At 39.6% G+C, this 72089-nt stretch overlaps 3 protein-coding genes across 3 annotated transcripts in view; 2 read left to right on the top strand and 1 right to left on the bottom strand.

Annotated features, from left to right (window-relative positions):
• CPED1 (cadherin like and PC-esterase domain containing 1) overlaps positions 1 to 17402 on the top strand; it is a 142388-nt gene extending 124986 nt beyond the window's left edge. The window contains exons 19-23 of the mRNA XM_054399458.1: positions 5208 to 5428; positions 5691 to 5792; positions 6010 to 6097; positions 7962 to 8108; positions 14729 to 17402. Coding sequence (XP_054255433.1) covers positions 5208 to 5428; positions 5691 to 5792; positions 6010 to 6097; positions 7962 to 8108; positions 14729 to 14956 — 786 coding nt within the window. The 3' untranslated portion in view covers positions 14957 to 17402. The remainder of the gene's footprint in view (positions 1 to 5207; positions 5429 to 5690; positions 5793 to 6009; positions 6098 to 7961; positions 8109 to 14728) is intronic.
• A 16338-nt stretch (positions 17403 to 33740) lies between these two features.
• WNT16 (Wnt family member 16) lies at positions 33741 to 43529 on the top strand. Its single transcript, XM_054399701.1, has 4 exons — positions 33741 to 33829; positions 33922 to 34196; positions 36737 to 37023; positions 43065 to 43529. Exons 1-4 carry the CDS (start codon positions 33741 to 33743, stop codon positions 43527 to 43529), a joined length of 1116 nt encoding a protein of 371 aa, XP_054255676.1.
• A 12983-nt stretch (positions 43530 to 56512) lies between these two features.
• On the bottom strand, positions 56513 to 69252 carry FAM3C (FAM3 metabolism regulating signaling molecule C). The gene is made up of 9 exons (XM_054399530.1): positions 69240 to 69252; positions 66315 to 66419; positions 65142 to 65171; positions 64640 to 64763; positions 61013 to 61071; positions 60236 to 60286; positions 59340 to 59424; positions 57673 to 57799; positions 56513 to 56629 (listed from the first exon to the last, which is right to left on the bottom strand). Exons 1-9 carry the CDS (start codon positions 69250 to 69252, stop codon positions 56540 to 56542), a joined length of 684 nt encoding a protein of 227 aa, XP_054255505.1. The 3' UTR covers positions 56513 to 56539.
• Between the last annotated feature and the right edge of the window lie 2837 nt (positions 69253 to 72089).

Genomic DNA, 72089 nt, shown 5'->3' with positions numbered 1-72089 from the left:
TGCTGCCATACTTATACAATTCTATTAAGACATTATCACAGTACATTAGAGGTTGGAAGGGACCTCAAAGAGATCATCAAGTCCAATCCCCCTGCAAAAGCAGGATCAGTTAGGATAGTCCATACGGGTTTTGAAAGTCTCCAGAGAAGGAGACTCCACGACCTCTCTGGGCAGCCTGCTGCAGTGCTCTGCCACCCTCACTGTAAATAAATTCCTCTGATTTTTGGTATAAAAACTTTAAAAAATAGATGAAGGAAAAGGACTTGTAACAGGCAGCTATTTATCCAATTTGGAGCACACAGAAGGCTGACCTCAATAGAAAGGGGAATATGTATTTTGTTTATCATTGAGAAATACTGCTCAGAGTTTAGTCTTATAATAAAGTACCATTGAGTGTAATTAAGACAGGAAATATGAAAAGGCAATGTTTACTAGAGTACTTAAAATTCAGCTGTTAAAACAGGAATTTTAACTTATAATATCTTAATAATATTTCAGACTTAAGTAGTGTTTTGGACCTAGATGTGTTTAAATTTCCTAAGTGTAGTTAATTTATAATGATAAGTCTGGTTAAGAAGTGAATTCCACCATGCTTACACAATCTTTTAAAGTGTTTACGCTATAATGGAATTTTGCACACAAAATGTTTGCAACAGAAGACACTGAAAATATCTGTCTGCATGAAAGTGTTGTTCTTTGTCTGGTAAAACAATAACATTATGTATGTCTGGTCATTTAGTCATCCTGCAGACAGATGCCCTATTGACCTGAACAGTACATGAATAATCTTTGTGCCAGACCACAAAGAAAATGAGATATGGCATATTCTACACATTTGAGCCATAATTTTAGTTATTACTGTCATAGACCTAAATACAGAATCATGCCTAGAGTCTTTTCTTCAAATCACATTAAATGCCACATGGCACACACAACTGCAGTAAGTTCATGCGATTGTATAAAAAAAAATGTGGCCATAGCTGCCACACATTCAACTACAAAGAATGATTATTCTAATTCATCAAAGCTGTTGGGATGGTTGAAGAACTTAAGTTTTCTTCCTGGGGCCAAATACCACTTGTTCTAGCATTTGAGTCTTCCAAGCATTTGCTGAAAATGAAGCTGACTTGCAAAAGGTGGACTTCAAAAGATGCTGCATGATGGCCTACATACCACAACAAAATGTGCACGCCCAGCTCTGCACGAAGACAGTTAAAGGCAGGTAGAATTACCTACAAATATTATCTTCTTCCACACTGATTATTTTTTTTAGGGAGAATAAAAAGAATTTGTTTATTTTTCCAGGATTTACACATCTTACAGCATGGTTGAACCAATAGTTAGAAACAGATTGTTGGATGCAGACAAAGTCTAAATGAGCAGCTGCTCTCTGTGTGCAGATTTGTTGGTAATATGTTCTACATGTTCCAGCTTGGAATACATTGGATTTCTAGGAATGTATACTTATCTTTCCGTCTGAGATCTTCTCCAGGCTTATGGGAGAGCATTCCCTTCAGAAACCCAGCAGACACAATCTCCAGAGTGTGACCACTGATACTCTCTTGTGACAACTACAAACAAACATCAGAGGTCTCCATCAGGACTAAGGGGCAGGAATCATAGGTTTCACATGCTACTCTCTTAGTTTTAATGATATATTCAACAATGCTGTGATTTCACTGTGAAAGACATAGCTGGAGTTAAACAACTCTGCTTGATTCTAGTCATACAGACCTAGTATAGCTTGTATATACTTGTACAGTCAAAGACTTCATGACTGAAAGTTAATAAGGTTCCTTTGACTGACATCTTTGAGGATAACCTACACTTTTGTTCTAGTTTTCTGCAAAATCATAAGCCCACTTTGGCTCATTTTTCTCTTCCCCATTTATATCAGGTTTTGACTATTTTCTTAGCAGTCCTGCTTCTGAGTGTTCAGAATTTTTTCTAGTGAAACAATCTTCATTCTTCACCAATGTGATGTTTTCATCTGTCTCATTCCTGACTCATCCTGCTCAGCCACACCTTCTCCTAGTAATAAGTACGTTCCCAGATGGACACAAACACTCAATAGCATTAACTGTCTAACCTAGTTTCCTCATATTTTGCTCTACCTCCTGAAAACAAACTCATTTAAGAGTGAAAATGGAGGTGTACTGAATCTCAGAACTTACACCTTCAGGGATGGTCTGTATGCAGTCTCATCAGTCTCGTAATAATATTTGAAGACTTATATCTGGGCCCTAGCAGTAATCTAGTTCTTTCAGTTATACTGACTGCTCTAAAGGAACCTACTCTGACTCATGGCAGGCCCTTCATGTTCTCAGAATATCAGGACAACAATACTGTTCTAAGGCCAACCTGATATTTTTATACAGTGTCCAGCATCCCATTATTTACAGATGGGATCTCTCCCGAGGTGTGATCACACCCGACTTGTCTCTCCTGGTGCTAGTTTTTTAAGTGATTGCATGTAGTGCACACCCATCTGCTGACCTTGCCAGCTAGGTACCCTAGAGACTTAAAGCTCAGTCATGGATCCCCTTCTAATGCGTGTCTGTATGTGCAGGTGTAGAAAGTGCAAAACCCTGCAATGCTTAAGTATTTACATTGGGGATGGTTTGCTCTAACTTTGACATAACATAAAAATAAGAGAGAGAGAGAGATTGGTAAATCAATCTCAATCTTTAATGCTCTTGAGATGCTTGAGATTATGGAAATATTTAAAATGACATTTCACACATTTCTAGAGAATGGCAAAACAAGACATCTATACATCATGTTCAATAGCCTTGACTATGCTTCTCTCCTTTATTTCCATCTAGAGTGTTATATTACACCAAATACAGTTAGAAGGAGAAAATATCTATCAGAATCTTAGTTACAGTAGAATGAAGAGATAAAAGTGCTGCATCTGCCAAATCAGTGTAATTAATATTACAAAAGATCTGAATATACTCCTTTAAAATTAGAAATCCCCATGTGCAGTGATTACAAAATGGCATCACATGATATTAGAGTAGAGAAACAATCTAGCATGTTCTACTAACTGCTCTCTGTGTGTGACCTGGTAGAACCTGTTGTTTTCTGCTAATAACGTGTTGTGTTTCTACAGAAATATTCTCACCCACATAGCAAGTTAATGATATCCTCGCCTGATAATATCTGAGAACTACTTTTTTAATAGATACACATCTAGATACTAAAGTGAGTGACTTATGAAATAGAAGTTATAAAGACATGGAGATAGACAGACTGTAGAGATTAAGAGATTTTGCAGGTTAAAAGAATTGTTGTTTAAAACCTCATGTTAACCTACTTTAGAATTAGGACATATTGTAATCATGGACTGCCTTCCTAACTGTAATAATTGTGTGCATATTTGTGTCTGTCAAAGAAGGAAAGAGGGACTATCCAACCAATCTTTCCAAGGATTCAAGGATCCTTGACTTCTGTGAGTCTTGTTAAGTGTGGTTTAAAGAGGTTTCTTCTGATACAATGTGAAAAGAGTTAGAAATTCCCTTGGATGTGGGTGAAGTGCTTGTGCAGCATAAGCATGAAAAGTAGCTGTTTAAGAACTTTATGAAGCAGCTTTGAGAAGTCCAGGACAGAAGGTAAAAGAGCCTCCGTGTGCTCAGTGCTTAATTTAATTTATTTTCTACCATACATAATCTATCTAGAGCTTCTCTGCATCCCACAATGGGCGATACATAGGAAGTTCAAGTCACTATTATGCCCACTCTGGGCTCTCCCACTGCATCAGAGTATGTTAATCTGAAACTGCTTCTGTTCTGTGGAAATCATCATTGTTGTACTGCTGTACCTTATTTTTAATTACAATAAGTACGGAGTTGGAAGTGCAATCAATTCCTAAAACTGTGGCATTCATGAAGGGAATAGATAAATAGAGATGCATTAGAAGAGAGAAGTCTAAGATGCTTTCTCAACATAATATATCTAAGAGAAGCTTTGGAAACGTGTTCTTAGACATATAATCTTGTGCAGTCAGAATTTTGCTTATGCAACCAAATATTCTAGATGGAAGTGATAAAACATCAAACCCCAATTTAAATTAAAAACTCTAACAACAAAACCCTAACTTACAGGGTGCCACCTACCCTGAGTGCCAGAGGAAGTAGGAAAAGTTGTATCCTGCTGTGCAGGAAAAAAAAGGGCTGTTACTATGCTGTGGTTCTATGGGGTTTCTGACTTCCAGTTTTACACTTACGTTCCTCTATGTGGACTTCTGGCTGAGGTGTCTGTGGTAATAACTGATGACACACAGAGTTTCATTGGCAAATCAGTGAACCTGAGTTCTTTTCCCCTTTGGACTCCTATTGCTTACATATTGTCTTTAGCTGGAGGAAATGCTAGTCCTAACCACTAAAAATAGGGCAATTACATTTAAAAATCCACATGTTCAGTTCTGTGGACTCCACATTCAGAGATATTTATTTTGTCAGGGGAACCTACATAATGAGTAGGAGCAAGCCCAAATTTGACTTCTTCATTTAGTTGGAAGTTCAGAGTAGCCCAGTACTTGAAGTACTTCTGTCATCCTGACAGCACTTCTAACTCACTCCAGTCCTCCCTTCCTGGTGATCGCATCATACATGCCACTATTCTATTCTGATTATTTTCCACCGAAAGAATCCTCTTTTCTTCCCCCTTGGAAACTGCAGAAAGACCATCTCTCTACAAATAAGGCAGCAGCTTCATTCATTGATGTATGTGTGTTAGTTTGGTGTAAACACCAACAAATCACATTTATTGAAGACGGAGATTAATCAAGACGTGCTGTGTAGGAACAAACCACATGAAAAGCTGGAGGAACAAAAGCAGGAAGCTGCAAGCAGTCATGAAAGGCTCTGTACTAACAATTGGGAGTAAATATAAACTTAAGCATAAGATATTATCAATAAGAATGAAAAATGCAGGGCTAATTGTGCACCCCTAGATACCTAAAACCTGTACATTTCATCTTTGAAACACATAATACAGCTGTTTGTTAATTATGTCACACAGATTTTGCTAAAGGTGATCTTTAATATTGAGGTATTTGGGCTGGAGAACTGGCAGCTCAGAGTGATATTTTTTGAACATTATGAGGTTTTAAAAACCCTGACTGCCTGTATTTTGAATTTTGGAGTGTACAACTTCTAAGTAAGTAATCTTTCCTTTTTTTTTTTTTTTTTTTTACTCCAAAGATTCTTTTCATAGGTGACTCAACTAACAGAGGGATGATGTACTATCTAATAGAAAGAGTGAATAAGACTCTTCAGGAATGGCAAAAGACTCATGATGTTAAATGTTATCATAATATCAATGAGGGGAAAACATTTATCAGTTACTCCTACTACCCTCAGTTTTGGATGAATGCAAACCAGAGACCAACTTTTGAAAAAGCACTAGAAAAACTTCTCCAGAGGTACTGTGCAAACTTTGTTGCTGGCTTGTTTGTATTCTCATTCTATTTACCAATGTGTTTCACACATTTTACTGCTAAAGGCAGTAAACGATTAAACATAACATGTGCAGACAGCATTGTGTGGTTGAAAAATATTAGAAAATTACATCAGGCCTCTGATCAGGTTGCCAGATACAGTTCACTGAAATGCAATGCAGTGCAGTTAAGATGTTTGCCATCTGTTTTAAGGCGACATGTGTTGTTTTTGCTTTCTGGGTTTCAGATCACGTCCCCTGGAGAATACAGACCAGACCGTATTAATTGTAGGTGGTGTTCAGTGGCTGAATTCCAATCACTTACAAATTATCCAAAAAGTGTTGAACAGGTAATGTTATGTCATGTTACCAAGTCCTGAAATGATAAATTAACAGAAACAACAAAAAAATTTGATATTAAATTTAAATTAAACTTTAAATTTATGAAATTTCATTTGTATTCTTATGGATGTGCAGCTAAACAGCTTTGGAAAAATAAAAATGCAATGATCTCTGATGTGTCTGTTAAGTAAAATGTGTTTTCTTTCTTCTTAATTTGCTAAACAGGGAAAATCTATCAAATATCCTGGTAATTATCAAATCCATAGGGATGGGCTTTCACCTCCCAGTGGATGGAATACATTCTCTATCACAGGTAAGCTACAGTAGTTTTAGAGTGCATTTTCATGGAACACTTGTAATTTCAGCAATAGTTTTGCTGTCTGGTCAAAACATGTTACATCCTCTGCTGAGCAAGCTTTAAGTGGATCAAAGGAAGATTAATGTTTCTATTTGCTCTTACTGCTTGCTAATATGGATTCAAAGCAATTTGCCTTATCTCATGGATTCCACTGCAATCAGAGTACCATTTAAGACACTGTCATGTTCAGTCAGCCATCCCAAAAACCAGAAGAAGCTCCAATATTAAGCTTGCTGCCAAAGTTGAGAAATCAGTCTGGGGATAGGCAGGTTGCTCCTTGTACCATATATCAAGCACAAGCCCTCCCCAGGCTTTCTCCATGGTTACTGCTGGATCAGATTCACTGGTCTGACTTCATTGCATGGCTTTCCATAAATCTATCTTAACCAGCCTATGAAGTCAGGACATTAGAGAGGTGCTGGAATGTACCAGTGAATCTAACCTATTATTTGTATGTTAACTTGGATGTAACAGTCAGTTTAAATCTCACCCAAGACTCTCAAAGTAACAAATGGACTCATTTCAATGTGCTGTGTAACTCCTTCACTCCAATACTTTTATTTACAATTTGAGTGATGGTTCTCTACTGAACACATATAAAATGCATGACTGAGTTGGGGCTGGGAAATGCCAGAGGGCAGAATGGAGTAATGATGCCTACCATCACTGCATGTAATGCTCCAGCTATTCACAGAGAGAAAAGGATTAGTTTTAATAGTTTATGTGCAGCACTCCAATCACACTGGGGACTGGCACCCATGTCTTTTTGCAATCATAACACACTACTGTATTCACTGTGTGACTCACTGCCACTCTTACCCTTCTTTTTTGCTCTAGTGACTGCCCTGAAAGATTTTGCCCGTTCTTTCTAAGTTATTACTATCTGCCTTGTCTTACTGGACATCTTCTTATTGGGTCCAACCATTTCCTTAATTTATCTGGGTGAACAAACTAGGATACAGTAGGAAATTATTGTCATCAACGTGAAGAAATGTCATAGCTCTTGTCATAGTTTTCAGCAGAGTTCAGTCCAAGGGAGAAGAACCAGAACTTTGATTGAAGATATGTGAGGTGAGGATAGAAAGATTATTAAAAGCTTCCTAGGACTATCATTTTCTGTTTCTTATCCAGTAAATTTATAAAGCTCCAGAAATCGAATACAGTGCCCAAACAACATTCTTTTCCCTTTCAATATTGGAATCATATGCCAAATTTACCATGTCATTTAGATGTTCTGGACTTTTGAATTACCCCAGCTACTCTCAAAGCCCTTCTGTCTGCAGTGCCAAATCCACCACCTTGCCAAATGTATGGCTAAAGTTTTTTCTCTTCCTGGATTTCCTGCAGTATGTTGAGAAACAGCTATCTGTTCTTCAGTATAACCATTTATTAGATGCTCATGGCCCAATACTTTTTTTTAAGCAACAGTCTCAATGACTTTGATTTGAAGCTGAATTTTCCTCTACAGGAACAATTCCACCATTTCTTACAGACAACATTATAATACAATTTTTTTTTCCTGATTAACATCTCACATTATCCAAGTAGTTTCCCAGTAATTATATTTTAAACTATATTGAAATCTTCCAATGAAGGAAGCTGCATAACTACTGAAAAGTAATTATAATTTGTGCAAAAGTCTACAACAGTCTTGGAGTAATAGCTGTTTTCAAGAGTGAATTTATAGTAATTCATGTCTGATGAATAATATAATTGCTTTGTTCAAAATGCCATTTTGGTAATCATTTCCACAACAGAATACAATAACCTTTAAACAGTCATTCTGACAGGGCATTGCAATATTTTATCTGGAATGCAGGCAGAAGTGCAAAACTTGTGGAATGAAAACTTGATTATTCTGGATACAGCAAAAAATTTTGGCTATGAAGTTGTTGACACCTTCGTCATCACCATGGGACGTTACAAAGAATTCCTGCAAGGAAAGTGTGGCTGCCATTTCCATGAGGTAATAGTTTACACTTATATCATTCCCAGGTATTTAAGAGAGATTTTAACTATCAGCTGCTTAGGAACAAAAAAAGCATACAACAAGATCTGTATTCATAACTCAAAGTTGGGCCTGAATAAATTGCTGTTTGTACAGCAGCACTTGTGCCTCACTGCTCAGAGTGTAACACTGCCCAAGGAAAACTGAACTGCTGGAGCAGTGATTATTCCTTGAAATAAGAACAAGCACACTCCTCTGCAAAGATAACCCCCACAAAAAGATGTTGCATCTTTTGCAGGTTCTTATAGTATTTGCTATGCATTATATATCCCTACTGCTTCCTCATGGACCCAGTTAACCTTTTGCCATACCTCAGTCTCACAGGTTTTTGTCTGAAACTTTCCTAACTTAGAAGCTCAGCTCAGCAGACTTACATCAAACCTTAGGTATGTTTAAAAATGGAGCTTAAAATTGAAAGACCCAATCTTACTAGCATATACCTGTTTTCATATGTCTGAGAATCACAGAAGAATAGAGTTATAGAATCATTTTGCTTGGAGGAGATCATCAAGTCCAACTGTTAACCCAATGCTGCTGTGTCACCACTAAACCATGTCCCTAAGCACCATATCTACATGTCTTTTTAATACCTCCAGGGATGGTGAATCTACCACTCACTGGCAGTGTGTACCAGTGTTTTACAACCCTTTCTATGGAAAACATTTTCATAATAAGCCACCTAAACCTTCCCTGGCACAACCTGAGACCATTTTTTCTTCTCCTATTGCTTGTTATTTGGGACATCAGACTGACCCTCTAGGGTGGTTATAATGGCTGACTATACAAAGAGAAGTGTAATCTCTTGGCTCACTCATGCCCATAGTTCTGTTTTCTTTGTCTGAAATCTATGGAAATTCTGTCTTCTGTTTTATAACTACTGCACTGGTGAGACAGGGGCATGGTAAAATACATGAGTAAGGCCATTGAGAGCATATTCCTATGTTCATTCAAAGTTCTAGTAAGGAATCTTCACAATATATTACAAATTACCGGAGTCTATGGATTAAATAAAACAATGAATAAGCAAATGCATTACTATATTTAAGCACAAAATCACCCCAGAAGCTGCCACACCAGTGAAAGTAAAGAGTTTTAAACCCAAGATAGTTAAACTTTTTCTAGTTTCCTTTAAAATGTATGTTGAGCATGTGGTCTTTCTATAAGGAGTGCTCTCCCCCATCAGCATAGGAGTGATTTGCTTTAGTTTTGGACTTCTTGTACCTTATGTATAGCAAATGAAGAAATGCATCCCTTGTGTAGTGCAGGTGACCCTGAAAGAAAACAGAGAGTATTATTTCTGTGTAGCCAAGTAAACAGATACCTTTTGCCATAAGGGTGATGACACTAATTTTGCATATGATAGTTAAAGAACTGCCACCAAAGCCACGAGATGATTCCTGTAGCTTTCAAACTAAGCCCTTCCTCATACCCATAAAAGGTATAAAAGGCCAGTTCCTAGGTTATTGTTTTGATTTGTCAGGCTGCTGAGAATCTGAACATGTCGTTATTTGTCCTAAAGAAGACCCATGAATATTACATTAGTCTTTTTGGAAATCAGAAAATGTTTTGAGGAATGAAGGAGACTCATGACTTTTCATGTGCTTAGCTCCTGATTCACAGTAAAAAATATTTATTCAGTGAAAATTGGAATCATGCACTCAAACATCATTGGTAACTCCATGCCTCAGTTTATTGCTGGATATAAGGACAGAGAAACTTTCTAGTACCTCTGCAGATAGTCATCTTTAGTACAGTAAAAAACAAATTCTTCTAATGCTACAAGGATCTTCATTTTTACAAACCGAATCTGGATTGTCTGTTTTAAAAAAGACTAGGAAACTGACACAATTTATTCCATTAAAATCTGTTTAGGACCATAAAACATGAACTGTCATATCTTTGAGGAATATTGTATTTCCTCTGAGTGTTTGAAAGAGAGGTGACAGGTGCAAGTTCTTTCATAGAATGAAATAAAGAATGAAAAGAAATCGTTAAAACTGGAGGCAAAAAAAAAAAGAGTGCAATGAAGGATGTCCCTTTGAAGCTAAGAGTTAATGAATTTATGATGTTTCACAGTCAGTGGGGAACTTTGAGCTAGTGAGAAGCTATGAGTTTGAAGTAATCTTAGGAGGTCTTTTACTGACTAGAATAATGACACAAGCATTTTGATGTGTCATTTAGAAGACAGAACTCCACAAGTTAATGCTTATGAAATAATCCTAGAACTTTTTTTACAGAGATATCAAAAGTGCATAAATATTAAAAAAGACTACCATCCACACAAATTAAATGCTAGCCTTTTTCCACCATGAATTTAGGAACACTTTTTCCGTGAAAACACATAACTTTGAATGAGAGACCACCAAATGTTTTTTGAATCTTGCAAAAGACAGATAAAACTTCTTTGAGTGTTTTGCCAAGTCATGCCTGTTTTTTTATAAGCCTCACTCTTGAGCAAACCTGCTCCCAGAACCTGGACCATGGGCAGGGTTAACACAGAAGCTCTGCAGAGCTTCACAGGTACAGAGGTGGGCCATATGACACCAGGAATGAAGCAGAAGCACCACGTTTTTTCTGTGAAGCAATGTCAGAACAGCTGTGATATATTTTCCACAGCTGTGATCTATTTTCTAGTGAGGCCACACCTCGAGTATTGTGTCCAGTTTTGGGCACCTCAATACAGGAGAGATGTGGAGGTGCTGGAGCGAGTGCAGAGGAGGGCACCAAAGCTGGGGAAGGGCCTGGAGAATAAATCTTACAAGGAGTGACTGAGGGAGCTGGGACTGTTTAGTCTGAAAAAGAGGAGGCTGAGGGGAGACCTCATTGCTCTCTACAACTACCTGAAAGGACATTGTAGAGAGGCTGGTGCTGGTCTCTTCTCACAGGTAATTAGTGATAGAACAAGAGGCAATGGCCTCAAGCTACAACTGGGTAGGTTTAGATTAGGAAAAAAATTTTCAGAGAAAGAGTGGTCAGGCATTGGAATGTGCTGCCCAGGGATGTGGTTGAGTCCCCAAGCCTGGATGTGTTTTAAGGTCATTTGGATGTGGTGCTTGGGGATATGATTTAGGGGTGAACTTTGTAGAGTAGGGTTAGTGGTTGGACTTGGTGATCCTGAGGGTCTTTTCCAATTGAATGTTTCTGTGATTCTGTGAAAGATCTACAAATAAGGTTTCCTTCTTGAGATACCCACAGTATACCCTATAAAACAAAATATACTGTGACTAATTAAACCAAACAGACTGAAACTCAGTCGTAATGATAGTAAAATTCAAGCACAGCCTCCAGAGTGTGTTTGCAGAGTCTGCTGTGCAAGGACTAGCATAGCAAGCTTATTTTCTGGTAGCCAGTGGATTATATTTTCAGCCACAGCAGTCACCTTTACATGAAGCAGAATAAAAAAATAATTAGTAACTCTAAGGCTTTTATTTTTCTCCTTAAATATCACAGAGATATATTGCAGAGACTGTCTATCGGACAACAAAACCATTCCCAAAAGAGAGTGGGTCAACAGTCAGCTGCCACTAGTTAGGATTCTGCTCTGGTGTGAGGATCACTGGGACTGCCCACAGGTTTGGGAACATTATCAGACCCATCTGACCTCACAGCTGTGCTGGGTGTCAACCTCACAGCTGGTTTCCACCTCAGGCTCCTCAGCAGGTTATGTTTTCAGCCCGTTGCTGTGGCCTCTGTCCTGCTTTGGGACCAAACACAGCAGGTGTGGTTAGTTAACCAATCCTTTAATCTACTCTGCTCGGTACATAAGAGAGGCACAAATACTGCTCCGTCCAAACAGAGCTGGAAAAGTGGGAGTAAGTCACAGAGCAGATATTTATACAATGGATAAATAGTCCCGTGGTGTAAATGCCTCCCTCCATTTCACCCAGATGGCTTATATTGACCCTTTTTTTTGTCTAGAACCCAGATGTTGGTGTCTTCATGGGTCATTGCTGATGCTCACCATTTCCACAGAGCTTTTTAGTGAAACAGAGAGCTTCAAAGTGAAATATCTCAAATACTTTGTATGGAACTGGGTGAAAACAGCAGGGCATGATCCATCACAAGTATTTTTCATGCACTCCTCCATCATTTTATATGAGCTCATGTGCAGATTTGGCCTTGTTTCTCCACCGGAGGATTCTCAACAGAAAGTATGTGTTTCTGGGGAGGATCAGGGGAGAATTTGGCTCACAGAACTGTTGTTAATGAGGCTTGAGAGGTCATTGTACCTGAAAGAGATGTAGCTGCACCCAGGAGATTCTGTCAGTCCCCAGAAACCAGACTTGATTCTTGAGGAAAGCAAAAAGAAAGTCCTTGAATTCTTTTGATACCTCATTAGTTTTAACAGTTTTGTCATCAGTTTATATCTACATCCTGGCAAGTGGAATTTCATCAGGTGCTGAAGCAGTTTGCACTAGAGAAATGGCATTTTGCCTCCGAGGACAAAGCCAAAAACACTATGTAAAAAGCCAGCAGTTTTCATGTTTTATGAAACCAAATGAGATGGATTAAATATACTGCTTTGTACTTTCTCTTTAAAAATGCCCTACTAAACTCCTAGAAGATGGAGCTCCTCTATAAATGCCATTTGAACTAAAGTGCAGCCATGCTGGAATGGAGGACTTGTTCTATGGAATGTTCTGTGCAGTCAGAAAACAAGAACTGAAATGCATTCAGCAGTTCTCATTTAGTTCTCACTGACTGGCCAAATAAAGCTATTTCCCCTCTTTGTCCTGATAAATTATTTGAGTTCCCACCAACCTGATTCAGAGGGCCTTGGGTCACCCTTTAACATAGAAATCCACAGCTCTGTAGACTCTAAAGTCTTTCATGAGATTCCCAAGCGATCTGGACATGCAAAGTGATTAAAACGAACTGGGACAAAAAAATCTTGCATAACTCTGGCATTTTCTTCCCAAATACACTTCCTAGTTCTATGCACACATGCAAACCTGATTTTTAAATTACTTCTTCACAAATGCTTATGGAGAAGTAGATTGGCTAGCAGTTTTATGGAACCTATTTTTTAAAATTTAGATTTATTTCCTAAATTAATGGCATTGAAATCATGATCACAACATAAAAACTAGCAAACCTGGGATTTTGGTATCTTAATGACTGGCTGCTGGATGAACATTAAGTTACATTCCTGGGAGATTATGCCTAACAGGAATGCAGTTTGGGTGACTGGTTCGAGGTGGCATCATTTTGAAATAGTTGTGAGATCTAAGGCACTAACTTAGAAAAATAAACCTGTGTGAAAACAAATAACAGCCCTTGACATAGCTGTATCAAATTGATCAGAGGATATATTCATTTTCTACATGGATAATTCCTGGTCTTTTTAAAATTCATCCAGCTCCCTCACAGGCTCTCTGCCCAGCCTTTCAAGCCTTTGCACATGTTATTCCTTCACTCACATTTAACTTCATATGATTTGTTTCATTTTCTATGAGCTTAACTACAAATGCACCTTGCTTCTGATTGTTCAGTGGCAGTAAATATTTAAAAGCTGATATGCTTCTGCATAAATTTATGCATTAATAAATGAAGTCTGATTTCTAAGTGTCTGCTGTGATTGATATAGCAGAAAAAATTGATGAGCATCAGAGATATCAAGCCAGCATGTATTTAATCTTTCAAATATAAGTTAACCACTTGGCCCTGTTTCTGCTTTCTCTGGGTTTACCAGTGCCTGAGCTGAGGTCCTGTGTTCCATCTCTGTCAAGTTTCTGAAGCTTTATCTTTCTTGAAGATGCTTCATAATTCATCAGTGACTGTTCTCGAAGATTAGGCCTTTGGCCTTTCACAGGAGACCATAACCTCTTGACAACCATACCTTTCACTTTCTCTCTCATTGGTCCCATGGGCACTTGTTTTTGTTTTTTTTTTTTCCGTACAAATTGAACACGATAATCCCAGAGCTTTGTACATATTTGAAGGGCCAAGGAGGAGCATTCTTCTGAACTAAGTTACTGAACCACACTGTAATGTCAATGTAATGCCACAGGGAGAGGAATGCTAAACTGTATCATAAATGCTTTCTTGGAGAAACATGACACATGAGTGTTTTCACTTCAACATGGAACTGGAAAAGGTTTGCATCAAGATCTGAGAGTGAGACATTCTCATTTGGCTCACAGCTGAGACACAGCATATTTTCCTTGAGTGCTTTGGATCAGAGCAAGATTTAAACCTTCCTGCAAGTCAGGCTGTCCTGAGTTTATTTTTTACCCTGGTAAATATACAGTCAAGCTGTTAAGTCTGAATTTTGTTGTTCAGATAAATGTCCCTAATAAAGAGATGGAGTCTAATATGCAAAGGCATTACAGCTTCAACCAGCTGAGTATAATGGGCTTATACATTTAGATTTCAAGGCTTAAGTGAATAAGATCTTGCACTTTAATTAGTATGTAACATAACAAGTTGGTCCACCAGAATAGTGTTTGTGAGCAACTTGAAGCCCAAGGGAAGAGTATCAGGCCCTGCTTCGTGGAGAACTGTCTCAGCATTTCTGTACATCTTTGTGTCTTTCCAGATGCAGGCAGAAGTACTCACATATGTCACTTCTTTTGCAGGTGGTGAAATCCAATCCCTCTGAAGAAAGTCCACACATAACAATGACATTATCAAGGCACTATACACTGGGGAAATACTTCAGCAGTCAAAGCAAGCCATCACAACTGCAGGACTATGAAAAAAATTCGCAGTCCCCGTATCATGTCCGAGGTCCAATAAATCAAGTCTATTCTGAAATCCTTCTCAGCAGGCTCTGTGCAAGTAAGAGAGAGTTTGTCAGCACGTAGCCTCTCTTGGCTATAGCACTGGGTAGAGGCACTACCTGAGTGACAATTGAAGGACCATGGTGAATTTATGACATGCTTTCTTGGTTGTCTGAATACACACCAAATGAGATTTAACCTATGTGGCATTTTTCCTAAAACTTTATGAAGTCAAGGTATGACCTGGCAACTCTGTGGTGTCAAAATGGAAGATGTATGTTACAAAGGAGAGAAGGAGGGAATCTCCTTGAATGGTTTCCAAAGGACAGAACACCTGTAGCACGAGAAGCTGCCTGTTAATGATAGTAAAGACAGAGAAATGCATACAGTTGAACGATTTGGAAGGGACTGCTTTAGCTCTTCAGCACTATCTAGTTTTGTATTAATAGAGATGCTATACTGTTTGAATGTATTTAGAAACTGGCTACATTCCATTTTAAAGAGCTTTAACTTGGGTTATACAATTTTTAAAAGTCTATTAGCATTTTCCTGATGACACCAAGTTTTGAACTGTAGTGTTTTTAGTGAAAGCACACCCCTTCTTTTGTACCTTAGATGGGACAGATGTCTACCCTTTTTTTTACATGCTCTAAAGCTAATATAGGGATATATTACTTAGACTTGAGACTGATTATAGCTGTCTCTAGGTAACATGTAAATATAGTGAATATGTCAACATAACCTTATTTATGGTCCCAGTTTAGGAACGTGGCCATATGCAGGAAGAGTGCTTAGATATGTGCTTCGGTGACCACTTGGGCCTGTAAGCCAAGCAAGTATTATCCCTGCATGGAAGTGCCATTTCTTATAAAATGTGCCATTTTTTATAAAATACTTGCCAATGTGTGAAGCCACTGCCATGAATGGAGGAATATCCTCTTTGCAAGCACACATAAGCACTTTGGGATCTAGTATTTCATCTGCCATAGAGAGTGTGTGATAGGAGAAGGACATACTGCCTGCATCTCATGCTTGGCAGGGACAAGACCTTCTCTGAACACTAGTTTTATGCTGTAGCCCAGCTAGATCACAAATATTTGCCTATTCTGTGTGAATCCCCAGTTGGGAACTGGCTGCTGATCCCCTGCCACAGCATTGGCAGCACATTCATTCACCTTTGTGGTGTCCTGATGGGAAACCAAAGTATAGTCCAGGCTTAGCAGCTGGATGATGGGTTTATGGCACTCCATAAAACCACTGTTCCTACAAATTACCCAGTTATGGATTTTTATGAATCCACTCATGAAGCAGGCAATCAAGCCACCAATCTCTCCAACCATGCACTAGAGAAGGGAGTCAGAATGTGGTAAGAAAGAATCTAATTTTACATATAATCCTCCACTAGCTTCTTCTGCCTTTGGGAAAGGAAGCCACAGGCAATGTCAGGCAATAAATTATATCACAGAACTAATCACCGTCTTATTTGCCTTTGTAGCACACAAAGGGACAGCCCTTTGTATAATATGGAATTAACATAGAAATAGGCTGCCCTTTGTGTAATATAGAATTAGGAGCAGAAATTCATAAGATCACATTCAGGTTTTGCCAAAGACTCTCAAACTCAACACAGCTAAAGCCATGCAAATTCTATCTCCTTCAGGTAAGATGTAGAGACACGGTGTGAAATTGCCATGTGTGGTATGGCATTTGGCTTCTTTAGCTAATAGGAGGATCCTCAGAAAGAGGATCTGGAATATCTAATTTAGGAGATCTTCCATTATATTGACAAAGCTCCTAATTTAGACAATGATATTACATTTTGTGAAACAACATGATTCTCTCTGTTATAATATGCTGCTGTTGTGTTACAGTAAACGTTCCTGAATTTCTATGTAAGGTTTTCCCTGGCGTGAAGCTTTACACGGAAGACAGGTCAGGAGCTGTGCGTAAGTACTGAAAATGTCAGTGTTTGGTTTTGAGTCATATGAATATCTAAGGAATATAATTGTATGTAAATAATGTAATATATAATCTTGGGTCTGGAACTCCAGGGCTGCACAGCTTTTATGTTTAAGGATTTAATGCCATGTAATTAATATTAGTAGATGCAAAATGCAGCCTTTGGCATTAAGGTGATCAATGATAGGTATATTACAATCCTGCATCTGTTAAGGTGGGGATTTTTTTTAAGCTCATTTAAATCCACATGCTGTTACTGTTATTCTTCTGTACACAAATATTTTTAAGGCATGAACTGGGTTTCTATGTTTGTTGTTTTTTTTAATCAAAGTCTGTTGCTGAAGCATCAGCTGTAATGATGGCAATGAAAGAGCTGACTTTGTTATACTGCAGTTGGTATCAGCAAATGTGCAATTCATCACTTCTGATTTCACCATGAAATGGTTTACATGTGCTGTATACCCAGATGTCTTAATGTTTTCCAAATCTTAATATTTTTCAAATGTATCAAGTGGAAATTTTCCTGTGTGTTTTCTAATTTTTACATGTCATTGTACATATATATGTGTGTGTGTGTCTATACAAAGTCACTGGTACAATTTGCAAATTGATCTCTACTTAAATGAGTTCTTTCAATAATTTTTTTTCCAACAGTATACACAATCCATGTAATCTTAAGAATAAGCAAAACAAATGCAGACTAAAACAAGCATGAAGACACACTTTTTGTTATTTAACTTCTATATCTAGCTTATCTAGGAATGTGAAAGGTGAGAGTTGTGATTGACATGGGAGCATCACTTGCTCAAACACATTAAAATTTACAAACTAAGAAAATAAACAAATTACTGATTGAATTCCAGTGAGAGTACATGTGTTTCTGTCAATGGTTTACTCTAGAATTATCACATCTTCTGTGACATTTTGCCTGAATAAGTATTAAGGGGTTCCTACTGTATTAAGACTGATTAATAATGTAGGATTATTTTGCCCCCATATATTTCCTTTGGCCCCATTACTTACCGTTAAGACAGCAAGGACCTAATTGCCAAGGTGAGTTGCATTTCCTGAAACAGACCTAAACAAAAAAAAAAGGAAACAAACCAAAATGAACGGCCCTGGAACTGGTGGTAGGATTGAAATAATGAGGCTAGGGAACAAGTACACTAAGAAGTGGTATTTCCTGCTCAATATCTGCCCAGCAGCATGTGGAATTTAGAGTGTGGAACCAGAGTGTGGTTTAAGATACAGGTACTCTGACATGCAGGGCAGTAATTTCGGCTATTGTTGCATCCCTTTAAACTTTATCTGAAGCCACAGTGTGATGTACCAGTATCCAATGAGTTGTAACTCCTCATTTCTCATATAATTCCATAGATCTTGTATAGTTATTTGGGTTTGAGCCTTAGATGAGAACCATGGCCAAGTCCATCTCAGTGAGCATCTTCAGAATAACTGTCTATAATACAAAATATTTCCGTATTTGTATAGAATTGCCTTGACAATTCAGCTCTGCCATCAGAAATATGGTATTTCTGATATAGAAAGGAGCTGAAAAAAATGGATTACAAATACTATTTTTACATTTAGTATGCATTTAAAAACATTAATCTTTAGAGAAATCTCTTTCACACTATTAAATATAAGGCCTATTTTTCTGTCTTGTGACATATTAAAGGGACATCAAAGTGGGGCATTCAATTACTTCTAGACTGAAATAACCACTAATAGTTGTGCTTCTGTTGCTATGTTGAGCCAAAAAGAATGCTTTGAAGATGCAGATATGTGTGATATTAAGTTGACTGCAGTCCAGGGATCTTTCACATTACTTTTTTAGAGTAAGGCAATTTCTTAGAGGTGCAGTGAGCTATTTGGCATAGAGTCAAACTGCTAAACAAGCCTCTGTAGGCTCACATGAAAAATACAGTCTTACCTTTTTGTGTGCCTGCTAGCCTTGCATCTGGCTTGTTTTACCTCACTGTTATGACTATCTGTACCTGCTCTACACTACATCAGCCTTTCTTTCAGATGACCTGAGAAGTTTCTGTTTCATCATAGAAGTAATTTTTAGGAATCTGAGAGATGATTGTTGCACATTCAGGCTGAATCTTCAAAACATCACTGTTATTACATGTTTTTGTCAATTCCAATAGCAAAAGATTTACTGAGTGCAGCAAGCCTCTGAGTAAAGCAAGCCTCTCCTCTAGGCAGTGATTTTCTCTGATGAATTTAAAACAGCTGTGTTGTGGTAAGTACTTAATGTGCACTTAGTTCTTCATGGAACTTGCCTTTACTGAGCCAAACCCCATCTTCCAAATGGCACTGACATCTTGACCTGTGTCAATCTTCAAAGCACCAGAAAAGTCAGTGTATAATGTAGGCATACCTATGCTGGTATATGCTGGTACATATCCTGCACTACTGGTACCTACACACTACCCATTCACGGGAAAAGCCCTGCCTGCACAGTAAAAAGACATTATGCATTTTAGCCTTGCTCATCTGTGGTGTGATGGTACTACAAATAGTGCTACGTGTGTCAGGCTAGGCCAGTACCTACAGCCAAGCGTTCGAGGAAACTACTTAAATCATTAACTCAAATGGGCAAGACGGACCCATCGAGTCACAACTGGAGCTACTGCAACACCAGTTTCTTTTGTGATGAACTTCTCCCTTTTATAGGTTCATTCATCTGTCTCCTGCTCACTCCTTGGCCAACTCCTCAGCATCTGTGGGCAGCCCTTCCTGCAACCCCTCAAACATGTTCAACAGCCTTGGCAAGGTGTTAAGTAGCCTGAAACTGAAGATAAAGTGTATGTTTAAATGAAATCCGAACTCCGGTCTTAGTGAAACACAGTGCCTACTCAGCATCTCCTTGATTTCCTCTACAATTGATTCTGTCAAACATTGTTTCCCACCACCTTCTTGCATTTAATAAAGGGAGAGAGCTACTCTGCGTGCTCCTGCCTAACAGAGTGTGATGAGCTGCGCACACACAGTCGCTGTGATAGACATTTCCCTCCTATACCTCATTAAGGGGAAAAAATTCCCATGGCAAATAGTTGTTTTCAATATTGGGATTTTTTTATCTGTCTTGCAATCTGTCTGATTTTTTTATTAGTCAATGCAATTAAAATAGCCAGTGCCTGGCTCAGTGTCTGGCAGCGCTGCCTGCCCTGGTATTGCTTTCAGGATGCTAGGCTGATTCTGCTTGAAGACAAGACTTCAGAACTAAAATCCTTGAGTGAGGAATCAAATGCCTCAGACATGTTTTGGTGATGTCAAGGCATTTACAAAGAGATCACTACAGATCAAATGAGAGAACTGAAGTTATCAGGAGTCCTTTAAAGTCAGCAAATTCTGTGGGATTTTGCCACAATGTGAAGACCAGATATGTATTTGGCAGACTTTCTCACTTGCTGTGTTCTGAGAGTGTCTTTTATCTTTTCTTTTGTACTTGTCACCATCAACTTCTATATTTCCATTATGATTCTCTATGTTTAAGTAATGTTTAAAGTAATATTTCTCTCTATGTTTAAAGTAATATTTCTGATAATGACTGTACAGCCTCGCCAGATGGTAGTCAAATCGTTTTATAGATCAGGGATATTTTATTATTTCTGTATTTTTCCCCTTTACTTAGAAAAGAACTCCAATATCATTGAGTCCAGCTGTCAACCTAACACCACAGTGGTCATTAAACTATGTCCCAAAGTACCATGTCCACACATTTCTTGAACACCTCCAGGGATGGTGACCCCAGCACCTCCCTGGGCAATGTATTCCAATGCCTTCCACATGCCAGCCCTAGAAATCTGTTTACAATTAATCATCAATAGCTTTAATTATATGAGATTTAATGTCTCACGTTCCGAGAAACCCACTGATCCCTATTTATCCTAATATAGGATGGAAAATACTTTAAACCTTGAAAACCTAGGCTTGCAAGTCATTGGACAATAGAGCACCCAGCATAATCCAGCCCAAAACTGGCTTCCTTTAAAATAGAGCATCAGAGTCACATCTTCATTATATAATAATGTGATATTGTCTCCTACTAAAGTTTTTACTGGAATGATTACAATTTGGATTTGATTTGTGTAGACTGATAGGTGGGATTTTTTTTCATCTTGGGGCCTTTGTTGAGCTCTCTTTACAGCAAATGGTATCTATTAGCTACTGTAAAATCCAGCTTCAACATCCTTTGGGCACTGTATCCTGCCTAGTTATTATAAAATGCATACATACAAGGGGATTTACTGCTGATAGTAAAAGGTTAAATCACAACAGGTGTTACTGCTCCACCCATTACTGGTCCCTAAATTCCACATTGCGTCATTTCTGTACAGTAACAAGGAGTCAGGGTGTAATAACCTTGTCATGCTGGCTGCCTTCATGGCTCCTCAGTCTTTAGAACAGTTCAGTGCTGAAGCCTTTATGGCACTATCAAAACAGCACACATTCAGCTATGAAATGCATGCAGGAGCCCGAAGTCATACTCAAAAACATGCCTGCTGGGTCAAGTTCATCCTGAAAGTCAAGGATGACAACTTCTAGAGACTATTTTCAGGCACCAGAGCATGGATTCTTCCTTATGTCTGGATATTTAACTGAGGCAGTTAATCAGCAGCTGTTAGATAGCAGCTATGCCAGCAGGAGAATGGTAGCATCCCTGACATGGAAGGGAATGGCAAATGGTGCAATGGAGGCAAGACAGAGCTGAGAATCTCTTCATAAGTTAGCTGCAGACAGAAACAGCATTCCTCCTCACTGAAGTCTTGTTCACAGATTGTCCTGCAGCTCATGGGGTTTAAATACCTGGGTTCCAAGCAATATCCTTAAATTGATATGAATAAATACATGCTACAAAAACAAATCTGTAAATGAGATAAACAGGGTCAAAATTAAGAACTCTAAATGTTCAGTAAGTATAGCTATGCCTGCGGAGACCCAAGGGATTTATAATAAGTATATAAAGCAAGTTAAAACCTGCTCCTCACTCTTCTGTTAATTAAAATTCAGTAGAGATGCAAGTCATTTTAATGAGTGATCTGTTGCTCCATAGGAGCCAGTCTGGAGTGGAGGCTGTCTCAACCATGCCATGATTGCTACATATCTTACATATTGTGTTCAATGCTACTCCAGATTGGGCAGCTGGGTTCTTTCCTAGGATCTGAGGGACAGAACTTCAATTAGTAGTACACCCCAGTCTTTGCAAGACCTGTCATGGGCTTGCTTCACTTTCTTCCATTTGGGAAGTTAAGACCTAGCCTTGCTCTCCACACCATAACCAGGGCTCTTCTTCCTTCTGAGATTTGGGAAAGCTAAGAAGATCCCGCTTCTTTCCATGGTCTTGGCCACACATTTTCTGGGATGTTTGTGAGTGAAATCAACACGCTGACCATTGGTTGCCTGGTTCAAGGCTGTTGTTGCCTCTGCTGGACAAAGGCTTTCTACACAGAGTGTATAAGATCTTGGTAAGGAAAACTGACAGTGAGAAAAAGGTCATATGCCACATTTAAGGTTTTGACAGTAATTCAGTCACAGACAAGTTGTTGAAGTGAAAAGTATGGCTAGTGTCCAAGTGGCAGTGCACTTCAATGTACAAAGGAAGAAAAATCAAGTCTTGATTTACAAGGGCTCTGGTAGATTTTTCCCTGTTTGTGTCTAAAAATCTTTCACTGAATAATCTTGAGGGACTTAGCCTTATTTTTTGTTTGTTTGTTTCAGATGGAATATTTGCAGCTTTTTTCTCATCATACAACAATATTGCGAACCGTGCAAGCTACACTCAGTAGACAGAAATCCTTAGCAACCCTGGCTTGTTCATGTATGATACTGTCATGTAAGTTGAATATTTGCTGCTGTTACTCAAAACCATCCTGCCTCATGTCAGCTTTGAAAGGAAAGTGCTGGCTGGATCAAAGTATTATGAGGCTTGAAGTTCAGATTGTAACATTAAAGGCTTCCTATCCCAGTTGCTGCTTTTGGGTTCTGGGGTTTTGGGTGTTGTCTCTGTTCCACTGATGGCAGCCAGAGAGGGAGGGATGTAGGGGTTTAGTTGGCTTTGCTTCTGCCTGTTACTGCTTTCTGCTGTGCTTTTGTCTGCAAATAGGCTAAGGTAGTTGTGCATTGTATTATCATTTTCTCATTTACTCAGTGTTATCTCAAACAGGAGGGTTTTTTTGTGTGTACTTTCCCTTCATTTCTGTGTTGGGGCAAACAGGCAGATTAAGCCATTCTACATGTGTTAACCTGTTACAGATATCTTACTACTTTCAAAGGGGAAAAAAAAAAAAAAAGAAGATACCAAGCAGTAGTGCTCAGTGTCCTTCCAGGTTATTACTGACAGATTTATATATAACTACTATGAAAATGTCTAAACAAACACCCTCTTACAGCCACAACTTCAACTGCTATTAATGGACCTGATTGCTGGATCCATAAATGTTTTTTGTCCATCTAATCAAGAATGACGATAATGCTGTTTGGTTTTAATGTCTTGCACATAGCTTCACCATGTGGACCAGCTACCTGGGTCCTCTTCCTCATGTCTAGACTGCTTCCTCCAACTATTCACACTTTTATTTTAAAAGATCCCTGAAAAGGGCTTCCAGCTGGCCAGAAAATGACAACCCTCTGAAATCCAAAATCTTCAGATTTACTCATAATTTCCTTGGATGCACATACTGCTCTATATGAACATGACACCATGCAAGAAATTCATGGGGTCTCCTGGCTTACCTTGACAAGTCCTGCAAGCAAATAATTCCTGTTCTACTACAAAAGCATTCCCAGCCTTTTACTTTTCTTGCCTATCATTGACTATTCCTTTGTAAAGTCTTTCAACCTTTCTTTTCTACCTTCATCATTTTGCCCCACCTCTTGTGGGGTTCCACACTTTCCTTCTCTCCTTTGCCCATCTGTAAACAATTGAATGACCTAATTTTTTCAATGCCACCTTAGCCTGGCAACTAGTGTTCAGTTCTCAGCTGGTGAAGCTGTGTGGTGAAGCTTGGTGGACAAGTGGTGAAGGCTTTGTGAGCATGCTGGTGTGCCCTTGCTGCAGACACTTTCATGAGAATTACAGACTCTCTTGACAGCTGATTGCAGAGGCAAGTTGCACAGTTTGTTTCCTGAGAAGGTGAGCGGGAGCTACGCAGCCAACTTACAATGACCGTCACATCTCAGCAAGCCTCTGGGCTCAGAACATCTCTTAAGCCATCTCTTCCTTCATCTGCTTTGTTTTGTTTGCCAGTAAATGATCTTCAACAAATCTCTATTCTCATAGAAATGAGTCCTACCTACCCTTTTATCTTCCATCCCCTGTGCCTGCATAGATGAAATTCATGGTGTATTCCCACAACTATGTCTTCCTTTTCACTTAGTCCTAATACAGTGGCAGCGTACCAAAGAAAGGAAAGTTTTGTGTTATTGAGGTGGAGACTCCTGATTTACATAGGTGAAGCTGTAACATAGCAGATTCGGGATTTTGGTGAGTACGTTGTATTAACTCTCACACTCACAATCATGTAAGTGATCTCTGGAGTCTTATTGTAAAGCAGTCTGCCTTGTAACACATCACCTTGGCATATAGCTTTAAGTGTCTCAAAGCTTACTTCTATAAAAAAGGCATTTCCATAGCTCCTGGGAGACTCTGAAATTCATAAAACCTGCAGCTAGGGAATAGTTTTGCATTTGATTATTTTGTTAAAAACTAGTTTGCTTATTTTTGTAAGGCAAGTAAATTTAAAGTTACGATGCAGCCCCTCTATAGCCACAAATAGTGCAATAGTCCTTCAATACAGGGAGCTGATCCAGTAGACACAGTTAAGTTTAAATGACATAATTAGGGTTAATATAGTTTGATTAATCAGACTTTTACTTTCCCACTTTGTTTATACTGTAAAGATAGTGCCATTTATTCCTTGAAGGTAGTCAGAAATATAAAATAGACACCATGTAGAATATTTGCAAGTTCTGGGGTTGTTTATAACCAGATCTGAGAATATACTCCTCTCCATTTTGAATACATATGATCAATTAGCATTTTGTGATTAGGCTTCCCTTCTAACTTTGCTGCATCACACTTTGCCATTGTCAATTTCTGTAACAACAAATCATCCCTATTGGTAAAGGAAAGTGGAAATTATTTACCTTTTGCTCTTCAAATTTATGATTTTGTTTTGGTTCTGTCAGTTTAACTTTCAATTTCTAAATTTACTAGAAGGGTAACATTAATGGAAACATTTTTGTTGACATCACTATTGACAGCATTTTCAATCTCAAATATAAAAACAAAAATAACATATCAGTGCTTCAAAACCAGGCTAATATAAAACCTGTGCTAGCTACAATAAACCAAAATGCATTGAGCTCTCTTTGATGTGTTTTTGCACCTGAATCACATACTCAAGAATCTTCTCCAGCATTGAAAACTTGACAGAAATCATCTGTCCATTAAGTCAGTTTGCAAAACTTTCCTATTAAACTATATTATTAGTCAGGATATTATGATACTCTGCATAGCCTGGAGGTTAGATATGCAAGAAGTGCACAGAGATACTAGATTTGCATGCTAACCAAGTCAGCTTTCTGACAATACAAATAGAGCCCCTATCACTTTCCTCCCCTTTGCTCCAACAGATATGAAATAAATGTAACAAGCCTTGGAAAATGCAAGATCAGGTGAAGATAGGGATAGTAATTTCCAGAAAACAGACTCATTTTCCCTTCTTTTATTGGTGTTGAACCAGACCTGGTTTTTATCATCCTGAGGTTTGTCCATGAGTGAACGGATTCTCTTGAGACCCTTGCAGATAACACCCTGTAATGTGTGGCTGAAGAGGCTGTATGTTCCATTAAAACACAGATAATGAGATGTCTGACACCAGAAAGCAATCATGTATAGCTTGCGCTCAAATTTTGTTATCCAAAAGTTATTTCCTAATCACTTCTGTAGAAATAGCCATGGATATAAACATATTCAGCAACAGTAATGAGGCACCTGTTAAACTCTCACACAAAAGTACCATGAATGGTTAGGATAAAGTGATGAGATGGAGTACATTCTACCACAACTGCTAAGGATACTTAGGAAATAAAATAGATTAATATTTACACAAATGAGACATTAAAGGACCTGATGGTCCTGCCTATTGTCCTTCACTATCTAAGGGTAGGAAAATTCTGACTCACAAGGCAAGTAAGTTTTCTGAGCACTAACAAGAGTTGAAAACATTTGCCGTGAGCATACTAAAGTTATATAAATATGCCTGACTTATAGACAGCAGAAGTCATTAAGTTGATGTTGAAGCTGTAAATAAATTGTTCATTCAAGAAGAAAACTTATTACTGTATGCACTGTTAAAAACAGATATTTATGTCACTGCAGCACTTAATTTTACAGCTGTGTTTGTGAGTTCCTGTATGCTTCATCTGGGGAATCTTTCACGTACTGCATGAACAGCTACTGACAAAAGATCCTAGCCCTCGAGGCAGCAGCCCTGTCTCTGCATGATGGCAAGGAAAGGCAGAGGGAGAAACAAATCGTCCAATTACACTGTCAGGATCAGGATTAGCTACCACACTTTGAAGGGGCTGAGACTCTTCCTTAAGAGCTGCGGGTGTTTATGGGGTCCTAGCATCACCTGGACTAGCCAGGGCAACACCAGACCATGTACCTCCTACTTGCCTCTCCTAGCAAAGACTCATGGGCTGTGGTATCTTCTGAATTGGGTTGGGATGGAGGGCACTTTGCCCTACTCTCTGGGGTGAAACCCAAGGCATGTTTATTACTGCCTATGCTGTGCTAAGGGATACTGAGTTGTCCTCAAAGAAGTCGGGGAATCGTACATGATCAGGCTCCTGTTTTCACTTGTGGTTACTGCAGATTTTTGCAGCGGATGAAACACTCAAACATCTCAAAAGATAAGTCAGTGTAAGTTTTCAAATAAATAATTCTTAGTACAACAAGAAACTACTTGTGGGAAGGGCATAAAACCATAAAAAAACTATTCTGTTTTAACCCCATGAGCTCTAACTTTCACATGATTTAGGTCTATGATATCACAAGGTTGCTGAAATGTCAAACATCAGCTACTTTGATAACTTGCCAGTTTAGCAAAGAGTTACATTAGTTGGGGACAGCCTGAACAGTGTAGATTCTGGTATCTTGCCTGTGGCTACACACATTTTAAACCACAACCAGTCTGGTCTATGCAATAGCAGATAAATATCACACCTGTAGGGATATAACAAGGGTAAGATTTCCAAGCTGAAAGACTCTCTGTGACAACAGTGCTAAAAGGTTTAAGTGGGTTCAAATACTCCAGTGCCAAGCACAGCCAAAAAAACCACTCATGTAAGAAGGAGGGGAGAAGAAATAAAAGGTGGCTCAGGCAACAAGTAACATGTAACACTGATTTAGCAAGATTTAGTAAGATTCAGTGAAGGATCTGATGCTTATGCTATTAGCTGATTATCAGCTAACCCAATCAAAAATGTTGGAAATTATATAAAACCTGCTAGTTCAAGGAAACCTGTAATCATTTGACATTAAAATGAACCTTCATGAAGGGACGAATTATATTCTTGTTCGGGAGTTTCTTGCACCTTGATTTTAAAGCTCTGCTGTGCTCATTATCAGCGAATAGATACAATTTGACAGGGGCCTTGTACTACTCAGAAAGTAATTTTATGATTCTCTGAAAGTGCTAAGTGGGAATAGAGAAAGACATGAGGATTTTTGAGGGTGTAAAGGAAAAATGCTGAGGCAGAAAAAAAAAACAAATTAAAGTAATGAAATAGATAAGATCACTGAAACTGGCAGAAAGGGAAGGTAATGCATGATTTGAATCACATGCTTGGGATTTTTAAAAATGTTGTCATTATAGCTTGAAAAATTAGGCCATTTATTCTTTCCTGTCATGAATCTATTACAGGTAGCAAGTGACTACAAGCATCCTGTGGTTGTTGACACAATCCCATTTCTTCCTAAGATTTCTCCTTTTGCGACTGGCCTTGTAGGTAAATTCAGAGGTATGATGCAAGTAGTCTCATGACTTGATCAAGTGCTTTACAAATTAGGCACACATCCATACCTCAGTGAATGCAAATATAATAAACTGAGTGCTGGCTTTGTGTTATGACAGTTACAGAGTAGATCCATCTGTTTCATTCATTATCCTCACTCAAAGGATAAATAAGCCATTAGAAATGAAATTAGGAATTAAAAACTGAGGTCCTTCTTTTGGTTTTGATGATGGTGTGTCATCTGACACCAGCAAACTAAATATCTCTCTGAATTTCAGTTTGCTCATTTAGGGATGGCAATAGTTCTGTATGTGTGAATCATGTCACTGTTATGGGATATAATAAAATTATTGCTGTAAAAGTGTTATATTGAAACTGTTAATGCAAATGAGCAGTTGGGGCAGGAATATGAAGTGAGCTTACAGAGCACTGCTTCTAGGGGAGCTATCCATCCTTCCTCTCCTTGTTGTATACCTAAAATACAGCAAACTCTCTGTGAGCATGCCATTTCTGTGCACACAATGAATGTGCAGGAACACACACACTGAGTATCTTATCTTGCTTATCTCAGGAACTTCTGTATAAAGCTTCCACATATAGCAACAAAGCAGCAGAGTTACACCCTCAGGGAAGTCTGATTTAAAAACTAAATAAGGAATACTTCCAGACTTCTCCTCTCCACTAAAGTCACTTGAGTTCTTCCATACACTTGAGCTTTCACCAAACTCCATGATTATCTCCTGGAAGTTCCACAACACCAGCCAGCAGCACCAGCCCTCCCCTAATCTCAGACACTTTATATACATACATAAAAAGCTTAAGTAATGCTGATTTAAGTAGGAAGAAAAACATTAAGCAAATTTTATGTCAGTGGAAGATTTGGGGTTTTATAGTACCATGTCTCCTAAAGTGATTCCCTTCCTCCTCAAAACAACCAGGTAAATTCATTGATGACATAAAGGTGCACTATTATCAAATATGATTTTACTAATAATCTTCATTTTTAGTAGTAAGTAGGATATGGGTGACATAAGAATTAAATGTTTTTTCCCCACATCTTTCACACCCCTTTTAGTTATGCTTTGAAGTCTTATCAGCATTCCCTTGATGCATTTTACCTCGGATTGCTATGCCAAAAATCTGGCTGGAGTAACTCTAGAAAATACCTATGTTTAGACTGTCCATATCAGAGAACACTTTGCCAGCAGTGCTTCAGAAGTAACCCCTTTCTGCTTCCAGGATTCCCCCAAACATGAGCAGATCTCAAGCAGTCATGTAAATATTAAGTCCAGGATACTGTCTCCAGATTTAATGACAGGGAACAACAGACTCCAAAATTAGCCTGAGACTCCTTTTCCTAAGCTCTGGTTTTCTTGGCAGCACATCACCAATAGATGTAGATTGCCAAGATACCTGCTCAGCAATTACTTCAGCAACAGTCTGAAGCTATAGGCCCCAGAAAGCTCAGAGGCTGCACTAGCTTTCTTCTGGATTTTTTGGGAAAGGCAGAAGACATTGTGATAAGCCTTCCAGGTCCTTCTTCTCATTTTTTGTACATCCATGCACATAGAAAATGCAGTTCTGTATACTGTGTTGTCATTCTAATATGAAGGGGTACCTTTGGAATCATTACTCGTTTGTGAGGTCTGTTTGTGAGCTTTCCATCTGCCACTATGTCATTACTGGATATGCTTTAATTTCTGTAAACTCAGCTTGCAAGGTCTAAATTAGCAACAGACATGTACTTTGAGGCTATACATATTAAAATTAAAAACAACACTGATAACAGCAAAAAGGCAGAGTGATCTTGGGATCTTGTATGGGAGAAAAGACTTCTCTGTTTTCTCCTGTAAATTCCCTTCCATTACCAACCTGACCTTATAAAGGGTTTGAGACTTGTATGCCGAGACATCAAGACAGAGAGATGCTGCAGTATAAGGGAGACCTGTAGCAAGTGTGAGGACCCTTGGTCTTAAATCCTGGCTCTCACTGCACATGTCCTTTCTTACTGAGGGTGTAGTACTGTCTCAGCCTCCAGGGTGCAACAACTCTACTCAGGTACTGGTGTTTTGCTGGGAAGTGGGATGAGAGCATAGGTTGCCTCCAGCCCTTCCCTGTTGCAGGACCAAGGTGGTTCACACAAGTGGCACTGCCTGTGAGTCACCAAGGAAGGGAGTGGGGCAGAGGAAACAGGCACAGGAGAGCTGAGCTGGGTCAGGCCTCACAAGGTGTGAGCTTGGTTTGGTTTGCAGCTGCTACAATATCCTTCTATCAATTCCCAGTAACCCTGGTGATGTGCAGAGCTGAGTATAGAGTTGCCCCAAACTACATGACTCATAGGTGAGCAGATAACAGTTCACAACTACTTACAGGGGCTCAGTGACTGTTGCACTCACTTCAAGGCTCTGCTGGCACCTGACTTCTGGAAATAGCCTTTCCTCAGAAGAGTTTGTCACAGCCAACACGTGCAAATATTGATGACAACACCTAATGCTGACACAGCTCCAGTTTCTCCAGTGCCTCCAGTCTCAGCATGGCCACAGTGCTCAGGAGTAATGGGAGCCATCAGGCAGCCAGCACTGAGGTGTATTGAAAGCACATTTGTTACATTAGAAGAATATAAGTTGTGCTTGGTCACCAAATATGATAAATTTCATAGCTGAAGGGATATCCTGATTTAGGGAGATTTTTCTGTTGGAATGGCAGGTTTCCTTCTGCCCAGATTTTTAGGAAAGAGAACTCACTCCTTGGTCAATAAAGCTCATGTTTGTGGGTAGAATAATGCAGCCTGCTGTGTTGTGTTTGTACCTCTGCTGGGTATCAGAAGTTCTACAGGAAGGAAGTCATTTGGAAGAAGCTTTCAAAAGTGGTGACTTGTTTAGAAGAAATGAACATTGTATGTACTTATATCTCGTAAATAAGATGGCAGCTCTTGGCTATAGTGAGAACACTGACCACTAGCTTTAAAGAGATAACTGGTCTATGTCTGAAACATTATCTTTCAAGTGATCTGCTTCTTTACACAGTTACTGCACCACAGAGTATTTTCCCCCTTCTAACAATGAATCATATATATATATATATATACACGTACACACACACATATAAAATTAGCTCTGCCAAGATCACATTAGTCATCATTAAACAGTAAATTAGTAAATGTTCATTCAGGAAATACCACTTGCCTTAGACTTTTTTCTTTTAATGACAGCCTATTGTCTTATTTTTGAAACAGAAAAATGGGAAATAGCCCCACTTTAACCAGAGAAAGTAAGATAAGCAGTAAGTCTAATTTATCTTTGCTGATTTGCAGTAAATTTTGATTATTGAGGTTTGCCATTTGACCTGGGCTTCTATTCTGGTTCGTTGTTCCTGCATCACACTCATGTTGCTCTCTGTCATGGTGTGAATGGTCTTCCAGCACAGAGGGTTCTGAAGCACCAGCGAGTTAGAATTTCAGACTTCAAAAATATTTGGCAAATTCCAGTAAATCAGAAAAGTATTTCCAAATTTTGTCCTTTTGCAGGTTTGCAAAGCACATAGATTACAAAATAATTTATCTGACCTTCCCTTTCTTGTAGCTAACAAATCTATATGCAGCCATGGAGGTCTAGACTAATAAAAAAATCCTGTATGTTCTGCTTTTGCCCAGAGGAGAGAATTGTTGGAGGAAACAAAGAAAAGAGATTGTGTAAATGGCTGGCAGGGAACTGAGAAGCAGGCAAAGGGCAGAAGGTGGGGGTCTGGTGGGGAACCAGGCTGCAACAGCCAGAAAGGAAGCATATGGGCAATGGAGGAGTGGTTCTGAGGGAAACAGATGGGAAGGAGACAAATGAGGGATTAGGACACAAGTACGTTCAAACTTCTTTAAATCAAGTGCTCATGGAAAAATGTGTTTTCAGTCACAGCTAGAGATTAAACTGGATGCTCTCAAGAAGTCACTTACAATTTATATATTTATCTTTTTATCATCAGCCCTTCAAATTGCAACTGTTTCACTTTGCATAATTGTAGAAGATCACAGTATTCCTTACTATTTAATGGGCATTGTAGCAAAAATGTAGAAAAAAAAGTCACATTTCATAATATGGGAACCCAACAGATATAAAATATGCCATAAATGAGATTGGATTTTTTTTAAGATCGATATTTCTTTAATTTAAATCTTACACTGTTATTAGCAGGTAAGATTCTGCAGCTTCTAGAGAAAACTTCACATAGAGCGATTTAGGATCTTTTTTTAATAACTGAATTAAATAAATAAAACCTCAACAAACCACAGAGGGGGAAAACCCCCAAAAGTCCTGTAAAAAGATCTGTGAGGACCATGTCATCTCAGCATGGGTGATAAATCCATATAGCAGATCAAGAAGCACGTAAGAAATACATGGCTGCTAGACCAGGGCTTTGAATTAACTTTAGTAGGTGGAGCCAGGAACAGCAACGAGGATAAAATGAACCATGTGTCCTGGAATAATGAGATAATTCTCTGATACAGCCCACACAGTTTTGGCTGGTTTAGGATTGTTTCATGGCTAATTCCCCATGTTCCGATCTCATCCTCTGTTCGTTTACCTCACTCTGGACTAAGTTCCTCTCCAACCACAAGCAGATGTTCTCCAGACTAAAATTCAGAACAGAGAAAACATGCCATATCAGAAAGTTTAAATAGCTTGGGGGTCATATGGCATCTGCCCAGAACTGACAATGCTTTGGAGACCCTTTAAGAGCAGGCAAATGAGCACAAACTAGGAAGGAGATATAATTTTATAGATCTAAATGTATCACAGCCTGTATTCTTAAAATATCTCAGACAAGGGATCGCCACATTTATGTGATTATTTCTCAGCCTGTACTCTTAAAAACGTACATCTGTCATTTGAGATGATTTATCCTTCACTTGGCGCTGTTAGTCAACAAGAGCTATTTTGCTAATTTACAACTGTGTCAAATCAAAGTCTTCACAGAGCTGGTATTTTATACAATTTTTTTTTTTTTTAGTGCAGGTGTTTCACTTCCACAGAAGGAAGTGACAATGTACTGTGATCAAAGAAGATCTGAAAGTCCAGAGTGCCAGCACCAGCTCTTCACCAGGTGCTTAGCTGACTCACTGTCTTTAAATGTTTAAATGGAGCGACTAAGAATTATTAAGGTAGTAGTTGATAAGACTGTCACCCTGAAGTTAACAGGAGCCAACAAATGCTGGGATACTGGTGCTGAAGCCAGGTAGTTAACACTGCTAAGCATTCGATTTATTAACATCAGTATTTTGAACCATCTCTTGTTTCTTTGGATGTAATTACTACAGACCTGAAGGTTCCACAGCTTGCAGTCCCACTCTGTCTGCCCCGGACCCCGCCAGCACCCCTCTCAGCTGCTCCCAGCTCTTCGAATCCCAGAGGACTCGTGCAGGACCGCAGAGAGGCTGGCGAGCAGCCGCGCCGCCACCAGCCAGAGCACGGCGGAGTGGCGCGGTGAAATGCCGTGCGGTCTGGTCCGGTGCTGTACTGTGCTGAGCGGAGTAGAGCGGAGCAGTGCGGAACCCCCACCGCGCCCCGCCCCGCCCCGGCCCTCGGACGGCCAATGCGCGGCAGCGGGAGGCAGAGCAGGGGACGGAGCCAGAGAAACATCAAACTCAACTTTCTCACCTTGAAGGGAGTCAAGTGCTCCCAATGCTTCCCTTCCCGCTGCCCTTATCGCCAGCCCATCCGCCCCGAGAGGACCCTCCAACGGCCTAAGCTTCCTTTGCTAGCTGACCCGTACCTCCCGGGAAGGAGAGAATCGAGTAGGGGGGCGTTACTGGCCGCCGTCCCCCTCGGTCCCTGTTGCCCAGGGGCCGGGCAGCGGCAGCGCGGCGGGGCTCGATGTGGCGGGCATGGGGCGCGAGGTGCCTCTCCGGGCGTGCCTCTTGCGGGCAGCGCTACTGCTCGCCCTCTGCCCCGCCGCCGGGGCCGGCACCTGGATGTGAGTAGCCGGGTGAGGGAGGGAGGGCTGCGCGGCGCTCGTCCCCTGGTGCCTGCCTGGGCCCGGCGCTGATGAGGGTGCTGCTTCTGCAGGTGGCTGGGCATCACCGCTGCCGGCGGGCCGGAGAAACCGGGCTGCGCCAGCCCGCCGCTGAGCCGCCGGCAGCAAGACCTATGCAAGCAGAAGCCGGAGCTGGTGCCCGCCATCCGGGAGGGAGCGCGTCTGGGCCTCCAGGAGTGCCGCAGCCAGTTCCGACACGAGCGCTGGGACTGCCGCCCGCTGCCCTCCGCCCGCCGCGGAGCCACCGCCTCCGTTCCTGCCGCCTCCGTTCCCGCCGCCGCCGCCTTCGGGCACCAGCTTAGCAGCGGTGAGTGCCCGCCCCGACGGGGACCACCGGCCCGCGTGTGCGCCCGCCGTCGGAGCTGGGAGAGGCTTCCCACCGTCGTCGCGAGGGGTCCCGCGGGGCGGGCGGCGGGGGCCGGGGCGGCGGCGGAGCGGGCGCAGGGACCGGCCGGCAGAGTGCTGTCGCCGCAGACGGCTAGCCCACTCGCCCCGGGAGGGGAGCACAGGTAGACGAAATGTTCCAGGTAGACAAAACCAGCCATTGTCTTTCCAAAATTATTGTTGCTTATTGTAATTTTTTGCTTCTTACGCCCGCGGGTGGCAGTGCCTTTAACTAGATCCACTTAACTCTGTTGAAATGTTATTCTTAGATTGAAGTTGGTTTTATCCCTTTATGTCATAATTACTAAATGAGTGCAGTAATGACACATCATATTTCAAAAAGGTCACTTGATTGCAGGTATAAATCTGCTCAGATTACCATATGCAATACAAATTGCTTTAAAATCACAGAATCCACAGAAGGTTGGACCTGTCACCCAAGACCTCATGACTACTAAACCATGTCACCAAGTGCCACGTCCAATCCCCTCTTGAACACCTCTGGGGATGGTGACTCCACCACCTCCCTGGGCAGCACATTCCAAGGCCTAACAACTCTCTCCATGAGGAACTTTCTCCTCACCTCAAGCCTAAACTTCTCCTCTTGTTCTGGTGCTGGTTGCCTGGGAGAAGTGACCAAACCCCTCCTGGCTACAACCTCCCCTCAGGTAGTTGTAGACAGCAATGAGGTCCCCCCTGAGCCTCCTCTTCTCCAGGCTAAACAATCCCAGCTCCTTCAGCCTCTCCTTGTAGGGCTTGTGCTCAAGGCCTCTCACTAGCCTCGTTGCCCTTCTCTGGACATGTTCAAGTATCTCAATATCCTTCTTAAATTGAGGGGCCCAGAACTGGACACAGTACTCAAGGTGTGACCTAACCAGTGCTGAGTGCAGGGGCACAATGACTTCCCTGTTCCTGCTGGCCACACTATTCCTGATGCAGGCCAGGATGCCATTGGCCTTCTTGGCCACCTGTGCCCACTGCTGGCTCATGTTCAGCTGCTGTCAACCAGTACCCCCAGGTCCCTTTCCGCCTGGCTGCTCTCCAGCCACTCTGACCCCAGCCTGTAGCGCTGCATGGGGTTGTTGTGACCAAAGTGCAGCACCTGACATCGTATGTGCTCAATTAGGTGACACTGCTCAGCACAGTGAGACCAAAGCTGCTTTCCTTGTGTGAACTAATAATGGAAATGCTGAAATTCACACTGAAACAGTGAGAGTTTGTTTGTATGAAATGGCAGTATCAAAGGTCTTGATCCTGCAAGTTTCTTTTGAGCATCCTGCTCAATGATTTTGGTGTAGCCGTGGATGTGAACTTAAGTATTGTAGTACTTCATATTGTGTTTGTGCAACTTTCACTTTATACTACAATGCAAAGCTGAAAAACTCCCAAACATTAACCATGAAAACCAAAGAGGAAAAGTTAAAAACCAGGCAGCAGTTTACTGTGCTATACACATGTTAGTCCTTCTGTCCTGCAGACCCAGAAGTGAGTGGCTGTGATAACTTCCAAGCCTTCACTACATCCTGTGGATCATTTTATGATAGAATTAGCACCATAGACATATGCGAAACAAACAGGAACTTTGCTGCCCATGAGCAGACACTTGGACGAATGCAAATAACAAATTGGTTTTGAAACAATGAAAATTAGTCAAGTAAAATTTTAGCTGCTGTTAATGACCAATCCTTGATTTTCAGTTTGCTTAAAATCTGTGTTTACTTGACACAGTTTAAAGTCTGTACTACATTATGCCAGAAGGACTAGCTTAAGAGGCCCAGGCAAGTCTGCCCATGATTTTTCTGAGATATAGTATAACAGTTAAAGGCTTTTTACTTTGCTGTCTTTCCCATGGCCAGCTTATTCTAGGAAAAGCACATAACCTAAATATCCTCGTACTTGGTTTAAGATTCTAGGGGCTGTTTGCAGCTTTTGTGAACTAGAACAACCTCAATGTTTGCTAAATTTAGCATGAGGTAGGTTCTGGCCCTATATCAAAGTAACCCAGGATTGTGACAGCTTCAAGTTCCTCCTCCAAGTTCTAACCTAACCTTTTCTGCTTCATATCAATATGAATAGTGAAAAGCAGAGTGGAGAATAAGGGGTTTGGGGTATGGTGTGTTGTGGGTTTGACTTTTTTTAATTATTAAAACTTAACTAGCTTTAAAGTTTCTGTGATACAGTTCCCAACCAGATTCAGAAAGGAGTTACCAAACATTACAAGGCACCAACAGCCAGAAACAGCATCATTAATAGCATGGTCATATGAAGAGGTCCTGAAGTCCTTTTTTTTTTGGATGTGAATATCAACTGCTTTAAACAGCTCTACAGACCAGGCTCTGATAACTTTAAACTTGTAACTGTTCCCTTTTAATAATATCCTAGATGTAAAACCACTCTCTACACCTCCACCAGGAAGGTAATCAGGGGAGTAATGAAGTAACACACTCATGCCTTGCCTTGCAGGCACGAAGGAGACGGCATTCATATACGCAGTGATGTCGGCAGGCCTCGTGCATTCGGTGACTCGATCATGCAGTGCTGGAAACATGACTGAGTGCTCCTGCGACATGAACCTGCGGCATGGGGGTTCAGCCAGTGAGGGCTGGCACTGGGGCGGCTGCTCAGATGATATCCACTATGGAATGTCATTCAGCAGAAAGTTCCTGGACGTGCCCATGAAGAACATAACGGGCAAGAGCAGGAGTGGATTGACAGCGATGAACCTGCACAACAACGAGGCCGGGAGGCAGGTATGTGTCATCATTCGAAAATGGCTGCCATTGCTTGTTTGCCATTGATAAAATGGCATCAACCAGACAAGGCCTGTCCTTCCTTGACTGCAGGTACAGATGAGGTCAATGCACGAACAGCACTAACACTGCCAAAGCAAACTTGTACAATCTCAGAATAAGAGCTGGTTTTAACTAACTGAACTCCACAGGTCAAAATAGAATCCACAAAACAAGAATTAGATCTGGAGTGCTAATCAGACTTACCTTAAATAGATATTTGATATCCTGTATCCTTCAAATAATCTTGGTACCAGCATAGTACATTAGGAGGTTTTTCACTGATTGTTCTATTATCCTATCTGCATTTTTGATTCTCTCTGATACTGAATGAGCAAGCAGACTGGACATGAGGCATTGTTACCCATCCACAGTCTGGGGTCCAGAGCTGAGAGTAGAAGTCAAAAATCATGCAGAGAGGAAAACAAGAGTTAGTTTTTTCCTGTAACAGATGGGATGAAAATGACCCTGCTTCTTTTATAGAAGTCCATGTGTTAGGGTACTCCTCAGAGAAGTGAGAAGTGGCTTTGGATAACTTTTCTTCAGCCCAAAGGACTTCAAACCCACAGCTGAAGGGGAAGTGTGTGTGTGGGGGGGTGTGGCACTGGGTCCTTCCATCCAGTTCTGCAAAGGATAATAAGTAGGGGTAGAAGCAACCAATACAGGGAGATGTGAGTCTGTAATACAGCGCTTGGAGCACTCCTGGGTTCTGGTTCTTCTTTATAATTTCCTTCTATGCTTTACCTTGAAGTTTTTAATGTTTAATGGCTCTCTCTGGCCCCATAATACATTAAATCTGCTTTGCTCAGTGACACAGTTATAACTAAAGAAAAGAAATGGAGGCCCTCTTGTTTTGACTACATATATTGACGGACTCCGTTGTAACTGAGTAATTTCCTGTAAGCCAGCAACAGCATCCATGGGTTTTACCGAAAAAGGCTTTCTTATCTGGCAGAGATAGGGAATAGCCATAATAAGCCATCATAAGAGCCATGGTGGTATCAGTGCAAACTATTTTATTTTACAGTAATTTTTACAGTTTAGAAGAAAAGGTGATTGGTGTTGTTTAGCAGAGGACATTAATTATAGGAACAGAACAATATGTGATTATTTCCTTAGGCAAATAACAAAGGGTCATCACATTTTTTGAGAGACACAATTAAGGAAGGAGATAATCATCATAAAAAATATCTCTTATTTTCATTATTTTTAATATACAGTACAGGTACAATTTTTTATTTTAATACCTATGTTTGTCACTAAACAGTGACATTTTCTAGTATTAGGCTGACAGTGGAAGTGTAGGGAAAAAGACTGCAAAGCTCCAGAGGAACTTCAAAGAGCAAGAAATATGTGACTTCTGTGTTTAGGTGGCAGTGACACAGATCTTCTCTTTGATATTCTGTTCTTTTGTCTGCCTTTAGCTTTATGTTACCAGAAGCAGTCGTTTGCTGTCCTTTTGTCTTCAGTGACAGTGTTTATTTATGGTCTTCCTGTACCATCTTTGTGCTCATCACCCATTGCTGCAGGTGTGCCAGTACCACCATCTGGGGTCTTGCACTGTGAACTTTACCAAGAAACCATTAAGGTTTTAAAAAAACACACACACAGAGTCTAGAAGAGAAACTTTTTTCTTTTGGTGTTGCTTTCTTTAAAGTTGGGTCAGTTCCCTGATCTTATCTATAGTGGTTACACAGATGGGCCAACTCTGTCATGGAGGCAAGACTGACTGGCAAAGGGGAAGAGTGCATTCAGTCGAAGATAATGGATTTTCAAACCCTGAGCTAAAGTTACAAGGGGTTGGAGGATGTGGTTAAGAAAGTCTTCATTTTCTATGAACAGCATTTTTCACAGGAACCAGATTACCTTAGATTCAATTATATGCACTAAAGGATGGTTGATTCCACCTTGTGCAACTTTAACATCATGCAGCTGCAGTATCTTCTATTACTAGTCATGTTGAGTTGTACCTCTTATTATACATAAATTCATGAAACCACTTGTAAAAATTGTAGAAACAGTACCAGTTGTAGTGTTCAGAAATATGGTAGAATCTTGCCCAATTAGGATCCATTAGGCTTTAGGACTTTTTGGGCTTTCAGGTTTTTCACAATACTGAGCTCTCCAATAAGGCTCTCAGAGTATGCTGTCAGGGTCTTATTTGTGGCACACCATACATACAATCCTTCCTTTTCCAAAACACTGGTGTTTTTTAAGCAAAAAGCAAGAGCTGCAAGTCTGTAAGGCCGGAAGGCCATATTTCACTGATATTGTATCAATGGTATATTTGTTGTTCATTGTCTTGGAAGAAAATATGCCAAGTATTTGGTCGGCTTCCGTGCATAAATATTTTGTAACTTAACGGTAAATTATAGGATAAAGCAAATATTTTGACTACTGTCCAGAGTGAAAGAGAATGTTTACTGTTGGTGCTTGGGATTTCTAGCAGCAGTATTAGCTGACATAAAGTTTAGCAGAACTCTTCAGTTTTTGCAGTTTCAAAATCCTTAACTAGGAGATGCTGGACAATGTTTACCTTCATGTTTTGAGGCTTACAAGATACCTTATGGCCTTTTGTAATAAATACTGTCATGTTCCTGGTTCTGTGTCTTGCAAGAGCAGTCTTGCAGGGACATTTGTTAGGGCATACTAATGGAACTGGTATGTGCAGTAGTATCTTGTTCTTTTCCCATTTCTATACAAAATTCTGGTTTTCATTTATATATCTCATGGTTAAATCCAAGATATATTGAACTTAAAACAGTAAGGATCCTTTGACTGAATTGTCTACTGTTTAGGATACTAACCTAAACATCAGAAGATTCAGATTTCATTCCTTATTCTACCACAAGATAAATATTCATCATCTTTTAGTGTTGTAATGTCCGGTGTACTTAGATGCACATACATGAATTGTGCACCTCTGCTGATTATAAAAAAGGATGAAGGGAGTCAGGCACTATGGACTGACTATTATTGTATTAGTATTTTATTTAATGATGGCAGAATACTGCTCACTTTTCCACTTGTGGAAATTTATATGATCTGCAGGACTTGTGCTTTCACACTGAAATAACTTGGCTTTGTCTAAGAGTTTAGTTTTACTTGTAACAGACCCACCAACAGTCTGGGTTTAAGTGCTGTACTTCCAGCAGGGCATGTGCTTATCTACATGCATAGTCTTACTAGTTTACTGGAGGCTTAAGTTAGGTTGTTTGACTACAAGTGGTTCCCATTTCAAAACAAGTACTCTCAGGCCCTGTCTCACAGCTGAGAACAGTGCCTGGAAACAGAGAGCATAGCTTGAGGATATTAAGCATCACTTTGCATTAGGATTTATACAAACTGTGATTCCACTGGCACTTTGCTTTGCAGCAAACCAATCTCTGCTTTCTGTCCATCTGCCTGTTCTAGCCACACATTCCCACCCCATACTGCTCTGTCTTAATTGCATTGGATCAGTGAAAGTCACTTCAAAAATATCTTTTCCTGGGTTTAGTTTTTAATACAGGCCAATGTTTGGCTTTGCATCCTGTTCATCACTTAAACTCTGCACTCTTGTGCTAGTACCGTTGGGGCTGCAAATATCAAGTGGCAATAGAGACAAGAGGAACTGCTCAGGTGGGCTAGAGGCTGAACACAGCATTCGTGGATCCAGCTCTGTTCCACACTGATCATTTCTCACAACCAATCAAGTCAGTTTATAACTAGCCTAAGAAAACTGAAAAGCTGTTCCAGCTTGTGCAGAAGGACACATTTATCCACTTATGTCTCTGTGAATGAGAGCTCTTCTTTGAAGTTCTCTATGAAATTTTGTTCCTTAGCGAGAATCTTCTCACAATGTTAGGAATAATTGAAAACATTCACCATATGAATCTAAAGGTTGAGCCCTGGTTGAAGCGTCAGTCCAGAAGTCATGCTCCCAGTAACTATGTGCATCCCCCTAACACTGTGCACTTCTGAGCGACAGGTGTGTATTGCAGCCGTGTCCTGCTTCAGCATTGCGTTGGCTCTGTAGGACAAGTCCCATCAAACCTGGCCAGTCCCTTTCCTGTCATACAGGGTGCATGATGTGAGTATGGTGTAGAATACATGATCCGTCTTGCTCTGGTGCTCTGTGCCATGAGGCAGGGGCTATCCCTGTCCCTCAATCCCTCCTAGAGGGGCCAGTCACCTTAAAACAATACAGTGGGAACAATGCAGTGACACTACAGAGGAATAATTTGAATCTATATTGATCTTGCTCCATGAGAAGTTTCAAAAGAAACTTACCATTAGCTAATTTTAAATTCACAATTTCTGTTACATTTCCCAATTGTCTTGATTATGGAAAGTAAATATGGGGGAAAGGTTAGTAAAATGGAATATGGTGACATCAGTTTTCCACACCATTAACAAATAGCCTGTATGAGTCTACAGGATGGCTCCAGAGAATACATTAATGGAAAGATAAACCAAAACAAGTTATGATGCCTTGTGCGTGTGACAATTCTTGTTGTGCTCTTTTCTAAACTCTAAAGTGAGATGTGTCACAAATCTAACAGCATAATTTTGTACTATGACTATTAGATATTCCAGAAAGCATTATTATATTGATTGTCTGCTGACTATGTGAATTGTAGTTCTAGATAAAAAAAGTTACTGCTTGTTTACAGATTCCAAGTCTTTGAGGCTTGGTCTCCTGTCAGCTGAGTCACAATTCTCATGTGTTGCAAAAGCTTAATGCAGGATTAAGATTCCCATTGCTGGTGAGATAGTTATTCTTGGTTTTGCATGGATGTAGCCTTACCCATCAAAGGGTATCTTGATGTTGGTAACAACATTAAAACATAGAAATTTTGCTAAAACATTGAAAGTTATAAAAGTAATATGAATGCAACTGTCAAATTGTCTGAAATAGAGCCATTATGCAACTGGAAACACTAAAATCTCACAATAGTTCTAGTAGTGCCTAAATTACAAGAACAGGATTTGATCCTGTGAGAAGCACCTGGGACTTACTCCAGAATACCTGAGTTGCAAATACCTCTGCTGAGCTCTAGGGGCTCCTTTGATACACTTTCTGTGGAGCTTAGAGATGTGTGTGTCCACCTGCTTTTCCAACACAGGTCTGCCCTGAAGCACCTCCACGCTGTATACTGCACTGCTTTGGACACAGAAGCACATTGGGTACACAGGCACTATTGTGTGACATCAAGCCATTCCTATGGCCTTAGCTTACAGACTGTGTTGTGAATGTTTAGTGATCTTGGTGGTAACCACAATCCACCCTTAAAAAATGTCAGAGACCTGCCCAGTAAATGTCTTCCAATGTGTACCTGCCTTATCCCTACTTTTCCTCCTGCCATTCCTCAAGAGCAACACATGACAAGTTATTTCGGGTGTTCAGAATTCTCCAGAGCAGAAGTCAGCCAGAAATAAAAGCTTTCATTACTGTGATTTGATATCGTTATATTATTGCCATTGCAAAGTGCAAGTGCAGAGTAAATAGTGCTTCTTATAGTGGGGGTTCAGAGTTGGAAACTTGATTGCTGATCATAGAATCATAGAATGGTTAGGATAGGAAGAGACCTTAATGATCATCTAGTTCCAACTCCCCTGCCATGGACACAGACATCTTCTACTAGATCAGGTTGCTCAAAGCCTCATCCAACCTGTCCTTAAATATAGCAAAGTGGGAGCATCCACAACTTCTCTGTTCCAGTGTCTCATCACCTCTCACTGTGAAGAACTTTTTTTCCTAATATTTAATCTAAAGTTATCCTCTTTCAGTTTGAAACTGTTACCCCTCATCCTATCACTACACTTGCTGACAGAATCCCTTCTCATCTTTCGTGTAGGCCCCCAAACATATATCCTCCTCTGCTCTGACTTCTCCATCACTGAAATGGCAGCGTCAGCTGTACTAGCAAATACTTCAAGATCTCTGTGTTACTGATGTCAGGCAGTATTCCTAATGAATGAAAGACCACATCCAAATATCATTCTCCCCTTGCTTTCAGGCTGTAGCAAAGCTGATGTCAGTGGATTGCCGTTGTCATGGTGTTTCTGGGTCCTGTGCTGTGAAAACTTGTTGGAAAACTATGTCCTCCTTTGAAAAGATTGGCCGTTTTTTAAAGGATAAGTATGAAAACAGCATACAAATATCAGACAAACTGAAAAAAAAGCTACGCAGAAAAGAGAAAAGCCAGCGAAAAATTCCAATCGGGAAAGAAGACTTGCTGTATGTGAACAAATCACCCAATTACTGTGTCGAAGACCAAAAACTGGGGATTCCTGGGACTCAGGGAAGGGAATGCAACCGCACCTCGGAGGGACCTGATGGCTGCAACCTCCTCTGCTGCGGGCGTGGGTACAACACACACGTTGTCAGGCACGTGGAGAGGTGTGAATGCAAATTTGTCTGGTGCTGCTACGTGCGCTGCCGGAGGTGTGAGACCATGACTGATGTACACACCTGCAAGTAAACATGGCCAAACAGCAAACATGGCCAAACCAGCCTGCACTGTTTGGTACAACACACTTCTGCAGAGGCAGCGATTGCTCTTACCACGTGGGACCGTGGGTGATCGGCCTCAGGGGAATGGGTATTGCCAAACAATGGGTAGGCCAAACTAGTGTATGAAAAAGCAACTGACTGAAAAGCAGCCTACTATGCAGGAACAGCTACAACAACAAAAAAGAACACATGCTGACACGTTTGAATGTGTAACTCGATGAGCAGGGACAGACACTAAAGTTTCCAAGTCTTTAATAGCCACAACATGTTGAAGATCTACATGATCAGTAACTACATCGGAAAAAGCACCAAAATCTCATTAGCCAGAGACTGAAGAGTTAAGAGGGTGTCTAAGACACATTAGATATAATCCTTATGTCTGCATTTTTAAAACTGGGACTAGGTGGTTAACTAGAGGGTTAATTTCTGCAGGCTTTAGGGGAAAAAAAAAAAAAGTTATGGGGAATGTTCTGCTGTTGACCATGCAGCATTTGCTTTGCAATTGTTTAGAAAGCCATCTTCTGCATTATATGCAGAAAAGCATCTGGTGCTGAGAAACATGTGGCTGCTGAGAGCTGGGCGCTGCCTGGCTCGGTCCAGCAGCATGGAGCAAGCTGTGTCCACAGTAGAGGGGCTGGAGCACAGCTTAATGAACGAGAATAGCCTCAGCATTTTATAGATTGTCTTTCAAATGCACAAAGGACAGATCTGAGGAGGGACATAAACACAGTTTGGTATTGAAAGGAAATAAAATCCTTTGCAGTCATTTCCTCACCGTTTGAACACACAATTTGTGAGTCAGCTGGCTGCCACCCTCTCTTGTACTGTATGTAATGACCTGCCATATTCAACCATCTGGCTGGTCATTCACAGTCATTTTCACAGTTAGCCATGCAAGATTAAGCCCAAAGAAATCTGCCATAAAGCAAAAGATTTTGTTAAACATTGCTTTCCCTTGTAGAAGCAGCAGCTATAACTTTTCATTAGGTTGCATCCTAAGAAAGTTCAATGCACAATGTAATTTGTGGATTGGCTCACACCACTTAAGTATTTAAACTGTTATTGATAACACTTTCTCCCCCTCTATACATTGGTTTAATTTTATTTTACATCTGTGAAAGGTTGTTTATTTTTATGCAATGATTTGATGCCTGGCTTAAAAAGCATTTCTATTGTTTAAATGTGCAAAGACTTATTTTTGATAAGATAAGAACATTTATATTTTGTAAATATTTAAATTATGCAAGTTATGTAAAAGATTTCCAAAACTAATGTGATAATATTACAGCCTTTGACATTTGTTGGTTAGCTATTTGTTACTATTGTAGTAGCCTTTAAATGATTTTTATTTGCATGTGCAGGGGGAAATTAGTGGGAGAATTACATAAACGTTCTTTTTCTTTACCATGAGGGTGGTTATAATTATTGCAGTTAATACACACAGGTGAGAAACACTTCCTATGATTTTCTAAATGATCAGTTAATGAGTAGTCTGTGTACTTTCTTATTCTTTTAAATCCATTTTACAAACAATGAAATCCCAGCCTTAGTATTAAATTTAGAGCTCCCACTGACATCAAGGAGACTTTCAAGGGTTTCCGATCCCTTAACTGGTTCCACACTGGCAGTTTTTAGAAAGATATCTTAAACAGTTGGGTTGAAGCTTTCAGAGTTACTTTGAAGAATTCATTTCCTAGTGGTCAGTTGTTTCCCGTGAAAGATGGTGGCCAGATTCCCTGTCACTATTGGATGTGTAGGTCAGGAAGAAGCAAACAATTTCTTCTGTATTGTGTTACTTCACTGCCTTATGTGGAGTGTCTTAGGAACAGCAGTTGAGCAACCAAAAAGTCCTTTCTCTGCTGTCTCTTTGTGGACCTTCCCTCCACATTTGGCCAGCCTGTCTCCATTGACCTAGCCAGATAATTAATCTTGAGGCCACAAAATATGCTGTATAAGGGAAGTGTGCTCATTATGCCAGTCACTGTCATGGGAGGTTTCAACACCCTCCCTGTGAAAGCTTGGTTGGGGTGGGCACATCCTGATGGAAGACCCTGTAGAGAGAATAGTGAGCCACTGGTTGTGCCCATCTCCCAGCAATGAAAGTAAACCCTCAGGCTCCACAGGCCATGCCACAGCACCTACTGGCAGCGTGGATGGAATGTGTTGCTAGTGACTGTTGATACGAAGCTGTTGTACAGACTACCTCTCTTTCTGGATCTGTCCTACATCAAGCTGCTGGCAGTGGTAAGTGCCCTGTATGAGACTGCTTCTAGCAGTGCCTCCACTGTTGTTGTATGGGGCTCCATCAGGTAAGAACCACTGGAAGTTTGTGGTGAGAACAAGAACTTCTCTTAAGGCAGCCTGATCTGTGTCCTAAAACTACCTTAGCTTTTACTGAACCTAAAGGCTCTTCCATGCTTGACCTGTAGAGTAAGGAAAATCACCAATGTACTTCTCAGTATGCTTTAACTTCTGGCACGGTAGCAAATGGGGAGAAAATGGTCCTGGACTCCTGGAACTGAGGTCAGCTTCAGTGCTTTGCCCAGAATAAAAATCTCAGCAGACTGTTTCTGTAGGTTTCAAGGAGAAGGGCACTCACATCAGCATTGCATGGAGATGTAGGGCAGTTACAGTGTCTCTAACCTGCTTAGCAAGCCAGTATTTGACATTGTGTTATTTCTGAGAGGTCATCTAGCTCCAAACAACAACAAAACTCAAAACAAACAAACCAAAGCTATTTGCTTTTAAATATTAATGAAAGTATTTTTTTCTGGTTTTGGGAGGGGTGAAGAGTTAATTTTTCTCAAAGGATGACAAAAGATAATGAAGAGAAGTGGTAACACACATGGTTTATGAGAGATACCATGGCTGAGCATAAAACATAACAGGGCTCTGAAGCTTCTCTGGCAGCAGAAGGACCAGTCTTGGTGCATGCAGACTTAGAGGCTGCTTCTCACTCTCCTGCTGCACTGACACCAGGGACTTGGAGGGAAAAAGGAAGCAAAGCTGAGTGCATTGGGGAGATTGGAGACCTTCTCTTTATCTGTTACAGTTGAAACTGCTGTTCAAGTTAAGCTTCACTGTAACTTCTCTTGGTTACATCCATAAAACTAATTCTGGATGGGCAACATCTGGAAAAGCGGTTCTGGATAGGAACCAGTAGTATTTTGGAGTAGTATCAGGGCTAGAGAAATGTATTGCAGTATTTATTCCACAAAACTACCCTTACTTCTTCCACACTCTGAGAAAGCTCTTCTTGGCTGAAAGCAAGAGGGAGAATCATCTGTAAGACAGCATGCCTCTGCTTTCAGAGAGAACCATACGTACAGCGTATGTGGTTCAGCTACTTTTATGAGCATATGGCAGTGGGGTGAATTTCATTCATCCAGTTTAATAATGTGGGTTTTTTTCCAGTGCTGGGACTGGAGGATCAAGGTTGTTGACATTTAAAAGATAGCCTTCTAATACTCTTGTATAGCTTTGCAATAATACATCCTTTCTGTCTGAAAGTACCTACATGTGTGCTTATCTCAGCAAGCAAGATTGGGGCAGGGGGAAGAGGGGGGGAAGTTGGGAGGAAATTCACAGCCTGAGTAGGGTTCTCTCAGATCTTCTCTCTGTCCTGTTCCCTCACACTGCTCTTTCATGCATGGAGCAGAAATTTGTGAGAAGTAGCAAACCTGTGAAAGATGCCACAAGTTTACTTTTTGAAGAAAGGATTACTGTAACCTCTTCTGAAAGCAAAAGTGATACATGTTGTTTTGAAAACACAAATGCCTGTGCACTGGCTGTACATTTTCAGAGCAAAGTTGTGTTGTTGATTGAAGTGCTGAAACACTCAGAGGAGCTACTGCAGGAATACAGCTGGTCAGTGTGTCTACATGCCAGCCTGTGCATGCACTGGCAACTGAAGCAAACCATCTTGTCCTTGCCTGTTGGAGATCATTCTCAAAGAATGTTTAGTAGAAGGAGAGTATTGTCACTGCTATCACAATGTCTCTGTGATGGGCAGCACTTTTCAGTGAATCACATAGATGTGTTTCTGTGAAGTAGACAGCAACAATTACCATTGGTCATTCAGAGGAAATTATGTCAAAATGACATCCAGTTTGTTTGAGGTTTCTGATGCAGCTGAGGTGCTTGATTTCATTGAAGGATGAGATTTCACAAGGTAGCAAACTTGACTTGGCAGTTCCTCATAGATCAAAACCATCACAGCTATGTCATGTAAAGTATTGAATCCATACTGAGTCACTCTGCTGGCTAAAATTTATTAAAAAGATGCAAAAGGATTATCCCACTTGCAAATTTCATGTCAAGTGTTTGTCTGAGCACTCTAGCTTACAGGGTGGTATATCAGCAAGTATCAGAGTGGAATAAATGTGAATCCTCTCCTGATTAGAATGGAGTCTCTTCTTTGGAGATTTTCAAAACCCACTTGGATGCATTCCTGTGCAACCTGATCTAGGTGTACTTGCGTTAGCAAGGGGATTGGACTAGAGGATATCCAGAGGTCCCTTCTGTGATTCTATGATTGTATCCCATCTGTCCTGCCTAGGTCCCAGTGGATGCAGTACCACAAGTTAGTTTTTCTTTTCACAGAAGGGCTTGTAATGTTTGGGATTTTACACTTTCAAAGGTTTTATGACTGGTGGATTACATGGGCAAACAGTAGCTAACACACCAAACTGAGAAACAGGGCTTCAATGACCATCAGTAAGGAGTGTAATAGCAGAAGTAGTAGTACCCTGACTATAGATGGAAAATTGGGTAGAAATTATTTGCTCAAAGTCATTTTCAAAAGCAGGGGCAGACATAGGTCTAAAACAAATAAAAATAGGGGGTCTCAGAATCGCAGTCACAGAATGTGTCTGGTTAGAAGAGACCTCGAAGATCATCCAGTCCAATCTTCAACCTAGCATTGAAGGGTCAACACTAAATCACATCCCTAAGCACCAGGTCCACACACCGCTTGAATGCTCCCAGGGATGGTGACTCCACCACTGCCCTGGGCAGACCATTCCAGTCTTTGATAATCCTCCCTGTGAAGAAATATTTCTTAACATCCAGCCTGAACCTCATCTGGTGCAGCTTGTAACCATTTCCTCTAGTCCTGTCACTTGACACCAAGGAAAAGAGGCTGCCCCTTCCTCACTCCAACCTCCCTTCAGGTAGTTGTAGAGAGCAATGAGCTCTCCCCTCAGCTGCCTCTTCCCCAGACTGAACAACTCCAGCTCCCTCAGATGCTCCTTGTAGGCCATGTGCTCCAGGCCCTTCACCAGCCTTGCTGCCCTTCTCTGGACATGCTCCAGCACCTTAATGTCCTTTCTATAGTGAGGGGCCCAGAACTGAACACAATACTAGAGTTGTGGCCTCACAAGTGCTGAGTACAGGGGGACGATCACCTCCCTGTTCCTGCTGGCCATCTCCTGGTCAACTACCTAATGATTTGACTACCTGGTCACTGTATTTTTTTCTGTGCTGGTTTGGGGCCAGTCACAGATCCTCTCTTGCCCCGAAAGGGACAAAAGAATGAGACTCACACAAATGGATTGGAGAGTGATGGAAAGTTTAAATGGAAAAAGCAATTGGTGAAGCTACAGAGAACTACAAACCACAAAGCATAGTGACAAAGAGTATCCCAAAGCGTACAGAATCCCTCACAGTATTCCCAAAGCTTCCCAATCCTTCCCTTCTTCCCACCTGAGGGTAAACCCAAACCCCCCAGGGCTCTTTCTTCCCCCTCCCGCTGCTAGGCAAGTCTCAGGCTGGCCAGGTCTGAGACTGCCCCCCCCTCCATTCTCCTCCTGGCATTAGGCCTAGACAGGCCTAAGAGGCCTTGAGGATACTCCCCCGGCATTACCCGATAAGAGAGGACATCTCCCGTGGGAGCAGAGAGGGAAGAAAGAGGAAGAGAATGACTCTGCAGGTGGCCTTATAGGGTGCAGGATTTATGGGTAGAAATACGTCGTTTCCTGTGTCCACCCCTGTGGGTGGGCACCCAGGACACCAGAGGTGTATCTCATGCGGCAGTGGCAGGGGGCACCCAGCCTAAACTGCCACATTAGCACACATAGTTTGAGAACTGTGGTTTGCCAGTTTGGACTGTGCAATAACTGAGTCATGACTGCTAGGCAAGTCCTGCTGAAAAGCCCAGAAGAGTTTTTCAGGGGCAGGTGGATACTGAAATAATCAGTTGGCTAAAATTGCATTTTCTAAGCGTCCTTTGGTTTGCACTTCTAGAATTCAAATATGCTCTCTCCCCATCATCGCTCTACCTGTCGTTTCCCCCCCCCTCCCCCCCGCAAAAAAAAGGCAAATTCATCTTAAAGGGAAATGTGACCTCCACATTAATGCTGCAGAACGTCAGTGCTGCAATACCTGTGCCTGTCTCAGATTCTGCCATTACACTGAATCAGCCACTGTGTAATGACATGGGTAGATCTACTAAATAACTGAGTTTATTTTACTCAGCTGAGAATGAAATGGGAATGAATCCTCTCTGGCCACTCTATCAGCTCTGCAGGGCTGGAAGCATGGTGTCAGATAGGAACACAAGACTGCAATGTATCTCACAGCTAGCAGATAGCACTGATCAGTGTTGGAATTTGCATCTCCCGGGTGATTGTAAACGGATGGCCTTCTGTGGAGGGGAGCTATCACTTCATTTGCACAGCAAAGAGATGTAAAAAAGCATCTAGGAGATTGAAGGCAGGCACACTCTTACATGCACTAATTGAACGGGAGAAAGACTGAGAGATTCAGTGGAGAGTAGTGCCACATTCCTTGTGAAACTTTCTGCTGACCCTGAGCCTGCAAACAGGAGTACAGCTTGCCACAGGCTGAAAGATCAGAGCCTATCTCAGGGTTTGACCATTTCATTTTCCTCTCAGCCTTGCTGTGTTTATGGCTATACAGCATGGTTTTAAGTAAGCTGCACATTTCCCTTGTTAATAGTTGAAGAATCATCAGCTTACCTTTAATTTTATATGCGTATATATATATTTATATCAACTATATATCTATAGATTTATGTCAAGTTATATGTGCATCAGGATGCCTTAAATATAACGATGAAACTTCTGATTGGGTAATGCTTCTAGGATCGTTTTCCCTAAAGCCCTGAAAATTTTGATTTGATTGCGAAGCAAAGTGAAACACATCTCATGAACATTTCTGCTTTCAGGAGAAAAAGTTTGACACTATACTAGGAGTTAAAACCAGACCACAGTACTATTTATGTGAATGATGATGTACCTTTTGTCCTGGAAGGTACTGTGCCTTGAGTCAGCAGCACCAAAACAGCTGCCTACTGAAACAACATCCCATTCTTTTGCACGGACCAATTTGCCCCACCATCTAAGAAATTAACGTGCTAAACATTATTTTGACAGTAAACATACTGAGGTTTAAAACCAAGGACCTATATGTCATTGAGGGAATCAATGTGCAGAGGAGCACAACAGCAAGATACTATTAATTCCAGTTTAAGATATTCTTTTTGGATTAAAAAAAAAACAAACCAATTCTGCCTAGTTGTTGGACTCGAGGGTATTGGTTGACAGATGACTAAATATGAGTCAGCAGTGTGCCCAGGTGGCCAAGAAAGCCAACAGGATCCTGGCTTGTATTAGAAACACTGTGGCCAGTAGGAACAGGGAGGTGATCATCCTCTGTACTTGGCACTGGCGAGGCCACACCTTGAGTACTGTGTTCTGTTCTGGGCCCCTCACTACAAAAAGTACAATCACCTCCTGTAGAAGTTTTATGATCACTCAAAATGTGCTTACATAAGAACCCTCTCATGAATACAAGCAAGCTGCATACAGCAAGAAGGTTTGACGCTTCAGGGCAGGCATATTTTCCATTGATCAATGATTTTACAGCACTACAACTGGAAGTAACCTCTTTAAAAAGACCACATTGCTTTTGGTCACTTAGGACTAAACAACACAAAGGCGAAACAGAACAGTATTGTACTTTGTTGAGATCATATTTGGCATAATAGAATCTTGACCACTTACACAGCTTTGAAATTTCAGTTGAGGTCAGCGGGGATTTTTCCCATTTGCCAATTGTCCCCTAATTGGAATGCTAAGAAACCACTTTGAACTTCTTGCATTGTAGTGCCACATCTGCAGGAGGACCAGAATTAAGCAGTTGCTTCAGACTGCCTCCAGGGATCAGAAATTTCTCATAGGGCAAGAAGTGATTTCTGTGCATTTTACACAGTACACCACATAGCTAGACTATCAGTTACCTGAAACTCCCTTAACTCTCTTCATATACTAAACCCTTTAGAAAAGTTTTCATTTCTATGTTCTCCAAAGGATAATAAACAGATGATGGTAAATATATTTAGTAGTACATGACAACACAAAAAGTGTAGTTATCTACAATGCGTGTTGGATGCTTTTGAGGTACCTATGAGGGCTGATATAAAAGCAATAATCCATGAAGTTTTACAATTGGATGGATGATTATGCTGCCAAGATCTGGGAACATGAGGCTGTACTGATAAAGACAATGCTGAAATATTAAAGGCTGAGAAAGATAATTTGTCAGATAGATTGCTGCAGCCTTTGGTGAGAAAAAAACATTTGCAGACTACATTCCACAGAAGACAGCACTCCCTTCAGCTGCCATCCATCAAGCTCCTAAGCAGAGATATGAATCCTCCTCAGCTGGGAGTGCTTTTTTTCATGTCAAAGAGGTTGCAGCTATATCCTGTTTTGGACAACCCCCTAAGAAAGGAACAGACCTTTTTAAGGGAACAAATTATTACAGATTTACAGATTATAGTGATTTTAAAAGGATGAATGCAAGACATCTAAAAGGCAAGTCATGAGTTTTGAATTTGCAAAGAAGTAACCACTAGTTTTCAGCAATGATTTGGATGGTACATAAGACAACCTATCTAGATGGACAGGTAAGCATAAAGTCATCTGATGAGCCTCTTTTAACTTGAGTCTGTGAAGGATGTATTAGTTCTTGTTTGTAAGGCTTAAAGGGCTGACTACAGAAGCAGAACTAAAAGGGGCTTTAAGCTAATATTAAAACAATCAGAAATGTAATGAAACATCTCAAGTAGATTCTTGCATGTTAGATTTTTTCATACCCAGGAAAGCAGCAGGAGGAGGTGGCTGAACCCAAGTGTGTGTGGTCCTTTTGGTGTGTTGCTCAGAGAGCAAGAAGTAGGGTCCTTCATATCTTAATACAGCATCACACACCCCTGATGTCATGACCCTCATGGCATCAATGAACATGTCAAGAGCTGTTCTTGCAACTTCCTGCTTTGGCTTCGAGGTTCCCATCCAGCTTTCCAATTTTCTTAACCAGGCTCCTTGTATTAAGGTTAGGATATGGCCTTTGCCTGGTCTTACAGGCATGAAAATGAACAGGATTCAATCAATAAAAAGTCCCTGGCTTGGTATTCACCTTAGCCACAACCCTTCACTTTAGGGAGGGACTATAGCCTTCCCATTCCCACATGGGCAAGGCAGTCAACACTTAAGGTGGCAATATTATTACTTTATTTCCCCTCATGACGTTGTCCACCTGGTCCCTATTTTATTAATACACTCATTCTTGGAAAACACTCAGACAGCAGACAGTCCAAACAGTTTAGGAGACATTACATATGCATCAAGCATGTAGTAATCGCACCTATGTTTGAGAGAAGTAGGTGCTGCAGTAAGACTTCTGGAAAGTAAAACAAGCTGAGCAAAAGGAAGCTTTTTCCAAACCTTCACTTGGGAAACTAAAGCTGTGAAAGGTTCTACTGTTCCCATGGTGGGAGGGTGGGGGGGTGGCAGAGAGAAGATTTATCATGAAAGACACTAGGAAAGATGTAGAAGGCATGTCAAGGCACATCTTAAAGCTCCTGTTATTCATACAAAATAACACTGGTGCAGCAATTGAGAATTATGGTTTGATCAATGAAGTCATCCTCTGAATTGCAGCTGGGTACTCCTTGCTGAGGGTAAAGTTACAACCTTCTTGTGTCTTCTCCTACTCTTCCCACAGCTGCACTTCTTGAGGTAAGCATGCACCATAATTCTCTTTTCTTTCCTCATTGTTCTGTTCTCAACAAGCCTGCAAGATGCTGCAAACATTCTCATATGCATCCTGAACCTTTGTCATATGCAGGTACTTTGACATGAATCAAATTGCAGAAAACGCCTTCACCTTGCAACTGACTACTTCCTACCATCACCTGTAGGAGAGTCCAGGTAGGCCAAAAAAGTAATCTTTGTGTTTGGTAACCCAAAGGAAATACCCAAAGACTTTATCAGAAAGTCTTGTTTCTTAACAGTAAGCATCAGAAAGTTTAGCTCACTGTGGGGATACTAACCAGCTCACTCACAGAAGAGACGGCATGACAAGATCTTGTGGCAGACAATGATCAGAGAACCACAGAGTGTTAGGGGTTGAAAGGGACCTCCAGAGATTGAGTCCAACCCCCCCACCAAAGCAGGCCACAAAGGAGTGCATCTGGGCAGGGTTTGAGTCTCCAGAGAACGAGATGACAATGGACAAGACCAAGATGATACCATTTGCATGGCCTTATATAGAGGAAGATTTCCATCAAAATAAGATATAATCCTAACTTTTTATGGCATTAAAATTCATTGTTTAAAAAGTCTGTGGCAGGTGCAACTTTAAGGGTTTAAAAGTCATGCAAAAAAGGCATAAATTTATGACACAAGGGCTGAAAGTCTGCTTTTAGTCTTATTTCCACTTCATTTAATTTTGTAGAGGAAATCTGAACTTTAATTTGACGAAAGATGAAATATTCATTGGGATTCAAAACCATAAGAATGAAGGCAAAAGAGCATTCCAGGGAAACTAGTAATGTAGATGAATGTCTTGGGTTTTTTTTTCTCTTAAGCTGTTACCAAGTAATTTCAAAATTGCTCTGATGACATTCTGGATAGCAGCATAACCAATACTGGACTTACATAGTTAGCTTTACACAATAGCTTCATGGAATAAAATAAAAGTTATTATTCCAGTTGAAAGAAATATGGGGGTTCCCTTTTACAAAGAGCCACATGGTAAAGACAAGGGGCAATGGGTACAAGTTGCTGCTGGGGGATTTTTACTGGACACCAGGCAAGAAATTTCACCATTCAAACTATTAAACATTGGAATAAACTCCCAAGGGAGGGAGGTGGTGGATTCCCCTACATTAGACAGTTTCAAAGCTCAGCTTGACAGGGTGCTGGGCCCATCTCATTTGAACTGTATTCTTACCATGAAAGGTTGGACTAGATCTTTGAGGTCCCCTCCAACCTGGTATCCAACCTATGATGAAAAAACATATCCATAGTTTTGACATGTCCCCCTACACAAGAAAATCTGAAAAAAAAAAAAAAATAACAAAAGCAGTTTCACTGAATAAGGTGCATTTATTGCTGTTCTACACTAAACTTGAGGGAATAATCACATTATTTTTCAAGCTAGATAAACATATGGAACATCGCAGAATCCAGTCTTACTCTGGTATCACAGGTTACATGAGGCAATTCCCGATATTGCTTCAAAATTTTAGTGCACAGAATTAAATTTGTCTCAGGAGACATCAACAATAAGAGTATTTTGAGTGCCGCTGCATTCAGCTCATGCTGTGTTCCTGAAAAAATCTTCTGTAGTTTCTGCTCCATGGTACTAGCTGGAAGGTTTTGAAGAGTATACCAGAACTCATGTCAGCCCCTATCTGGTAAATACCAACATCATCAGTTACATCATTACTAACTTAATTTCAGCGAAAGTTCAAGGTGACCCTACTGAAAAGAAACAAGTTTCCTAAGAAAACAATGTTTTTTCAGAGCTAAAGAGGAAGGCTGCTTCAACTTGGTCCATTTTCCTATAAAAAAAAAACCAAACCCAAAATAAAACAAACAAAAACAACAAAAACCTGCACCGCCAAAACCCATTGTCAGTTAAGTGTCACACATTGCATGACCTAACATCTCACTGTAAGAACCAATTGCCTGAGCTCACATTAGAAGCAGCCTAAGTGGCAATGGTTGCACAATTGTGTCCTCTGAAACAACTCTCACTAGAAGGCAGACTGCTTCCTAACAGGCTTCTCAGGATGGGAAATGTATTCCCAAATGTTAGATCTAAAAGAGAAAGCTATTCCATTATGCACACTTAGTATGCGACTAGCCACTACAGCTGAATAGGCACAGAGAGAATCGATGGTTAAGGAGCAGTACAAGAACTGCAATAAAAATGGAACAAGTTAACCACAGCACTGCTACTTAACATGCCATTGTCTCTCTTCTGCAAAGCAAAGAGTATTTTCAAGTACAAATCCTTCCAAACTGCTTTTAAATATCACATATGCTATTTATATATTTATTTTGGTTCTTCTCCTAATAACAGTAATTTCTAATGTTCTTCTCGTGGCATATTTGTATTACTGCCATGTACTCTTCCTCTGCTGATTACTCAGTTCTGGATCACTTTACATTGGAATAACCAAATAGCTTTAATAAAAAATGATGTTGCTATTAAAAAGGCAGAGGATAAAAAAAAATTTAAAGTTCTTTATTAACTTATCACTAAAATCTACAGTATTTCACAAAGGTTACATACAGCAACATTACGCTGTTAAGAGGACAGTACAATGTTTGTCAGGATCTGTTTCTTATCTGCATATGCAATTTATCAGCCAGTTGATCTACAAGATATTCTTTACCACAGGCAAACTAAATACTGTGCTTTTAAAGAAACCTGCATAGAAATGATTTGATTATTTTATTTTGGACATATTTACAAAAAGGATTTCTATGTGTGTTACCAATAAATAATCCCAATATTCAAAATGTCAGTGCTCATGCACATACCGACAAGATGGTTGCATGCTTTAAAAATATTATTTACAGTACAGTCTCCTTCATAGCCCTCTCCCTAATAATAGCAGAAAGTGCATTTTCTTCCATATTCTTTCTCCTTTCCTCTTTTCATTTAGTCTTGCTTCTGAGGGATACAGCCTTCCATCTCAACAACTTCTGGCCAGCCTTCATACTTGTTTGTGTCCTTGTTGTTCTTTATATGCTATAAACAGAAAACACCAATCTACCATTAACACAGTTATTTATACTTTTGCTTTAATTCACAACTTCAAAAGATATTTTACTGGCATTTATGATTACTGAAGAACATGGACAAAGAGAATACAACATTATTAGCTTTTTACAATTTGTATCAAATATAACAATCCTTCAGTACTCACTACACAGTGTAAATTTGCTCAAACAAGTGTATGCTAAAAACAGTTGAGCCATACGAGGAAAATACTTTTACAACTAATTCTGGATGTTTATGTAGGAAGAGAGACAAGCAAGAAAATAACTACCTTAGAATGAACCACTAGTTCAAGAAAAAAGGATAGTAAACTTACAAGGCACCAAAACAGTCAAATTTTAAAGAACATTATTTAAGGTTGAATGGCTGTCTTTTTTGAAAATTAGGGCTTTCTTTTTCCACCAAGCAACCACCTACAGTCAGGTAAGGCACTACTGCCTCCTAGAGTTTGCCACTGCTCTTGCACTAGTTCCCACTCCCTTGCAAAGCTGGCAAAGAGGATATCTTCCTTACTCTCGTAGTACAAAACTACTTGAACCAGAAAGTAAAGGCAAAAATGACACATTTGAAATTGTTACAGTTGAGTCATGGGAAAATATTCTATTTCACAAATTTTGCTATAGCAGAAATAATTTTGTTTGGTAGAGAGCAAAGCAAACAGCTAGGAACACCAACACTTTAACCAGCTTTTATCTATTGGAGGCTGTTCGTCGTGCATCCAAAATACAAGCATTAGGAAGTAAGTTTTGAATTCTTCAGTTTAACTGGATTAATTAAGAGACAAATTATCTCATTATTGCAATAATAAGATCTACCTCATAAAAGATAATTTTCTTATTTGTGAATCACCTTTTTTTTAATATTTAAGAGGAGGAAGCTAGTCAAGGAGTGAGTCTGAAAGTAGCACTGCTGCAATAGATATCTATCATGAACAAATGCATGCTACTTACAAAACATGCTACATTTTTACTAATGTAAGCTGTTAAATTCCAGTAAGTTGTAGGATCACAGACCTGTTCAAAAGGGCTTTTAGTCTTAATTCCTTTTCCACCACAGAAGACCCAGTTATCTCTAAAGCCAAGGTTAGTAATAGATGTGCTTCCTAATTCAGCAATCAGTTTCCGTGCTTCCTCATTAAGCCTTGAAAACAAAACAGAGAAGTTCAGAATATGAATAAAACACATGCCCTTAAAGCTTTCATTGTTCAATGGAACATTCAGCTTAACTGATTAAATATAGTTTAAGTCAGTCAATATTGAACAAGATCTATCTTTCAAAATCAGATAAGGCTAGTTCTGAAACCACCTGATCTAAAGAGCACTGGCTCTTTAATACTGTAGTCTCATGGAATTAGCATACAAACCTATCAGTACACCAACAAAAGCCAAGAACCCCCTTCTGTGAGAATTTATATACACATCTCAAGTCATGTTAGCAATTCTCCAAGCAACTAAAAAGGTCGACCTTTAAAGTAAACATTCTTTGCAGGCTCATGCTGAAGTCTAAATAAAGGAAAAGATATTTTAGATTAGAAGAATGGTCTTGTCTGCTAGGGTCAATTAATTCAACATGCAGAGTGCTGCCCCACAATACGGCTCAGTGCCCACAGGTCTAAGTCAGAGGGAAGGGAAAACAGTTCTGTAACATGATAAATTATCATTCAAAATGTCCAAGTAACAGCTTTTTATTTCCTCCTTTCAGTTACTATATTTACCCAATTACTAAACAACACTCACAACTTTTGATTACTACTGCTGAGATACAGCTGAAATTATAGAAAGGGTTAAGTACTTTGGACATTATTTGCACAACTCATTCCAAATTCCAGCTTACATTTAGAAAAGAAAGATAAATTTATCTTTTAAACATGTTAGCACTTCACAGTTTTAATTGTTTTAAGGAACTGGCATGATTGCTATCAAGCACCAGATATAGTCTTTTGGTTAATTATGTGGGACCACTAATAAGCAGCAGTTTCTGGCTGTCAATGTTAGTGGGCCAATTTTACCTTCTTGTTCAGCTGACATTGTATCTACACAAAAGCTTTCAAAAACATCAGCTGTGACATGATTATTGAAACTAAGTCTAGTTTTTACCTAAAACATCAAAGGTGGGGACAAATTCTAGGAGAGCAGCTAGAAACCTACCCTATCATCAGGAACTAGTAAAGATAAGGCTATGGTTTTTAAAAAAAGGGAGTATAATGCCTGGCATGCAAACATTTTTCCCAGCTATGAGCAAGCAGTTTGTTGGACTGGCCTGACATTGTCTTGATACATTAGTATTTTCTCAGAGGAGTAATAAAAGTCAGCTAAGTATACTGATTAAGCAATCAAAGTAGACAATTATTAATCTCTAAATGTTTTCAGAATATCAAAAACTTGTGATACTTATGGTAAAGGGTCTAATTTCCTTGTTTCTGTGCTGTTAGATCACAGAAGTATACATCCAACAGACCTCTAGGTAAAACACATACATAACCCATTACATTTTGGTTAGTATTAACCTAACCTGTGTCGTCCCCAAATCACATTAGCATTATAAAAAAAAATCCTGGAAGCAAGTTCATCAAAAAGCAAAGTTTTACATAAAGTGATTAAAGATAGCATTTTTATTCAGTATAAAACAAGCATTTTAAATATCTTGATTTAGACATTTACTATCTAAATCAAGGACCTACTTGGTTGCACCATCATCATATGTTCCCATTAGCACTATCGTTCCATCCTGGATGGACTTCAGAAATTCAATGAATGGTGCCACATCTGAAAAAAGGAAGAACACAAAGCTGTTCAATAACAATCACTCACTCCAATTAAACTCCTGCAATGCTTTCCTGCAAAGACATTCCTTTAACTATATTTGTAAACGTACTTATAAATGTATAAAAAGATGGTAAGTGGGAGAAAGATAAAATGCATCACAGAGAACTCTTTCATTTTACAGAGATTTTGGTCCATAGCACAAAGACACAAATCGCCAGGGGGAACTACCAGGGAGAACGAGTGTTTGATTAATCAAACCTCAACTACTTGACTTTCTCGATTTGCACTCTCCTCACGATTACAAAGGTAGAGGTGAAGCACTCTCATAATTACCATCTTAAAACATCACAGCAAATGGAGCCTGGAGAGGAAGGGAACAAACAAACCAACCTGCAGGAGAAGGTTTATTTCTTAATACCTTCAAGAAGGCTATGTTTTGTCTTTGAGTTAGGAATGTACACCTTATCAGGAACTGAGAGAGAGAGACCAGAAAGGATTTGGCTGGACATGTTATTAGCATTGTTTGTTAGCATTAACCAATTGTATGCTTTGCTTGAATTCATGTCAGTAGAAAGGTACGGAGTAGAGTATGACAACACTGCATTAGCAACATATATAAGTTAACCATGTAGCATACTAAGTGCTTTCGCTTTTCACAATAAACATCTTGGCTTGGGACTGCACCTGGAAGCCCTGTACGTTTCATCACAGCAACCAACCCACCCCACCACAAAAAAGCCCCAAAACAACAACAACAAAAAGGAGGTATTTAAGTTGCTTCTCTCTAACCAGTTATAGTAACTATACCTACCTCCTCCCCACATGTCAAAGAATTTTGTGTCTAATGGCTCTCCTGTTTTACCTGGAAAAAAAAAAAAGTTGTTGTCAAATAGAGCCAAAATTATTTTACTGACAACATGCCCAATGCCTTTCAATGATTCTTTCATAAGTGCTGCAAAACACACCATAGAAATCAATTACTGTGGTAACTCTTATGAAGATTGCTCCTTCAACAGCCCAATAATTCATCAAAAAGTGTAGGAAAAAGAAAATATGCAAACCTCTGATTTTGCTTCAAGTGGAATATAAAATAAAGCAAGCCCTCAGCCTTGAAAACAAATAAAGAGAATTCACTTCGTATATTTGCCTTTTTAAAAAAAATTGGTTTTGCAAAAGTAGACAGTACAGCTAAAGGTTGCCCTTTGTGTAACATGGAAAGAAAGAAAGATTAAAATTACATTCCATGTTTTGCTATTGATATAGATAGTGGAGGCAACAATTAAGTCAAAACATGCAATATGCACCTCGTGGCTTTTTCCATTGTATGAGTGCATTAGGAATTTATCTGGTGTATCACCAAGATAGTCATGTGGAGTGCCGTGGTGACTTTTCACTACACATTTTTACAAACAAAAGTAACATTCTAACAAAAAAAAAAGTGCCAACAGCTGACGTTATCTCAGTATTAAAATGTTGAATACTTCCTTTTCTACTCCTGCCTGGCTTTCACCATCCCTAAGTATTTTACTTTATATTTTAGAAACAATTTCAAAATGAAAACCAACAGATCACTTAAAATGTCACTTACCATTGACCAAGGCCACATTTATTCCTCTGCCAACATTGTTTTTAACTCCACTCATTAAACTGAAACAAACAAACAAAAATTTTTATTTTTAATAGGACAACTTGCTGATGTGAAATATTTCTGGCTTTCAAACAGGATCAGACTGTGAGAGATAAAATAGTCGAAAGACCATATGATCTTGAGTACTTAAATGAAGCAAAATCTACTTGAACTAATCTGTGTGCTCCAATGGCATCACCGAATTGATAACAATAGATCAAATATCCCCAGTTGGACCCATTTCATCTGATTGCTTAGTCATCTTGGTTTCTAAATCTGTGTATCTTAAAAGAGTTATGAAATATACACAGCTATTAATGTATTTAAGAACATTCTTGTAGTTAAGAGCCTAAAACAAATTACTGGAGGAGCTTCACCCAGTTGCTTTGGCACAGTTGCGTAATCAACATTTTAAGCTTTTTTTGTAAGCATATGACAAAAACACGTGTTAATGAGTTTAAAAGCTAACTAAAATTACAGCATTGCACTAAAACAATAAAGTCAAAGTGGTCGGCACTTGTACCTATAAAAGGAAACCTAAATTCAAGAAAAATAGTTAATATATGGATGAGACTTTAAACAAAAGTTTAATAGAATCTTGAAGTACAGCTACACATCCCAACAAACCTGTCACAACGTATGACAGCAATTATCTGGCCAAACTTAACAGCAGCAAAAGAGATGGAAAAAACCCAAGATGCACTGTGAAATGGAAACCCTTCAGAGCTGCAAAGGAGAGCTAATGGGTCCGCAGCTAAGATGATGTGTGGCCTTGGGGGTGTAGCACAGAATCATAGAATCAGCCAGGTTGGAAGAGACCTCCAGGATCATCCAGTCCAACCTGTCACGCAACCTATCCAATCAACTAGACCATGGCACTAAGTGCCTCATCCAGTCTTCTCTTGAACATCTCCACGGACGGCAACTCCACCACCTCCCTGAGCAGCCCATTCCAATGAGGAAGCTGCCAGACCTCTTCATCTCTTAACTGGCATTATATAAAGATCTCTGTTCTGCCACCACAGTTCTTGGCACAGCAACTTAGGTTTTAAAACTAGCAAGCAGAGATGAAAGTCTTTTCTCTGTCAGTCCTTTAAGTTCTACCATATGCCAAAAATTCTGATTAAAATTTAAAAACTCTAATTCAGTAATTTCTGAATCAGAAGACTTGAAATTTCCTGCTGAAATGCAGAATTCACTCTGGTTAGTAGGGAACTCCAAAAGTGTTTTAGCAACTGGAGGATCACATGATTTTCAAGGCATGCCTGAGCATCTGTGCTAAACAACATAAACATATGGCAAATAAAGACTGAAAACATAAATGAAGGGAGTAAAGTTCTGAACACATTCCTTTGCTCATACAAAATTTAGTACACATTTAATTAAAAAAAAAAAAGAACATATTTAGTCAAAATAATTAGCTACAAAATTCTTTGGAAATAAATACCAGTAAAAAAATAAAAAAAATCCAATACAGGGTGAATACATGCAGGAGACATACATACGTGTAACAAAAGTTATAATGGAATTAAGACTACAAAAAATTCCTGTAAATATGAATGATAGAATTGCAAATTATTGAAGGAGTGTAGTACAACATTCTGCTAGAAGACTTCCTAATTGAAGTAGTAAAATAGCACAGAGAAGCTGCTGGTAAAGAAGTATTGCTGTAGTGCCCCTTCTTCTGAAAAGTCCATGTTCTGAAAAGTCCAGTATGTTTTTTTCTAATCTGGATCCTTCCAATATAGGAGAATAAGGCTGTAACTGAATTTCTCTACAGTAGAATTGCAAACCAAAAAACATATACAAAGAAAAACTGAGACATTAAATGCATTCTAAATGACATTGTCACCTTTACAGCTCTCAAACCATGTGACACCCTGCTGTTTTGCAAATAACATGGACAAATTATGGGAAGCTGTCCTGCTGCTTTGTTGTGAAAGTATGAAGAAGATACAAATTAAAATTAAAAAAAAAAAAAAGAATTTTTTAGGAGAGAGTTGCCAGAATATTACTAAAAAAGAGCTACCGAAGGGGAAATAAGTACTGTCAGAGAGCTCCGAGATTCTACTTTACACCCCCAATACAGTGTTTGACGGAGTGCACAAACTGCAGCCTGTAATGTGATCGTTTTCTCACAAGAGGGCAGCATTTCACCAGTTTTAGAAGTTTTCTAACCATTTACAACCAACAACTTACAGGCAGCTTTTGAAAGAAATCAAACGTTTTATTAGCAAAGCAAGAGAGAATATAAGACCGATCCAGCTTTCTGCTGGACATTTAAATAAACATTATGAGTCCTCCTCTGAAACAATTCCAAAAGATTTTTGTCAAGGGAAAATAGACTTAGGACTAACAGCTGTGTACACTGCTATTGAAAGAAAAGAGGATTTCTAGCCAGCATCTATTTGCTTTTCATCACTTTCTTTAGTGAAATATCCAGTAGAGGATATTTTTTTTTTCCTTTGGTTGGACAGGAACAACAATCTCTTCTTACTTAACCATTAATCTAGACATTAAAAAAAAAAAAAACCCACAACAACAAACAAACGTAACAAAAAAACCCAACCCAAGACCACAAAAATCAAAACACCAAAATCGAGAGCTACAGTCCTGGATGGAGAAATACTATTTTCACTTCCACAACTTTTAATCAGTGAATCACTCTGTCTTCACCAATATAAAGCTTCCTAGCAACCAGAGTGAGGATGTAGCAAGTTTTCTAACATCAACAAAAATACCATGCAGAGAGATCAGATAAAACTGTCAAAAGTCTCAGAATGAATCAATAATAAGAAAGTTAAGCAAAACTTAGCAGCTTTTAGTCAGTATGTGCCAATGGTGAGCTCATGCTCATTTTGCACATGTTCCTTGACCACTGTGATGCTTCACAGCAAACATACTCCTACAAGCTTGAGCTAAGTCAGTCTCCCAGAAGAACAGCTTGAAATTTGATTGCTGCTTGTGTTTCTACTAATAACACAAAGCAAAGAAGCTGCATGCATTTAGTTGTCAGGGAAAAGAGCTACATCTTAGTTGCTAAAGACAGCACTAAAAATAGTCTTCTCTAAGATCCTAAGATTAATCAGAGTTACTTCAGATAGTAAAATGACAGAAAGTGTAAACCAGTACTTTTATTACCTTATAGATTAATCATGCTGTTTGCTCTATTACATGGGATTATGCTGTTCAGTGAAGTTCCAAATGTGCTCTAGAGTTCGTTAGCACTAACACCTGCATGTGATACCTGAATCACTCGACTAACATAGCATGTGCTGAGAAACAGCTAAACTGGAGTGGTTCAAATGAAAATGCTTAAAAGCTTATAAGTCTGTAAACCTTAAATAAGTGTAAGCTATCTTGTGTGTATTAAAATAGCATACATTTCTGCATCTACTGCAGAGTATTAAGTGTGCTTCATCAGAGATTAAGTTATCATGCAAAACAACTTTTTTCTTACGTCATATGGTCAAACCACTGACAAAGCAAAACATACAAAGAATTATTTAAACTACTGATTTTGTGTGCAAAGTGATCCAGGACAGCATGTGAAAGAGATACTCAAGACAAGCGGTAAAAAATACTTACATATTATCTTCTACACAAATTTTAGGTCCAACTACATTTGCTGCTCCACTTGCCATTTTGAACGCAAAATGCTTTTCAGGACAAGCTTTAGAGATGCCACATTTGTATCTTGGAGGTTTTGTAGCTTTCAAAAAGAAATAAAACAGGATTTGAGAGACAAGACCACAAGTAGGCTAACAAATACCAGCTAGTTTTCTGAAGGAATTCAACAAAAAGAGCAAAGACAAACAATATCTCATCTGCAGTTTCACAGCATCATAAATAATCCAGGTTCCTACAGTATCTCATTAATCTACCTCTTGTTCTCACTGGCACAGTCAAAAGACAAACAAATGAGATGCTGGCAAAAACCACTTTAACAGAAACTTAGGAAGGTCAGGAAGAGAAGAAAATTAGTTGCATTTAAAGCATAGTTAAGATTTTCTTAACTAAGAAAATCCAACAGCCTTTGTTATTAAGCAAAGGCAAGTTGCAGCAGTAATGCATGCACATGAATACTCACAGCGTGCAGCTGCATCCAGTGCTGACCTAGCTAAAATGCAAAAAGAAAGTTTTACAATAGATTTCTATCAAAGTGTCATCTGCTATAAAATATCCTATAAATTAAAAACCTTTCTGTACCCTTATAAAGAGGAAGTACCAAACATATCTAAACATAATGTTCCAATAAAAACATTAACCTCTACACAGTAGGAGGAGTAAAGTGATTAGGAACCATATTTAGAAGCACTGCCTCCTTAATTTATGACTCTCCAATTAACACAAAGAATTATGGAGACAAAATCACCAGGGATTTATGGACGTGTGGGCATGACGGTGAAATAGATTCCCTTCCTACAGCTTCACCAGGATAGGGTTCCTTTCACCTAACACTGGAAGCTGGCAACTCAGCTGTAGCTGAGCCCAAGCATTCATAACGCCCTTTCTTGGGACAGAAGAAAGAAGTGACCTCTTCATGGACATATTCACAATACATCTGTAACACCTAATGACACCCGTGTCTCTTCAAGGATTATAAAAGATGCCTCTGGTGACTGGTTCAGATGCTGGCTCACAATGTAGTAATCTGGAGTTAAATAACATGAACCCTATCCAAGTACCTAAAATTGTAAAGGTTTTTTAATGAAAAAAACCCTGTAAAGGTAAAGTTGGTTCAAAAGAGACCTCGAGTTTTAGGTCACCTCAGTTGCTGAACCTTTTCTGTGTAGAACCTGGGCATATTTGAAATGTGTTGGTACCGCACATGGTAGTGTATCTGTGCAAGCAAAAAAAGCCCACCCAAAATACACATTTTGAATTGCTTAAGCTTGAGAAAGGTCGAGTGTAGATTTACAGAAACTTCATAAAAAGTCACCTAGTTTACCACACCAGACTAAGACTGTAATTACCAGTAAATAGAAAAAGCAGGTAAAATGATGCATATTTCACATTGTAAAAGCAAAAGGCACAAGAATCAAACTGATTAAGAGATTAGGTTAAATATTTCATACAGAAAACATTGTATATGTTATATATATATATATATATAAAGTAACAGATATACATTAAAAATAAACACAGAATTCTTAAGTATAAGAGCCTAATTCAAGCTTAAAGCAAAATGAGCAAGATATTCTTGAATACGGCTCAAGTCAACATTACTAAATGTCTGGAAAAAATAAAAGTCATTACTTACCAAATATGTGTCCTAAGTTTGCATCCATTTTTATTTCAAACACTTGAGATATGACATAAAATGTGAATACAAATATTGCTACGACCACTACCAACTTTGCAGCACCTATTCAGAAGCAGAGAGAAGTTTCAAAAAAAATTATCTGTAATTGGTAACATTAAATTTACCAAAACTAGCTACCTGAGAAATGAATCAGATTACATTACAGGGAAGTCAGAAAGAGGATGATCATTTGTGGACTCACTAAACAGAAGTAATCTGCAAGAAATGGCCACTATAATGCAAGATGCAATTGAGACAGTTAATCGGGTTGCTATACCAAATGCATACCCTGGTCTCAGCTTTCTCCAGATTAATGCTTGTCTGACCACAGTACAACTCAGCTCAGTGATCAGGAGAAACCACAGACTTTTCCATGAAATCCAGTTTAATACAATGAACTAAGCTCATCTAACTGGCTGCTGCCCAAAGAGGAAATTCCCAGCTCCCCTCGTTTGACTTCACTCTTCTTAGCCACATGTATCTGTTTCCTCAATATCCACAAACGCTACTCTTCTCCCCAACCTCCCTTCCTCCCCTCTAAAATCAAGCTACCTGTATTTTAATGTACAACCAAGACTGAGTGATTAGGGATCTGTTCACAGCTCAACTGCTTTGGTCAGTCAGGTATGAACATTACATTAACAAAATTAAACAAACAAACAAAAAACCCAACCACCCAAACAACACCAACAAACAAATCCACATCAAAAGAAAAAAAAAAAACCCAGACAAAAACCCCACAAACCAAACCCAAAACAACAAATAAAATAAAATAAAATGAAAAACCAAACTAAAAAACCCTCCCCACCTCCTTTTTCAACAAATTTCAATTATGGACATTCAAAAAGTGAGTTAGAAGCCTAAAAGAGTTAAAAGTAATAAAATGCAGGACCTCTCCCCACCCCTGTTTGTTGAAGGCTCAGTTAGCATGAAGTTCTACAAGCCTAACTTTCTCCAATGCTGAGGTCAAACCACCTCCTGGGAGAAGAGCTGGAAACACAACCACAGCAATTTACTTCTGAAATGGAAACTTGGGCGTGTGTGGTACTGCCATGAACCCCACCATTTTTAGCATAATTTTCGATGGATTTTTACAGAACAGTCCACTTTTAGGTTATTGTAAAATACTAGCTGACTGACAGTAGAAGTTAGGTTGGGAGTCTTCTGATCAATATTCTGCCTTCCTGTCTCCTCTCTGTTTGGAAGAAGTAACCTTATAGCATACTTCAGTTTCTCGCATTACCAGTCAAATCCTTCAGAAAAAAACCCAACTCATGTACTCCTGCATATCTCAAACTGCTGCTGTGATCTGCTGTTCAGAAAAACTTAAAATAGACAGATTACTCAGCCTTCAGAAGGATGAGAGATATTTATCAATCCTTTCTAAGGGCTAAAAAGGATAAAGAGATAGAAAAAAGAAAAGAAAGATGAAGAGATACAACTGTGTTTGCTTGTAGTTTGCCCTTCCTCTCCCACTTTCCTTTTCATGTGTGAGCACATACACCCTGAACACAAACAGAGATGCAAACTTAATTTAAAAACATTATGCTGGAACTTCAAAGGTTATTATGCTTGAAGGTAAGTGAACCACATATAAGCACTAAAGAAAACAGATGATCTGAACATATGTTAAGTGGAGAAAAGGTTTTCAAAGCAACACTGCTTAAAAAGACAAGATGGTACCAGATTTTTGGAACGTGTAATCTAGGCAAGTGGCACTTGGAAAGCCTGTTGTCTCAGTAGTAGTAGGTGATATGAACAGGAACTCAGTCTGAGCACTAACCACCCCCACCATATCATGAGCCTTTTAACTGAACTACAATCGATCCCTCCGAGGAAGATGTAAGAAATCTAGAAAAATCCTTTCGCACTTAAACCAAAACCAACCTGTTTGCTAAAGGTAAACATTCCATAGACTGCTGTTTCTTCTTTGTCTGTGGTTGTAGCAACAAAAGTAATTAGTTAGAGCAAAAAACTATGAGGTTCAGAAAAGTAATTTTTCAGATGATTTAGCCATCTTCTAAAAACTGCAGCATTTTCCAGGTCTTCATCAGATTTACTTTACTGCTCCCAGTCACACATATTGATGTTAATGAAACAATTTCAAAAAGTAGTGACAAAAGTCACGACCAATTTAATACATTAGCAAGGTTAATGTGTAACTCTCTTGGAAAAAGTGTCACTTTCTCCTAGAAGAGACAACAGTTGCTCCTTAACGCTACAACCATTGATAAAAGTGCAATGCATAAGAAACAGTTGCTCCTTTTTAACACTACAACTACTGATAAAAGTGCAATGCGTAAGAAACTCAAAACTGCTCAATTGCCACACAGGCTAGTCTACTGCAAGATACGGTCTAAAGTACTATTTTCTTGCAGTGTCACATCAGCAAAGATCTTACTTTTACAACCACACCTTCTGTCAAGTAAAATCAGTCTCTCACAACCTGTATTACAGTAACTTATCTCTGAAAAGGCTTTTATAGTTTTCATTCTCCCAGTAACCACTGAGGAAGCTTCGGACACTATATTACAAATGACTATTGGTTGGGATATGAGGCAGGGGAGAAATCACTTAAGACATGAATGGGCTATTCCCTCATCATCTTACAGAATTAGTAATCAAAGTATTTCAAGTCATGCCAACTTGACCAGTCACTGCAGATCAGCTGAACCATTTTAACTGGCTGCTGGCTCTTAGATCATCCCAAAGTTCAAAGTGAGTTTCATTAAAAAAAAAAAAAAAGAAATCTCAAATGGAAAAGCAATGTCTGCTATGCCACTGAAGTTTACTTTAAAAACCTCATTATCAAAACTTGCTAGTGTTGCCTGTAGCCCACATTTCACAAGTGACATAATTCTGATTTTTACCAAGTGTACTTACCTGCTATTCTCATGTTTAGTTTTCAGCCAGCTAATGACACTATTGCATTAAAAATAGCCACCTAGGGAAAAAGAAAAGCACAGCATTGTAATTACAGCCACATAAGCACTTTTGTGATAAGTTAACACTAAGAAAACCATAGGTTTTTTGGTCAATAACAGTATGACGGTTGTCCTGAATACTTATTTCTTAACACTCAAATCAAAGGTAAGAAGATTTAAGATTAATTTCTTATGTACTGTCTTCCTTTGCTATTCCATGAAAAAAGTGCTCTGAAAAAACAATTGCATGAAATCCACTACAAATTCTGTTCAACTTTCAACCCTTCAATCTGTGACATCTAAGCAGTCTTTACTTCCTAAAGCTATGTTTTAATAATCAACAATTCTATCTGAATTACTTCAAAGTCTTAGTAACTTTCAGATGCAAGCTGTTATTTGGCAACACAACATAGCAAACTGTGATTTGGAGAGAAAATACTGAAGTATTTTGGCCTTCAGGATACTGAAGTGCTGTGGACTCAGCAATAGGCCCCAAACCAAAGCTGACCTCTAGATGAACATTCAAACAAAATATTAGATATTATTAGTATCGACTCGTTAGTGAAATATGTATTACCTTTACCATCTATTATCAGTTAACAAAATATGTATGCTTACTAGTGAAAGATGTAGCTTAGACAGAATACAACCATTAGTGAGGATGAAAGGTCATGAGAATGTGTTTAATTTTCCTTAGAGGCAGACTGTCAAGGCCACGCAGTCAGATGTCTTGCTTTGTGTGGAAGTGTGTGATCAAAGCCATATAGAAAAAAAAAAACACTGTCTTGGTTTCTGCCTGGACCCTGGGCCAGGCTCTAGGAAAATCCAAGAGGAGGGCAAAGTCAGAGGTTTCCGCATTTAGAATCACGTTAACTTGTTTATTCAACGACATCAAAAGCTGGACCCTCTTGCAGTGACATGGGGAAGCCTCACCTACCAGCGGACACACTGTGTAGGGCTTTCCATTTCTGGGAAAGGTTCTCCACATCCTCACTGCAACCCGGGCTCCCCAGCAACTGCAGATCTAGATGATGGTAAAGTAGTGGGGCAAAATTTCAAAACAAACTGCAAACCCACTGAATATGAGCAAACATCTCTTAAGCATCCCAAAGTTTCTTTTCTAGGAGAGCTTGCCACCACAAAGTCAAAACAGGCCACACCCTGCGCAGACTGCTCAAAGGCTACCACAACCTCGTCAAGCAAGCCTTTGTACCTCGTCTGCCTCAAATCTCTCACCCTGTGCCTTCAGAGCCATGGCTGCTGATGGCTGTGGTAACACTGGGCCCATAACTGCACTGAGCCTGGACACCTTCTGTCTCAAGTTTCTCCCTACTCCCAAATCAGGAAGTGCTGAGCAGAGATGGCCACATACGCCCACGTGGCACCACTAGCGCTGCATGGTAATGATGCAAATCAGGTTTGGCAAACATTGTAATCTTTACTAATTAAATACTGTTATGAACACAGTTGTTTGGTTTACAATATTTAAGTAGATTAAGCGTGCTTTTTTTTTAAAAATAAACCAGAAGTAGAATTTGCTTGAAAACAGAAGGCTACCTGAGCTGTTCTATTGCATTTCTTCCATTCTTATCATCAATCATAACTAAAAAAAGTTATTTCAAAAATACATAAAAGACACTCTAATCAGTACTTCCATTCTGGATAACAAAAATAAAATAAAAATATCTGTTTCTGAATTTGTGTTTTGCTGCATAACTACTTAAATTTAATATGACAAAGGAAAAACTAGTGGCATTCAGGGATCTTATTGAATCATCATTCTAATCCAAGTAGCCATCTCACATCCTCATCACAAAAGGTAGCACAACTAATGCTCTTCAGTCCTATGCCAACATTCATAAATTATCAGAAACATTACCTTTAGAAGTTATTTGGAAATTTATTGTTATTACAAGTCAGGAAATGCAAATTATTTGGAGAAGATCACAAAAAACACCACATAGTTCTCATGGTCTGTGCTATGGAGGAAGAATTGATTCTAGACAAACAGCCTTTTGCCTTCACTTAACTCAGTATCTGTAAGTTCAAATGATTGTGTCCAGATCCTCTTCGCCAAAGACACAGTCATTGTATTCTATTCCTTAAAGTTTAAGACAATGGTCAGCAGAGAAAAAAACAAAACAAAACCCCAAAACCCCAAACCAACCAACATCAAAAAAAAAGAAAAAAACCAACCAAACAAAAAGAACCAAAACAGGAAAAAATATAGAAATATAAAAGTGCTTAATTCTACTCCATAAGAATTTGAAAATAGGTGTCACTGAAGCTTGAAAACCAGACAAATATTTTTGAATGCGAGGTCATAGTACCATGGAAATCTCATACTGTATTATGGGCATAATATATGGCTATTTATAGCCACATATATTATATCCATATATATCATCTTCTTTCAATGAAAGACTAGCATTTATCTGTCATATAAAGAGGCAAAAAGAATCTGCCAGAGCAGATAAACTTTGGTTTTCAAAGTCTGTGAACAAAATGATTCTAAGCTCCTCTCTCCCCTCCCCATCCACAGAAAAGTATCAACATTAAAACGAATGTTGTCTGTAGACTGAACAACCACTTGATTAAGTCAGCACTGTAAGTTTCCTGTTTTACTATAAACACAAACGCATAACAAATTCAAAGCACAGAAGCAAGACTATGAACAACACCAAAAAAGCAGAAACTAAGTGAAACAATCACACAATCCAGCCATTATTGCAGAATGCCTGCCTACATCCCCATCCACTCACTTCAATGTGCAAACGGACAATAGCTAAGATTTATTTCTTTAAAGTGT

Source organism: Indicator indicator, chromosome 3 (assembly GCF_027791375.1).
Source record: "Indicator indicator isolate 239-I01 chromosome 3, UM_Iind_1.1, whole genome shotgun sequence".
In the NCBI taxonomy this organism is placed as follows: Eukaryota; Metazoa; Chordata; class Aves; order Piciformes; family Indicatoridae; genus Indicator; species Indicator indicator.
Note: the sequence above shows the minus strand (reverse complement) of the source record. Positions and strands in the feature narration are given on the sequence as shown.

Coding starts and splice junctions, on each gene's coding strand:
- FAM3C (XM_054399530.1), bottom strand. Junction 64,764..65,141: donor ACTGGATGCAGCTGCACGCT/GTGAGTATTCAT, acceptor TCTTTTTGAAAG/CTACAAAACCTCCAAGATAC. Junction 57,800..59,339: donor TATGATGATGGTGCAACCAA/GTAGGTCCTTGA, acceptor TTTGTTTTCAAG/GCTTAATGAGGAAGCACGGA.
- WNT16 (XM_054399701.1), top strand. CDS start 33,741: ATGGGGCGCGAGGTGCCTCTCCGGGCGTGCCTCTTGCGGGCAGCGCTA. Junction 34,197..36,736: donor CGGGCACCAGCTTAGCAGCG/GTGAGTGCCCGC, acceptor CTTGCCTTGCAG/GCACGAAGGAGACGGCATTC. Junction 37,024..43,064: donor ACAACGAGGCCGGGAGGCAG/GTATGTGTCATC, acceptor CCTTGCTTTCAG/GCTGTAGCAAAGCTGATGTC.